At 54.4% G+C, this 54,263-nt stretch overlaps 2 protein-coding genes across 3 annotated transcripts; one reads left to right on the forward strand and one right to left on the reverse strand.

Annotated features, from left to right (window-relative positions):
* Nucleotides 1–6,259: 6,259 nt before the first annotated feature.
* Nucleotides 6,260–20,814, forward strand: RTN4RL2 (reticulon 4 receptor like 2). Its single transcript, XM_036861483.1, has 3 exons — nt 6,260–6,302; nt 12,090–12,571; nt 19,486–20,814. The coding sequence occupies exons 1-3, from the start codon at nt 6,272–6,274 to the stop codon at nt 20,233–20,235; spliced, it is 1,263 nt and encodes a 420-aa protein (XP_036717378.1). The 5' UTR covers nt 6,260–6,271; the 3' UTR covers nt 20,236–20,814.
* A 6,985-nt stretch (nt 20,815–27,799) lies between these two features.
* On the reverse strand, nt 27,800–53,357 carry SLC43A1 (solute carrier family 43 member 1). 2 transcript variants are annotated; one of them, XM_036861782.1, is made up of 15 exons: nt 52,312–53,357; nt 50,846–51,012; nt 42,392–42,569; nt 42,210–42,265; nt 42,004–42,080; nt 39,361–39,453; nt 37,622–37,755; nt 36,071–36,249; nt 34,625–34,771; nt 34,494–34,529; nt 34,139–34,256; nt 31,479–31,620; nt 31,145–31,218; nt 29,217–29,340; nt 27,800–28,122 (listed from the first exon to the last, which is right to left on the reverse strand). In XM_036861782.1, exons 2-15 carry the CDS (start codon nt 50,997–50,999, stop codon nt 27,976–27,978), a joined length of 1,659 nt encoding a protein of 552 aa, XP_036717677.1. In that variant the 5' UTR covers nt 51,000–51,012; nt 52,312–53,357; the 3' UTR covers nt 27,800–27,975. The 2 variants fall into 2 exon arrangements, with proteins under 2 accessions (XP_036717677.1, XP_036717678.1); XM_036861783.1 differs by lacking the exon at nt 31,145–31,218.
* Between the last annotated feature and the right edge of the window lie 906 nt (nt 53,358–54,263).

Genomic DNA, 54,263 nt, shown 5'->3' on the forward strand with positions numbered 1-54,263 from the left:
CCATCCCACCCCCGACCCCAGACTTTTCACACACTGCTGGATACCAGCATGACCAGCGGCACCTTGCACCATGATTGTCTGATTAGCATCTTCTTACTAGTCAGTCGGTCCAATAGGTCAGCCGCACTTGTGCTGAGTGCCTACTCTGGACTGGGCTGTACCAGGTACACGAAATAAAACAAAGTCAAAAAAGATATGGACCCTGCACTCAGTGAACTCATGGTCTCGTGAGAAAGGGAGGCTCTCTGCACCGGGAAGGGCACTCCAGCAGACACAACGGGACCCAACTTTCTAACCAAGAGGCCTCCAGGGCGCCAAAACTCTGACTTACGGTCAGGACTGGCATGGAGCTTCATGAAAGAAGGAAAGGGGGCACACAGACCTGGATTCAGAACCTGGTTCCACAGCTTCCTTGCCCTATCCCCTTTGATGAAGCCATGTGACTTCTCGGTCCAGCTGCCCTTAATATTTGCAGGGCCAGGGCGGGATGCAAACAGAGGCTCTGGGACCCTAGGCTGAGTGGTTCCTCCTCACCGCACCAGCCCACGCCGGGCAACCCGTGCCCACAAGTTACCCCAGCCTCCAGCACAGGAACTTTGCTCTTTTGTGTTCTTCAAAGGGACCCAACATTGGAAGGCAAGGTTCAAATGTCAAATGATCCAACTCCTCGGAGTTCTGTACAGAAATCCAGCCATCTCCTCTTCTCTTCCCAAACACAACTCCACCCCAAACCAGGGGCCTCATGGACATGCATGGGAATATGGCACCCACATGTCCAAGCTCCACCCACAACTCCTCCAAACAGATGCCCCTCAGCCACCCGAGGGGCACACATACTGGCACAAAGGTAGAGGGGAGATTATGCCTACACAGGTGCTAGAAGTAGACTTGGGCCATTTGAGCAAAAGAGATGCCAGGGTTCTGGACGCCCAAAGCGTGCTCTAAAAGGGGGAATGCGGGGAGTTCCCTGGTGGCCTAGTGGTTAGGATTCCAGGCTTTCCCTGCCATGGCCCGGGGTTCAATCCCTGGTCGGGGAACTGAGATCCCGCGAGCGGCGTGGCACAGCCAAATAAATAAATAAATAATCAAAAATAAAAGGGGAATTCAGGCTCTCAGAGGACACATCCCTTTGGTCTCAAGGCCTTTTTCCCCCATGGAAGGATGCTGGCTGGAGGAGGACCAGAGCAAAAAACCCTCTAAATCATGGGACCCAGGGCAAGACCCTTCTTGCCCAGATCTAAAAGTAGTACTACCGCTCTGAGTTTGTATCTCCATCTGTGAAAAGGGGATATTAGTAGACCTCCCCTCCCATAGAGCTGCTGTGAATGTTAAATGAGCCAGCACACATACATTCATGACATGATGTGAGTAGTTAACAAAGGTCAGTTATTATTATAAATAATGTAGCGGGACAGAAACTCAAGAAACCAAGCAGGGAAGGAGAAAGCACATTCTGACACCCCTGCCCTTTAAACAAATCTAGTTTAGGTTTTCTCCCCTGTTATAGAGAGGACCCGGAAAGGAGCCCTGTCCCCATCGGGCCAGGCAGAATAGGATGTGGAACTCACTGGCAAGGGTTCTGGGAGGCAAGTGCAGGCCCAGCTTTTTCCCCCTCCCTCCAGGGTATACGATCACCCCGACAGGTTCAGGGGCAGGCCTGGTGGCCAGTGGGAGTCCTGAGGGGCCCAGAGTGGGGTCTGGGGGAATCCCTAGAAATTCTGATCTTCCTCTGGGGCCCACATCACAACCCCAGAGCTGGGAAGTTGGGGACAGCATGGGATCTGGCTGAGATGCTTCACCTTAGCTTCTGATTCCAGAGTCACAGAGAAAGGAGGATGTCACCAAGTCATGGCTTTTTGAGACTTCAGGAGTTTTGGGTCCAAGATGTACCTTTTGATAATGGGGAGCCTGAAGCCCAGAGAGGAGAGAGGTCAGTCCCACATTACACAGCCATTCGGAGGCAGAGTCCAGGCTAGAACTCAAGACTTCTAATTTTCAGGTTTGGATTGCTTTCGTCACACTGGGCAGACAGCCCTGGTCTGTGGCAGGGGCACGTGGAGATGTGGAGGTCAGACACACACACACAGGGTGGGGAGTTCTAACTAAGAACTGACTCCCAGACCCAGCTCTGCCACTCAGGACTTCTGAGACCTCGGGTCATAACTTTACTTTCTGCCCCTAAACTGCAACATCTATTTCCTCAGGTTGCTGTTAGGCTAAACAAGAAAATTAATATGAATATTATTAGCGTTTATTGAGCACAGGGTCAGGCTCTCTGTCAGGTTCTTTCATGCTTTATCTCATTTCATCCTTAAACAACCTGATGAGCTGGGAGCTACTATTGCCGGCCCCCCCCCCCCCCCCCCCACCTCGTTTTCTGGATGAGAAAACTGAAGCTTAGAAATCTTCAACACCTTGCCCGAGGTCATCTAGCTATGAGAGCAGCAGAGGCAGGGCATGAACCCAGCAAAGCCTCTGCTCTTGACCATTGATTGAGCCAGCCCATCTTGTATGCCAACTGCCAAGTGTCCTACAGTCAAGTTGCCAAATAGGTGAAGAAAAGAAGCAGGGAAGTTCTGTGGACTCACTAAAGTGGTCCCCAAGAAGGAAGAGGGGCCCCAGGTGTCACACTGAGAGTAGGGGTGCTATTAATAAGCGGGAGCTGGTAGATGAAGTCAAGACTCATCTAGTTTGTGTCAATGTTCTGCTTCTTCTACATGACCTCCTTTCCAAAGCGCACAGTTCTCCACACAATGAAGCCTCCTTCTCAGGGAAAATCCGTCCATCAGCCCATTTCCCTGAGATCCTTGGCTTCCCTTGGGACTGCAGGTCCCCCTACAGCCACCAGAGGGTGGGCCAGCTCTGCGGCAAGTCCTGAGGACACAGTAAGCTGCCCACCAGCCCCCTCCCCCAAGTGTCCGGCCAGGAATGGACCTAGATGCCCTATGGCACAGCCCTCGGTTACACTTTGCCTCGGGTACATCAGTTTACTCCCTTCGATCTCAAAAAGTCTAACTGCAGAAGTTCAGTTCGATCAGACGTGGTGTCTGATTCTACTGAGATAAAGATCTTAAGAATCACCACCAAAACAGTAATGACAACAGCTACCACTACAGACACTGGTTAGAACCTCATTCTATGAAGCACATTCTCATACCTTGACTGGCTGGAGATTTACTGGGTAAGCTGAAGCTTATGCGTGAGTGGTATATTCCATTCTACAGATGAGGAAACTTGAGGCAAACGGGAAAGGAAGTAACTCCCTTCGGGTCACCTAGAGGACTCTGGTCTTCGGGGAGAGCTGTTTCCAACTCCCTGCCTGTCTGAAGGAGGGGATGGGGGTTGGGGGGACTGCAAATGTGGATAGGGAGAGGAGGAACAAGGGGTCAGAATGCTCTACTGGGAATATCAAATGCATTGTGGTATTTCCTGTAAACTGAGACCCTGGGCCATCCACCCATGCGCCATTCATCCATCCAACGGTGTTCATTGAGCACATGCTGGGGACACAAAGATGGATGAGAGGAATTTCCTGCCCTCAAAAAGCTGTCAGTCTAGTAGGGGAAAGTCGTGAGTCAGCAGATAACTATAGGAAACCGACGCCTGTACAGTGTGGTATAAGCAGAGGAATTTTTGACCGTCTGGAGCACACCCAAGTTCGGGGTGTCTCTTGGGGCTCCCAGGGCTGAAGGACAGGACTGGAGCCAAGGATCATTGGCGGGGACGCCCCCTTTCCTGAAGCTCACCCCGGGATAGGGGCTCCCCTCCCAGCTTCGGGTCCCCACCTGTGTTGGGGGCCGGGGTCCCAGCCCTCCCCCCCGCAGAAGAGCGCCAGCCCAGGGAACGGATGACAGCACACACCTGAGTCAGCCCGCCGCCCACCCGCCCCTCAGCGTCTGTCTCCGCATCTTGTGATATTTCGCTCGCCGGGAGCCAGCCCCACTGCGCTCCGGAGGCAGCTCGGCAAACAAACCCAGCGACAGATTGTGCCGCGGCTCATTCCGGGGAAGGACGCCAAATCCCACCCTACTACCCCCAACACTCCCTCCCCGCCGCCCCCTCCAGGCCTTCCTCCCAGGCGCGGGCCCTCGGCAGGGTGGGTCCCGGGAAACGCAGGGACCCTGCTTTCTAGAGATGGGAGAGGGACAGGAGCCCCAGAGACGCCCCTTTTCACTCCCACCTCACCCGAACATAAGACGGGCCGGAAGAGGAAATTTAGTTGCTGGGAGGGCCTGGGAGCCCGGGAAGGGCAGAGGATGGAACCAGCAGGGGGCGCCCGAGCGTCGAGGCGCAAGAGGGCTGGGAGCCCGCTACTGAAACCCGGTGGAAAGGGAGATAAGCGACAGACATCCGACCCAGAGATGGAGAGACAGGGAGGCAAGGAGGCACAAGGACAGAAGGGAAGCGACAGAGACACGGACAGAAAGCGAGAGAGACAGAGAAGACAGTGACACAAAGAGACAAATCATAAAGGAAGGAAATGGCAGGGAGAGAGTAAGGAGGGGAGGAAGGGAGGGAGGGAACAGAGAGACGGAGACCATAAAATATGAATAAGAGCGGGAGGAGAAAATGAGAGAAATCGAACGAGAACGAGGGAAGAATGAGATTATGGATGGAACAGAAAATGAATGGGAAAATGAGATCAGCATTTATAAAGCGCCGACTGTATGCCAGGCGCTGCGTTGGGCTCTGGCACAGACGGGAGAGGAGGAGCCAGAGAGCCAGGTGGAGGGGCGAAGGGGTTGTTTTTCTTTGCTCGCGGGAGCGGCCGCCCGGGACTCCCGCGCTTCCTCGGGCCGGCTTCGCGCAGATTTCCCTGGCTCTGGCCGTCGGCGCCGCTCCAGCAGCCCCAACCCGGCCTGCGCCGCTTGGCCACTGTCCCCGAAGCGGCTACCCCGAGGGCCCCGCGACTGTCCCGCGCCGGGGCGGCTCCCAAGGTCCGGATGCCCGACGCCCTGGACCAGGTCAAGGCCAGGGTGATCCGCATCGCCCCCTTTATAAGGAGACGCTTAGGTCGCGGGCCTGCAGGTATCGCCCTGAACGAGGCCACGAGGGGCGCAAGGGGTCCCGAAGAGATCAGAATGCCCCCCTCTTTAAAAGGAAGCAGAAGAAGCTCCCGTGAAGCCAACGCTCTCCTCCCACCTTTGAGTCTTCTATCCCCCTCACGGGCGATGAGACACACGCGCACCCAAACTTGCACCCGCTTGCAGATGCATTAAGGGACATACACACACCAAGGTACACACACCCTGGCCACCCATCCCCAAGTTTGCTTGCGCCAAACTCTCACACGTTTCCCATCCGCGCAGACACGCGCGCTGGCTGACACTCAGCGGCTCATCCATTCGCACACTCACGAGCCCCTGCTTCCCCCGGCCCGTACAAAAGATAACGTGCAAGCACTCAGTCACACCTGCACAAGCGTCCTTGCGCGCGCGTGCACGCTCATATGCACTCGATCTCGCACCCACAAACTCTTGCATATACTATTCTTATAGTCGCACACACTCAGGGCTTGGGGTCTGGGAACGGAAGGGACAGTGGAATCTTGGAGCTCTCCCAGAGGACAGGAACATTGGAGGCCTGGGCAAAGGTGCCTGGGGCCCGGCAAGGAGGAGGAGGTGACCCAGGAGCCCGGCTCCTCCCAGAAAGTTGGGAGGGGGGAACTGGGCAAGTCCACGGGGTTCCCTTACACTACCGCACCCCCCCCCCCCACAGGAAGGGATTTCTCTAGAAGCGTGGCGCCGTGACGGCGATCGAACACAGTCCTCCGGATCCCCCAAGAAAGAGAGGGGGCCTGGCTGGAGGGGGCTGGGAAGCCGCTACCGCCTCCTAGTGGCCAGGAAAGGGTTAAGTCGGCAAGCTAGGAAGCGAGGGAGGAGCCAGCGAGTGCGTGAAGGAGGGGGGTGGCTGGGAAGAGCATCCTCGCTGTCCCCACTCTCCCTCGGCGAGCAGCCGGCGCGCACGGACCGACGGACTGACGGACACCGCGCGCTGCCTGCGCTGCTGGGGGGCGCGGGCACCGGGCATCGACGGCCGGCTCGAGCCCCGTCCCGCCGCGCCCCACCCCGTCCCGTCGGGGCCGATGGCTCCTCCCGAGGTTCGCAGCCCGGGGGGCGCAGGGTAGAGCGCCGCGGCCCGGCCACACAGCCCGGGGACTCCCGGGCCCTCCCGGAGCCCCGCGGAGTCCCCGCCGTCCGTCTGGCCGGCTCAGGGAGCGAGTGGGAGCGCCCTCCCCCCCGCCGCCCCCTCCCCCGAGCGTCGAGACAAGATGCTGCCCGGGCTCAGGAGCCTGCTGCAAGGTAGGGACCCCAGCCTGCGGGAAGGCAGAGAGCATCCTGTGGAGGCAAGCGGGGCGCCCCCTCCGCCAGGGCGCGAGGGTGGGGCAGTGGTGGGGGTGGGGGTAGCCTGGGAGGAAAAACGCTTAGCCCCGGGCCCCGCCCCCGCCCCCAGAGCTGCCAGCAGGAGCCGTGCACCCGACTCGGAGCCTGCTGGGCTGTGCGGGGAACTCGTGACCGAGGGGGGACGCAGGGGGCAGGCGGACCGGCCCCGGGGGTTGGGGAGGGAGGGTCAGGTTCTGCTGTCCCGGTTCCACCTGCTCTGGGGGACGCTGAGGACTCGGGCCGGCTGGGGAAGCGCCGACTCAGCAACTTCTCGTGCCCCGTGCCTCAGCACTTTCCAGTCACCAGGGAGGACGAGGGATGAGGGTAGGGGGCTGTCCGGGAGGATGGGGGAGCAGAGGGAGATCCAAATGGCCCTCCCCGGTAGAACAGATGGAGGGCGCTAGAAAAGGGATAGTTCCACGAACTGAGTGACAGACAGACAAGGGTGTGGGCCAGAGATTGGGGGTGGGGTGGGGTGGGGTGGGGAAGGGGTAAGAAGGAAGGGGATAGGAAGGGGCCAAAGATGGAGAGAGTGGTCAGGGGAGGGAGATAGGAGGAGGAATAAAGGTTAGACGGGAAACGCTGGGAGGGAAGTGAGACCCTGGTGAGGACAGAGGAAGAGGGAAAGAGAGGGGAGACCAGATTAGGGGAGGGATGGGGAGAAGACTAGGGCCAGGGACCCAGAACCTGGCGGTGGGAGAAATAGGAAAGAGAATGAGGTCTGGGACCCTAGGGATGGGGAAGGAACGGGGAGTGAGAAGATCAGAAAGCCAGAAACCAGAGGAGGATGGGGATGGTGGACAGAGATGGGGTGTCAGGAACAGGGGAAGAGGATTGGGACGAGCTCTAGGGCTGGGGATGGGAAACCAGAGACAGGAGAGGGGCTGGGGTTGATCAGGATGGGGATGGGGGCTGGAAAGGGAGGAAAGGACGAAGGAAGAGAAAGGGGAGAGAGAGAGAGAGAGAGAGAGAGAGACCAGGGGGGGCAGCCTAGGGATGAGACAAAGAGACTTCTGGTAACCACTTCCACGTGGGAAGCCCTCCATTTCCAAAGCGCCTGCCTGTCACTTCCCTTCTCTCAGGGAGTGGCCAGTGGGCCAGACCCTGGGCTCTGAGCTCAGGGCCTTGGGGGCGGCTGTGAGGGGGAGAGGAGGAAGACATTCAAGCGGAGTGGCAGCCTCCGAGGGTGGGCACCCCGGCTGGCTCAGTGCTGCCATTTATATCTCCGGGCCCCGTCGTGGGATCCTGCCGCCGCCGCCACGGTGGCTGCTTATTTTGGGGTGTTACATTCTGGCAGAGTGAGAAGCTGTTTGCAGCAGCTCTAAACCTCCATCGCCCGCGTCAGTGCCTCCCCAGGCCCCTGCGTCACTGGCGTCATCACCACCTCCGTTCTGGTCCCCGGCTCCCACCTCCTCAAGCCCCTGCCACCTCAGCATCTGCCCGGCAGGCCCAGCCCTTTTGGGTGTGGAGCTGTTGCTTCTTGTCTGGGACCCTGTGCCCCTCCTTCAGAACCAGAGGCCTTGACTCCCTTTCCAGGGAGCACTTGTCCTGGGGCCACTCTGCCCTGAGGGTTGGCACCCTGTTTCCTGCCTCTACACTGGGTCCATCTGCTTCCTTCTCAAGTTTCTTCTTTCACAGGGATCTCTGGACTTAATGGTGGCTCCCGGGCTGAGAACTTTGTTTGTGAGCCTTGGTGCTCCAGGATGATAGCCCAGAGTCCTTGACAGTGGGCCCTCAGTGAATGGATACTTTTTGGCTCTGGGCACCTCAGTCTTCTGGGATCAATACCATGTTCTGACCTCTCTCCGTTCCCTCCCCTGGTCAGTTCTGGCCACATCTTCTGGACACTGGTCATCTCTTCCTGACTCCCAGGTGGGCCGTCCCCTAGAACAACCACAGCCTGGAGCCCAGGAGGGGAAAGTTGGAGAGAACCTGGGTCCTTTACCTTGCCTTGAGCCTGAATAGCCAAACAGACCCGGTGTCATTGCTGGCCCAGCCCTGTGCACCTGGGTGCAATTTCTGTCCTCCCTTTACCCCGAGCGCAGTAACTCTCACACTCAGGGGTGGTGTCTGTGGACGACGTGGGGTCTCCCAAAGAAAGGTCAGAGAGTCCCTCTTGACATGGACTTGTCCAGTCTGGCTTCCACCTTGTACCAGCTGCATGCCCTGAGGCAACTCACTTCCTGTCTGTGAGCCTCCCTCCCCTCATCTGCAAATTGGGAGCCATAATATCGATCTCACCTATGTTACGTTGTATTCTATGCATAAAGACGTGTACAAATACAGTGGCTGGCACACAGTAGGTGTTTCATAACAGATGGTTTCTGCCCATCCTTGCTCTATGCTCCCCTGCAACTCTAGCCATCACCTGCTGACTTGAGAAAAAAAAAAAAAAAGAGGATGGATGGAATGAGGAGAGAGGGTGGGGAGGCTGTTAGAATAGGCCCAGATAGTAGTGGGGGCATAAAATGAAGGCTTCGAGAAAGATAACCGAAGGTGGATTGACAGAGGTTCGGTCAGGCCTGGGCTGCTCCCTCAGAAGTGAGCTCTTCCCCTCTCCCGTCCTCAGTGGTGTGGCCTGTGAAATAAGGGGTTTGCTCTTGATGGCCGATGAGGTGTCCCCCACCTTCCTGCTCTGACGCTCTGTGCATCTTGCCCCCGTCTTTGCCAGGGATTCACAAAATGGGGCCGGGAGTGGAACTGTGGGGAGAGAGGGAAGACCCAGGCCTGGAGGGAAGGAGTGATGGTGAAGAGCCGGGAGAAGCAGGGGGTGGGGAGGCGATGGTGGTGGGAAGGAAAAGGGCACACGCTGGGCAGGGGCTGAGGGCGGAGGAGGGAGAGAGAGGCACAGCTCACCAGGCCCTGCTGCCTCTGCCCAGGAGCACTCCAGCCAGGCCTGGGGGCAGAGCAATCTAGAGCCCCACCTGCCCCTCCTCCTCGCTTCCAGTGAGAGCCGCAGCCTGAATTATGGATGAGGCTCCTTGGGTTACAGCTGCTTTGCACGGCAGCAGCAACGAGGACCAGAAATGGCAACAGAGTCACTGTTACGCAGCAGCTGTCACGGAGGGGCCCCCTGCTCAGGGCCCCCCCTCAAAGAGCCCGCAGGGAGCACCATCTTAGCCTTGGGGAGGTGGGCCATGATGGGGGGGGATATGGGGGCAAGAAGGAGGGGATGTGGGGAAATAAGAGAGAAGCCCCCTAATGAGGGCAAGCAGGGGGCCAGGGAATTGTGGGCTAGAGGAATGCCAGCCCCTGCTGAGCTCGGCCTCCAGGCTGGAAGAGACCCTGGTGCCAGGGGACTGGCTCCGGACTCTGGAGCACTCTGGGATCACGTGTCCTTCCCTCTCCCTCTCCTGGGTTAACAGTTGGCCCTAGAGGCTGAGGAAAGAGCTCCATAATCCTTGGAGGGCTGGCGGCCTTCTGAATGAACACCCTGTGAGCTTGTGGATAAGGGGTGGGATTAAGGGATCAGAGAGGGATTTGGCTTTCTCTGGTGTCAAGTCCTTGGGGAAGCGAGCTCAGAGGGTGACTCCACCAGGAAGGGAAGTGCTCTGGCCGGTCATCAGAAGGTTCCTTTCTAGTCCTTGCCCTGCCAATCACGTTGCTGTGTGACCTTGGGCAAGTCACTTTCCCTCTCTGAGGCCCAGCCATCACCTCAGTAGAACCAGAGCTTGAACCAGATGAACCTGGAGGATTTTCCACCTCCAAGATCTCCTGTTCTAAGCCTCAAACCTCAGCCCTCCTGAAACCCACCCAGAGCTCCCTACCGGGCCCCCGCACCCCACCCCTGCCTGGTTGGGTTGAGGGGTGAGAGACATGCTCTTTCACCCAACGTGGCTCTGAAAAACTCGGGAGGAGAAAGTAATCGTGAAACGCCGCACGGGGGAGGGGTGAGAAGGGCCGAGAAACGCGGAGGTGGTGTGAACGAAGGGAACAGCAGCCGCTGTGTCACCGAGTATTACATCACACCCAGCCTACACACGCACGGGGCCCGGCACTCACACACACGCGGAGGACCACCGGCACACGCTTGCGCGCAGCGGCGCGGGGAGGGGCCGGGACGCTCGCCGTGGGCCGGGTGGCAGTGGCGCCGGGGTCCCCCACCCTGCGCCTTTGCGCTCCTCCACGGGAGGAGGCACAGCCCAGCTTCCGTGATGTCCGCGCCACACGCGGGGCCTGTCGGTGCCATGTGCCCACCCCGGGTTCCGCAGCACTTCACGTAGAGGGCACCCGGCTCCCACGCGCATTCACACACAGCAACCTCTGACGCCAGGCGTCAGTGAAAGGCACGGACCCCTCAGGCTCTACCCTGAGGACCCAGGATCTCAGGTCCTTGGGTCCAAGGGCAAAGGTCTTCCTCTGCCTTCGCAGGCGGTAGCACACTGTTTGGAGCTACCATGTCATTCTCTGGGCACTCATTGCATGTGTGCCCAGAGAATGACTGCCTGGCTTTTGGAGTGCAAAACCTGCCAGATGAAAATCCCGAGACTCATCCGGAAGTCATGATAAAGGGTAGAGGTCAAGCCAGTTCCAGCCCAGAACTTGCATCAGCTGCCGTGAGGGTCAGAAGGCCAGGGGACAGGGATGGATGAGGGGCCCCAGAGCCCCTGCTATAGCTCAGGGATACGGAGGCCTAGACACGACTCTTTAGCCCCCAGGCCCTTGGGCCCCCCTGGGCCTGCCTCTCCATCTGTGTCATAAGAAGGCTGGATCATAGCAAACCTTCAAAAGTTACTTTGAAAAAAAATTATTGTTATTTTTTGGCCGCACCAAGTGGGATCAAAGTTCCCCAGGGATCGAACCAGTGCCCCCTGCAGTGGAAGCACAGAGTCTTAACCACTGGACCGCCAAGGAAGTCCTGAAAAAGAATTTTTAAGTGACTTTGAATGAGAAGAGTCTGGGGTGTAAAATGCAGATTCCTGGGCTATTCCCCCAGGGATGCTGATTCTGCACAGGCAGGGCCCAGGAAGCAGCATTCTTTCCAGGACCCTCTGATGATTCTGTTGCAGGTGGCTGGAGACCCCCTGTCCCTTGGTCCCTAAGATTCCTTCCAGTGTGGAGAGATGAGGGAGGAGGGCTGTGGTCACCAGTGGGCCAGCAAGACCAGACCCCAGAGGCAGCCAGAGGGCAATTTTACATGGGCCTTAGTTTCACAGAGGGTCTCAATTTAGTTCCACCTGTTCTCAAATGGAGTCAGTTTTGCTCCCCAGGTGGTATGTGGCGACGTCTGAAGACATTTCGGTTATCATAGGTTATCTAACGGCAGGGGGAGGGGTGTTACACATCTAATGGGTAGAGGACAGGGGTGAGGCCAAACGCCCTGTACAGGACATCGTCGTATAGGACCGCCTCCAGCAAAGCACTGTCCAGCCCAAGTCTCAAGACCAAAGTCATGGTCAAACCTACCAGAGTGAAAACAGGAATGAAAGCAGACGATCACTCATCAAACAACTTTCAACCTATCACAGTGCTTCCTACAAAGTCCTCTTGGCATTTCTTTATTCTTTAATACACCAGGAGCCTCCAAAAGCGGAAGTGGCCAGGGCCTCTCGCGACTCTGAGGCTGCACCCAGAACCCCCCACCCAGGCTAGAAACGCAAGGCTCTCTGCAAGGGTCGCGTTAGGGGGTGGGTGGGCCGGGCCCCTGGCTGGCACTCCCACGCTCGCAGCCCGCCCAGAGAGCTCTCCCCCGCGCCCTCCCCGCAGGTCCCGCCCCGGCCTGCCTCCTGCTGATGCTCCTGGCCCTGCCCCCAGCCGCCCCCAGCTGCCCCATGCTCTGTACCTGCTACTCGTCCCCGCCCACCGTGAGCTGCCAGGCCAACAACTTCTCGTCGGTGCCGCTGTCCCTGCCGCCCAGCACGCAGCGCCTCTTCCTGCAGAACAACCTCATCCGCACGCTGCGGCCCGGCACCTTCGGGCCTAACCTGCTCACTCTGTGGCTCTTCTCCAACAACCTCTCCGCCATCTATCCGGGCACCTTCCGCCACCTGCAGGCGCTCGAGGAGCTGGACCTCGGCGACAACCGGCACCTGCGCTCTCTGGAGCCCGACACCTTCCAGGGCCTGGAGCGGCTGCAGTCGCTGCATCTGTACCGCTGTCAGCTCAGCAGCCTGCCGGGCAACATCTTCCGCGGCCTGGCCAGCCTGCAGTACCTCTACCTCCAGGAAAACAGCCTGCTCCACCTACAGGTGAGCCGGCCCCAGCCCGGCGCGCGCGCGCGCACGCACGCACACGCGCGCGCGCACACACACACACATAGTCCTCTTCTGCTTCGCTCTCTCCCCGGGGCCTCTCGGCCCCTCTGTCCCTGCTCACCCTTCCCGCCTCTGTCTCAGCACCTCTCTATTTCTCTGTCCCTTTTCTAGGTTTCTGTCCCTCCCACTTTCTCCAGGGGCTTTTCTTTGTTTTGTCTCCTCCGTCTTTCTCTGTCACTAACACCCCACCCCCCATCTGACTGCGTCTGCCTGTCTGTCTCTCCCTTTCTGTCCCTCTCTGTCTCGCTCACTAACTTGCCTCCCCCATCTGTCTCCCTCTGCCTCTTCTGTCTGCCTCCCTTCACACGCCCACTCCACACACACACCCCCATGTCTGTCTGGGTGTATGTGTGTGTCTCTTTCTGTGATCTCTCCTTTCCCCCTTGTTTGCCTTCAGGGGACTCTGCCTTTCCCCAGGCACCCCAGCCCAAAGGGCTTCGTGGTGGCTTCTCTCACCCACCCCCATGCCCTCTCGCAATATGGGGAGGTGGGCAAGAGGGCAGAGCCACTGCAACTGGTATCCCATAGAAGGTTCCACCTCACCGGATCGTGGGACAAGGGAAAACCCTACCCTTTCTAGATTCCGTCCCCCAAACCTATCCCCCAAATCTGTTGTCTCAGTGCAACCGGTGAAGGAAAAAAAGCGTAATGAGCTGTTAAGGAGCTGGAAAATGGATGCTCTGGAAACGGAAGGAATAACAGTAATTGCTATTTATTGTTATTATTATTGATCTAAATATTGTTTATTGTTGTCGTTATGCTGACTGTTTGACAGTCAAATCCTCCCATTCTATTTCCCCAGGAAGCAATAACACACCCTCTAAGCCACTCTGGGAGAAAATTCTCCCTCAGCTACACAACCTCTGGATATCCAAACTCTCCCCTCTCCCCACACCAACCTGGAAGGCACTTCCTCCTCCCCATCCCAGGTTGAGGCCTAACTGGTGGATTTGATGCTGATAATTATAACAACAGCAATAGCAATAATAATTTAACATTTATTGAGCACCCAGAATGTGCTTGGTGCTGAGAAAAGGGCAGCGAACAAAACAGATGAAACTCCTGCCTTCGCAGAGAGCATTCTAGTGGCGGGGAGAGACAAGAAGTAAAATGTACAGTATGTTGGGAAAATATGTTGTGTGTTATTATTATTGCATAAGTAATGATAATAATAGCCCACTAGCACTTAGCAGGCACACTGTGCATCAGGCGCTGTGCTGAGGACTTTATACGGGTATCAACTCTGCCATTTACAAGTGTGTGGCATTTTTTAACCTCCCTGAGCCTCAGTTTTTCCATCTGTAAAATGGGAGTAGCCATAGCACCCATCTTCTAGGGATTTTATAAGTGTTAAGTGCATGAATAATTTGTAAAGCACTTGGAACAGCGTTTGGCATACAGTGGGCACACTATAAATGCTTGTTAAGATACTATTTTAAAAAGAGAAACAAGCCTCATTTAACACTGGTCTCAGTGAAATGGCCCATCTTGGACCCGATCCTGAAGATATGGGTCAACTTCCAGGATTATACTGAGACCATGGGTGGGTTCCAGAACACTCCCTCCTTTTTCTTCTTCCTAACTTTGCACCTCATGGTTTCCAAAGTGCGCTCAGTCACCTCATCTCATTTCTACAGCCCTGTCGGGAGACTGTTTATACTCCCTTACAGATGAGGAAGCTGAGACCAAGGGTCCCAAAGTCTCTTAAATCATTGTCCATGTGCCTGGGGGCTTAACGTGTTCTCAGTATCACGTCAAACCTCACAACAGGCTGGCAGTAGGGACGGTTGGGGCAGTAGGGACAAAAAATGAAGTTTCTGAGGCCACACAACCAGGAAGAGCTGGTGGCACTTGAGCCTTCATAGTCTGATGACACTTCAGGCCATTTTTATCATTCAGAACTCTCCACTGGGCGCTGACCAGGTGCAGGGGGCATGGTACTCAGAAGGACAGCAGAGCAGGCTTATTTTTGAAAGCACATGCTTTGTTTTGTTTTGGTTTTGGCTGCACTGTGCAGCATGTGGGATCTTAGTTCCCTGACCGGGGATCAAACGCACGCCCCCTGCAGTGGAGCTCGGAGTCTTAACCTCTGCACCACCAGGGAAGTCCCTGAAAGCACATGCTTTGGAGTCTGCCAGACCTAAGTTCAAATCCTGGCTCCTATACGACATTGGACAAATTACTCATTACAAATTACTCTCTCCATTGCCATTTCCTCATCTGTAAAATGGCAATCATGATAGTAATTAACAATAATACTTACCTAAGAAGTTTTGTAAGGATTAAAGTTTCGCACAGGGCCACATCAATATATGGGTGCTGTCATTATCATTATTGTTAATTATTACTAGTAGTGCAACAACCGCTACTACTGAGATCCTGACCTCCTTATCAACATATATTAGTTGTGCAGATTAGGAATCTGGGGTCAGCAGGCCTGAGTTTGAATCCCTGCTCTGCTATTTTCTGACTTATTTAACTTTAGACAAGTTGCTGCCCCCTCTGAACCTCAGTTTTCTTATCTTTAAGATGGGAATAATAAAAATAATACCTTCCATAAAGAATGGCTGTAAGAGTAAATGAGCTCATATATATAAAGCACATAGTTAAGTGCTGAATAAATTTTGTCGTCATGACCTGATCCTCCATCACAAATGGCAGCCAGGGCCTGGGGTCAGGGAAGACCTGGGCAAGGGAGACCTTGAGTGGACACTGGGGTCTTCTGAAATGGGAAGTGTTGGTTCTGCACACCCCTGGCATGAATGGTAGGGGGCATCATGGGAAGGAAACATCTTCACACCTGGCCCTATATAGAAGAGAAAGAAAGAGACAGCCTCTGCCTGTGAACTGCCTGGAGAAACTAGGCTGGGAGATGCCACAGGCAGGCGAGGAAGCATGCAGGCTGGGCTGAGATCTGCAGAGTGCAGGTGTGACCCAAGATGGCACCGGGCCTGCCCCGAGAGGGGAGATCTGGAGGAGGCAAGAGGACCACAGCTTTTCAGGATGAGGAAGGTGGAAATGGGAATGGGGTAGAGTGGAGGTTCTCACAGACTGTCTGCTGTAGGCCAGGCACTGTGCCAGGTGCGTTCATCACAGATACTTACTGAGCATCTACTATATGCCAGGCAGTGTTCTGGGTGCCAGGGATTCAGAAGTGAACAAAAACAGTGTCCCTGCTCTCCTGGAGCATATTTCCTACTGGAGTGGAACCAGATGATAGAGGCACCTGTCTCTCTTTTAACTGTTAGAGCAGCCTGCATGGCGTAAAAGAGCAGTCTTTACGTTCAGGCAGATCTGATTTGCTCTGTGGCTTTGGGCAAGTTACTTAACCACTCTGAGCCTCAGTGGACCCATCTGTGAAATGGAGAAAATGACCTGTAACTCAGGGGCTCGTTGTGAGGATTAAAGGAGATGCTACTCGAAAGGGGTTTAGTGCGTCCAGTCCAGAGTAAGCATCGTTTCCCCCATTCAATGGCTGAGGACCCTGAGGCTCGGAGAAGTTAAGTCACCCATCCAAGGTCACCCAGCTTGTAAAGGGCACAGCCTAGAATTAGCCCAGGTCTGTCTGGCTCCGAAGTGCAACTGTTCAGAGCTCTGTCTCCAGAGTTCACGTCTGCCTTCCACTACATATTGGCTCTTGAACTCTAGGCCAGTCACTTGCCTTCTCTGAGCCTCCCTCTCCTAATCTCTGAAAGGGGGAGAATAATACTATCTGCTTCACAGGACTTCCCTGGCGGTCCAGTGGTTAAGACTCCATGCTCCCAATGCAGGGGACATGGGTTCGATCCCTGGTCAGGGACTAAGATCCCACATGCCACATGGCGCAGCCAAAAAAAAAAATTATCTGCTTCATGGGGCTCTGATGATTCGGTTACTACATGGGATCTGTGTAGCACAGAGCCTGGCACACGGTAAGCGCTCGGTTAGTCAGCTGCTGACGCAAACAATGGCGATGATACCCAGCGTAGATCAGTGAGCACTGTGAGTAGGGGTGCCTGGCACGGAGCAGACACTCCTCGATACAGCTTTCTTGAATGAACGAGGTACATTCCGGGACTCACTTGCTCATTAATATCAGATGAGGATGGATCTTAATGATCAACGATCTCAAGTCCCTTGTTTCACAGATGGAAAAAAAACCTGAGGCTCAGAGAGGTGCCCGGAGCTGCCCAAGGTCACACAGCCCAGCAGCTGATTTGATCGGTGCCAGAGACTGGAGCTGGGAGGTTGGAGGGAGGCAAGGTTAAGAACAGGATGCTGTCCAGGGAAGGGGGCAGGGGTGCTGCGTTGAGGTTCCAAATGGATTCAGAGAGCTGTGAACTGGCCACGGGGAGGTGAGGGAAATGTGGTTTTCAAAATGGAAGAGGATGACTTTAACAGACACTCTCTGCCCAGAGGGAGGGCGTGATAGGGAGCGTGGTGGGGGAGGGGGAGGGCTGTGAAGGTCAAGAGCTTATTAATGCACAGAGAACCATTTTAGAGGAAGGACCGGATCTGAGAGCTGCAGCCTAGGAAGTGACAAGAGGATCTGGCAACAGCTTGGATGGGGGTTGGGGGAATGGACCCCCAGGCTGAGGCTCAGAGCAGGAGGGGCAGGACTTCTGCCAGGGGAGGGAGAAGGAGATTGGAATCGAGGAATCCTGTAGCCCAAAAACTGGGGCTGTAGGTCAAAGGTGCCTGAATTCCCTAGCATCTCTGAACTTCTGGTCTTCCCTTCCTGACTTCTGGAAGTCCCCAAAGTGCCAATGACCTCTGCTCCCTCTATACCCCACCCCACCCCGTATTTATCCTTTGACCAGGTATCTCTGGGTGTGTCCTACTCTTGCGGACACTCCATTAAAAAGAGAAACCCTAATTAGGTGTTTGAGTGGAAGGGATTCAGCCCACTCCCTGGGGGGGGGGGGCAAGAAGAAAAGGACAAGGACACCAGGCCTCGCTGGGCCAGGCTGAGGCCACGGACGTGCAGGGAGCCCTCCGCTGGAGACCTGAGCTGGGCATGGGGCCGTGGCAGCAGGAGGTGGAGAAAACTGGTGTCACAGGCAGCCGAGAAGGTTGAGGGGGACGGATCTCAATGTGGCCAAGAGGAAGGTTCTTGGCAGGCTCAGTTCCTGTAGCAGAGAGGGCGGAAGCCAGATGGGAGGGGGCGAGAAAATGCAGGAGCACAGGAAGGCGGAGGCTGTGAGTGTGGGCTGGGAGTCAACGCCCTACCCCCACCTGAGAGCCTGAGACCAGGCTCCTGGGTGAGGTGGGGGGATCATCTCCCCAGGCAGGGAAGGGTGGGAGAGGCACTGCCAGGAAACAGGAATCCAGGGTGAGCTGGCTTGAGCACAGAGGATACCCCTGTCCCCCAGAACCAGACCCCCTGGGTCTGCTGACCACAATGATGTCCTCCACAAGAGGGGAGGACCTCAGCACTGGGGCTCTGGTCCCCTCTCTGGCAAGCCCTTCATCTCTCTGGGTCTCAGTGCTCTCCTCTGCAAAAAAGTAGGCTAGGCTGGTGCTACCAGAAGCGCTAACTCCCAAATCTGGTTGATCATCACCAATACCTTGGTGAACCGGTTAAAATGCAGCGCCAGCCCCCTGCTCTCTCCCCTCCATGGAGCATACCCACTCCTCCACTCCCCTGAACCACAGTTCAAGGTCCTTCCAGCACTAATATGGTCTGATTCAGAGACTCCCCAGCCTTGGGCAGGTGGGACAGCCCCTCTAAGGGGACAGTGAAGCAGGGCATGGGGCAGCAGGCTTCCTTCCCCTCCCCTGCTGCCTCTGTGGGGTGGAGCTGATATGGTCCCCTTAATGTCCCAGCCCAGCAGCAGAACTTTGGGGTCCCCGGGAGCTCCTCTATTAGAGGAAAATGGATGGGACCTAATTCTAACTAAGACACTATTGTCATAATAATCACCATCTATTGATGGTGGTCTGTGTGCCCACCGGGTACGGCATCCTTACAAGACCTCATCTAACCCTCCCTCAGCCTGCTGAAAGAGGTGTTCTCTGAGTTACACACACTGAGGCTAAATAACTTGCCCAAAGTAACGCAGCTGGGAAGAGGGCAAGCTGGATTTGAGCCGGGGCTCTGCTGACTCCTGAGCCTGTGGGCTTCATCACTGGACCGAATCCCAATGTGCCAGGCCCTGTGCCCGACACTTCACCCATCTGATAGGTATGGGGATTGTCTTCTTTAATCCTCAAAACAAACCCAGGGGGAGGTACACTCACCTCCATTTTAAAGATGAGGAAACAGATTGCTGGCTTGGCCAAGTTCACAATAATGGCTAACTCATAGAATGCCCACCACATGTATTAATACATGTTGTTTCATTTAATCTCCACATGTTACAGATGAAGAAACTGAGTCATAAGGATACTGAGTGACTTGCTCGAGTGTCAGTTAATAAGGCCAGGATTTGAAAGTCAGGGAGTCTGGAAGTCTGCATACTTAGCCGAATCAGAGGTTCTCATCCTCCAAGTGCGGTCCTCCCACCAGCGGCATCAGTACCACCTGGGAATGTGTAAAGACGTGCAGAATCTCACCCCCACCCCCGCTCCAAGACCTGCTGAATCAGAAACCCTGCGGGCAGGGCTCAGGGATCTGCAGGGGATTCTGATGCACCCCCAAAGTTTTAAGAACTCTATTGCGTTTCTCACATTAACCTCTAAATAGGTTAGAGGAGGCAGGATTAGAACCCAGGACTCTATGAGTCAGAAGGTCAAACCCCTTCTGTTCTACCACAATGCTCCCCTTCTTTCCCAGATTTCTTCGGTACCTGTCTCAGAACCACTCACCACTCTTCTTCTCTCCCCTTTCCCACCCCCGCCCCACCCCCGCCCCCCTCTCCCCCCGCCAGGATGACCTGTTCGCGGACCTGGCCAACCTGAGCCACCTCTTCCTCCACGGGAACCGCCTGCGGCTGCTCACGGAGCACGTGTTCCGCGGCCTGGGCAGTCTGGACCGGCTGCTGCTGCACGGGAACCGGCTGCAGGGCGTGCACCGCGCGGCCTTCCGCGGCCTCAGCCGCCTCACCATCCTCTACCTGTTCAACAACAGCCTGGCCTCGCTGCCGGGCGAGGCGCTCGCCGACCTGCCGGCGCTGGAGTTCCTGCGGCTCAACGCCAACCCCTGGGCGTGCGACTGCCGCGCGCGGCCGCTCTGGGCCTGGTTCCAGCGCGCGCGCGTGTCCAGCTCCGACGTGACCTGCGCCACCCCCCCGGAGCGCCAGGGCCGCGACCTGCGCGCCCTCCGCGAGGCCGACTTCCAGGCCTGCCCGCCCGCCGTGCCCACGCGGCCCGGCAGCCGCGCCCGCGGCAACAGCTCGTCCAACCACCTGTACGGGGTGGCCGAGGCCGGGGCGCCCCCCGCCGACCCCTCCACCCTCTACCGAGACCTGCCAGCCGAAGACCCGCGGGGGCGCCAGGGCGGGGACGCACCCACCGAGGACGACTACTGGGAGGGCTACGGGGGCGAGGACCAGCGGGGCGAGCAGACGTGCCCCGGCGCTGCCTGCCAGGCGACCCCGGACTCCCGCGGCCCCGCGCTCTCGGCCGGGCTCCGCACCCCTCTGCTCTGTCTCTTGCTCCTGGTCCCCCACCACCTCTGACTGCGGTGCTGAGACTGAAGAGGCCGGTGTGTCTCGCTCCCCTTCATCCCTCATCCCTCATCCCCCATCCCCAGCTGCGGCTCTGGCCCAGTCCCCACCCTCTGGCCGTGCGGCCTTGCTGCCTTCCTTCCCCTCCCAGCTCCTCTCTTCCTCTGGGACCAGGCCACCTCTCCCTGCCTCCCAGGCTGCTGGCTTATGGCAGCCCCAGGAGGACACATCTGCTGGCTCAGCCCTGTTCTCCCCAACTCTGGCCATTAACCCGTTCCCATCCCAAGGCTGGGGTGGGCACCCCAGGCAGCCGCTGACCCCTTCTCCCAGTGCCCACAGTGGACTCGGGACGGGCTTTGTCTGCAGAGCGTCTTCCACCAGCAGAGCCTTTGGAAGCTCCCGGGAAGGGAGCCCTGCCCAGGAGCCCTTTGGAGGGATGCTTCAGTCGGGGCCAGGCCAACCCTAGGCCCCTGCTTATCCTAGCACCCCTCAACCTCCCGACACTGGAGAAATACTTTTCTCCTATGTCTACCTTGGACACTTTTTAGGGTGCCTGGAGAGAACTTTCCTCTCCACCGTGGCCCCTGTGTGGTGAAGATCAACAGAAGTTGTTTGGGAAAAAAAAAAAATTTATTAAAAAATTCTATTATTTTATCTTCTGTAAGATTTGTTGGCTCAGGTCCTCAAAAGTGGGAGGAGGGCTTAGAAGCATCAGGCTTTCAGGGCCAGGAGGGTTAGAAAAAGGGGAACCATTTCATGCTATCAAAGTGCTTCTTGCTGTTTTCCCATGACAAGAAGCTGAAGCCTCAGGAACAGGGTTGTGACCCTGGAGTCCCAGGCAGGACAGGTGAAATCTGACAGCCAGGAGTGGGCGCTAATGGCACCTCACCTCATTTGTCCAGGAGAAGCAGCTACAGACGACCCTGAGTTGTCTATGTCTGAGGAGCTAAGCCTGGGGAAGTCTCTCTCTGAGGCTCTGTTCCTTCAGGGAGGGAGAGCAGTTCCCTCTTTCCCCTGCAAGGAGGAGTAACATGGACAGCCATGGTCACAGCCAGCCCAAACATGACTTTGGGTAAATCTGAAAAAGGCACCTCTTCCCCAGGGGAACCCAGCCGCATACCACAGCAAACACTAGCAAACAGAGCATAAGGCTGGATTTCAGCTCACACTTGCCCCCTCAGGTGATTGCCCTTGTGCAGTGTACAGCCTGCACAGCTGTACACAGCAACCTTGTAGACAAATGGTCTCTTTCCCTTGGCTCCTGTGAGGTAGAAGTCATCAGGGAGGAATCAGGTCAGAGAAGCAGTTCTCCAAGCAGGTTAGAGGAGAAGTCAAGGGGCTAGGGTGATCAGAGGGACACGAATCCCAAGCTGGGGTGTCTTGCTGGCTTGAGGTGTGATCAGAAGCTTCATCTTTCCAGGGTGTGGAGGAGAGGCTGGGGAAAGGGAAGGGCCCTGGCTAAGAAGGACTTGGTTGAGTCTCATCCAACAGAAGCAATTGGGGAGACATTTGATGGTTTAAATTTAGGGTTAAAAAATCTAACTTGGGATCTGGGGATGGAAAGAGAGGGTACCTGGGTGCCAGGGCTCAAGGATGCTGAGATTCTGTGGCCCTGGCCAGACAAGTCAGAAGGATAGTGGGAAGAGGAGGCAGAAACGGGACAGAGTGAACATCTAAGGCCTGAAGCCGGTGGACTTTGGATAAAGATGTGGGGTTGGGGTGGGGGGATAGTGCCCCCCCAAGTCTGGGGTCTCATGGGGGCCTGTGTCAGGCTGGCTTTGAGGAGGCTAATGAGGGGGACTAGGGGGCCAGCCAGGCAAGAGCTCTGAAGGAGGGATGGCTGGGGCCTGGGCAGGGGAGGAGGGAAGGAAGATGCTGGTAAATCAGAAGCAGGCAGTCCAGGTCACAGAATTTTCGTTGTGAAATATTCATGGGCCTTTGGTCCAGATGCTATTTCAGGGCAGTGAAAGCAAGAGGAGTGTGTGAGCCTCAGGAAGAAGCCTACAGCAATGCCACTTTCCCCACCCCCGCCCAGACAGACCCACGGACGCCCATCACGTGCACACCCACACTCACACGCTCTCTCACACACACTAATACAGAGCGGAGCTAGAGAGCACGTGCAGGCATGCCGACACCCACGGGTCCCACAAACAGGAGGATGCACCCCCAAACACCGACGTGCGCGTGCAGCTGCTCACATGGGTCCCCGCCCATGAGATGTCACACACACAGACCCCAGCCTCTCCAAACATCCCAGCCTGATAACCCTGAGCCACACACCCTGAAATAGGAGGGACTTTCAAGGCCATGCAGTCCAACACCCACCGATGCTCCGAGGGGGCAACGGAGGCCCAGAGAGGGGAAGTGATGTGTCCAAGACTTCCCAGCCCTGAAAGGAACAGAACTCACTCACCTCCTGCATCCTGAGTGTATACCCACATGCTGAGTTCTCTCTGTCTGCCCGGCACCAGTGGGAGTTAACTCCTCCCTTTCTTTAATGTCCCGTCTCTACGCTCTCACCCAGTCCCCCTCGCAGCCCCCACCCAGCCCTTCCTTTCCGTTCCTCCTGCTACCTCCCTGCTTCATCTCCTCATTACCTCATGCCTAGAATATAGAAGAAAACAGCCATAACCTCCTGTCTGGTTTTCCTCCATTCACTCTCTCTCTCCCTCCCGCTCAACTGGCCCCTGTTGGCCAGATTCATCTGACCAAAATTTGCATTATGTCATTCTGTTACTCGGGAACTTACAATGGCTCCCTATTGCCTACAGGTTAAAGATAAAACACCTTAGCGAAGCATCAAAGATCCTTCAGAGTCTGGTCCCAACTGCCTTTCTAGCTTTTTCTCTCCTGGCCTCCTCCCAAATCTTCACTCCAGCTAGACAGATTGTATCATGCTGGCCATCAGTTACCATGTACTTGAAACCCACAAACCTACTTTGAACCCTCCCCAAAATTCCTCAATCTCCCCCAAACTAGGAGCCCTCTCCCCCTGTCCTCAGATGACAGACTCCAGAGCCCTTCTCCAAGGCCAAAACTGCATCTCCGGGACCTTATCCATGGGGTTCTTTTCCTGTCCTTCAAAGCTTCAGTAGAGGCTCAGGCTAGGGCTCCCTCATAGGAGAGAGCTGCCCTCCACTGGCCACCTCGGGTATCACAGCCAGGCTGAGTTACCCTAAACTGAGAGCGAGTATCTGTCTGCCTGGGGAGAGGAACAGAAGAACGCCAGATGACAAGGTTTATAAGCCCTGAAACCTCTAAGGTTCTTACACTCAGAGTGGGGGGAGGGTTCTCAGCCCTGCTTTCTCAGCTGCTGGCTCCTGACTTTAGCTCCCTAATCCATGAGAGAACTCCGCTCCTGTGAAATACAGACTCGGGGGCTCCCAGGACACTGCTGAAGGGAAATTTGCCCACCAGGCTCTGAGAGGCCACCAGGCCAGGGACAGTCCAGGTGGCAGACCCAAGGTCCAGCTGGGGTCAGGTTTCTATATGAATTTTTAATGCTTCCAGCCAGACTTGTCAGATGTTCCGAAACCCGAGCATCTCCTTTCATCTCTGTACATGATGCCCTTCCCCACCCCCACTGCCCTGGGGGGTAGGGCAGGGAAGGGAGGCCTGGGTCAGCTACCCAGCGGCCTCTTGAGAAATGATTTGGGGGAAATAGAAGGGTGAATGACCTAGTTATTTTCCCACTTACTGTGTGACCTTGAGCAAGTCACTTAACCTCTCTGAACATCCCTTGTTTTGTTTTGCATGTATAACCTGGGGGCAATAGCGCCTGCCTAAATTGAGTTGTTGTGGGGAGTAAGTGCAATAACCCGTGGAAAGGTGGCCTATATGTTTGCTGTCACCCTTATCTTTCCTCAAGCCCTGCCTCCCTCCTCCTGTTTTCTTCCAACCCCAGAGGTAGGTGCTTTGCCTCTTTCTTTTGGAGGTGGGGACTTTGGCTCTGCCCTTACTCCCTAAGATCCAAACTGCCTACCCCAAGATTCTTTGGCCTTCTTAGAAACTTCAGATGAGGTGGGGGAAGGGAAGTGAGAGAGGAAGATGGATGGAGCACCTGAGGCCGATGGGAGGGAAGCAGGCAGCAGAGAGAGGAAGGCTAAGACCCTGCTCAGAGAGAGAACAGCCAGCTGAGACTCACTCTTTCTTTCTTCTCCTTCCTCCCCCCCTTCCTCCCTTCCTTCCCTCCTTCCTGGCACCTTCTCCATCCCCTGGTACTCTCACACCGGAAGCAGAGATGGCCATACTGAGCGGAGGTGAGGTCAGGAGCATGGAGGAGGGGTGGAGGGCTGTTGACGAAGACTTGTCCAGTCTTTCCAGCCCACCAATGCCCTGCACAGTGTTTCTGAAACTGAAGGTCTTTTATATCTGATTTAGGTGGGAAACTGCTAAGATGCAGATTCCTGAGCCCCTGAACCAGATCTCTAAGGGAGCCCTGGAATCTGCATTTTAACGTGTAGGGGTGGGTTATGAAGCTCTCTAAAGGCTGAGAAACGGCTCCTCAAAGGTGGGGTGGTCCTTGGGGGGCAGACGGGAGAAAGCGAAGGAAGAAAAGTTAGATTCCCTCCCCTCCCCCACTCTCTTGGTGGAAGTTACAGACAATACTCTTGCAAGGAGAGGGTGATGCCAGGGATGGGGGAAAAGGATGGAGACAGATGGGGGAGGGGGGATGCAGTGAATGTGACACCCACTGTAAGCAGCCACAAGCGGAAACAGCCACTTGCACGTTGCCCCCACCTTCGTGGCGATCTGAGACCCTGAACTTCTGGTCCCGCGATGTGGAGACTCTGCAAGAGTCCCCTGTGTCTGGGGCGTAGGGTCAAGGAGGAGGCCTCATCTTCAGAGACCAGCGGCCCTCCCCGGAGGGTCCACGCAGCGATAAACGGATACACATCTACCCATCACTCCCCCCGCCGGAGCCCTCCTGCCCTCCCCTCGGGTCCAGCGTCCGTCAGACCTTCTTCTCCCTCCATCGGCCCTCCCCAGCCCGCGTCCCAGCTCATCTGCATAAAGTTCCAATTAACACGCTTTCCCTCAGCTATTTACGATCCCTGAACTCGCTCCCGCCTCGGGACCCGCTTCCCGCCGCCCCCTCGCCCCTCGGAGTGTGGCCCCATTAGTCCTTGCGACCCGGGCTGCTCCCTGCGGCCTGGACCCCGCCGGCTTGGCCCGCGCCGGGAGTCCAGGGGGTGAGCGGGGCGACCCGGGGGGACGGCGGGGTCTGCCGCAGGCCAGAGGCCGGGGCTCTCCGGGGAAAAGGCAGGCGCTTGCCCGCCCCTCTTTCTGGGAAGAGATGGGGAGGGGGGGCTTCTCCTGGGAGACTCGGGGCGTCGAAATTCCTCGTTCCTCATCCTGCGGCCCCCGCACCCCTCCTCCTCCCCGCCACGTACCCTGTCCCCTCCCCAGCCATCTGTTCCACTCGGCAGCGCCGCGGCAAACACGGCTCCAGCTCGCTTCCGCCCCTGCCCAGCCCCCTCCCCAAGCTCCCCACCCCGGGAACGGGGAGTGAGGAGACACCCCTCCCCCAGGAGGCCGAGATCTCTGCCTGCGTCTCCCACCCGGTCCCACGCCCCAGCTGGGCAGGGGCAGCGTCGAGACCCCCTCCTTCAGCCTCGAGGGTCAGTGGGGCAGGGGATAACGCTTGAACGGATGTTCGGCGAAGGAGGGCAGAGCAAGCCAGGGTAGGGGCCTGGAGATCGAGACCCGGGAAAGGGCAGACTAGTGGGTAAGGGGTGTATGTGGAGGGGTGTCGGGGTTCCCCTCCTGGCTCGCCGCCGGCTCCCACCCGCCCACACCGTCCCAGCCGCAGCCACGCAGCGCCGCCTGCTGGGCACGCCGAGCACACGGCGCACACGCCTCGCACCCGGCGCACACGCCTCGCTTCCTCCGCCCGCCCCGCTTCTGTTCATCGCTTGTGATCAACTTCCACCAGACTGTACGGAAAGTCAAGGTCCGGGACAGAGATGGTAGTGAGACCAGGGCAAGGCCTCTGGGAACCCGTCCAACCCGTTGGTGGGTGCTGTCCAGTTCTGGTTTTGTATTTTGCGAAAAGGGCACAGTGCTGCAAGCCAGGAGTCTGGCTGGGCTCAGAGCAGGCAGGTATCTGCTGTGTGACTTTGTCAAGTCTCCAGACCCCTCTGGACATCTATAAAATGGGCGGGTCAGTCTGTTTTTTATCAACTCCTAAAGACAGTTTAAGACAAAGGGAGGGCTTATCTGTAATACTGTCTTCCAGGGCTAAAATTTGGGGGTTCTCCAAGGTTTTTTTTTTGGTGGGGGGGTGGATAAGGGTTTTGTGGTTACTCTCAGCCCTGAGAGGGCAGCAGAAAGTTGAGCTCATTATCTTGGAACCTCCTTTCTGCCGCTGATTGCCTTGGCAGACCTGTGGTTAGGACTCAGCAGTCAGAATGCCCAGGTTCCAAGCTCAGCTTCACCACCTACCAGCTGTGTGCCCTCGGGTCTGGTGCCTTAACCTGTCTGAGCTTTCCTCAATCTACGAAACAACCCGAAGACACCGACTTCTACAGTTAGGATGAAATGAGATACCTGTGTAGCTAGGACAGGCAGATCCTCAACAAATGTTAGTGGTCCCTCCCTGCCCCATCCCTCCATTCTGTGACTTTAAGGTTTATGTCCCAGGACAGAAAGAGATGTAGGAGTGGGATAAATAAGGTATAGCTTCCTGGAAGGTCCCTTGCCCTCAAAGACAGTGTCTTCCCTTGATGCAGGTAATTTTAAAGCCTCACTTTATTGCTAAAAGTAAATATGAACATAGCATAAAATGAAGCTCAAAATTTGCATGAAGTTTTAAGATAAAACACTATAAAGAATGTTACTTGCAACAGACCTCCCTCCAGGGATCCCTGGATAGGAAAGTTGGAGCGGCATTCCTTAGCATTCTTTCCAAAGCATCCTGCCCCTTATCCCCTGTAGGGAGAAAGGCCAACGTCCCGGATGTACCCCAAACCCTGAGAAGTGGCGGGCAGGAGCCGAGGGCAGGATCCGGACTCCCTCCAGACACTAAGGGCAGGGCATGGCTGAGAACAGGGAGGTGAGCCAGACAGCCACAGGTGGGCAGGCTGGCACTTCAGGTGTCCTACTTAATGCCCAGCTGAGCCTGGCTGAGGACGAGGGATGGGGTGTGGGAAGACACACCCCTCCCCCAAGACACAGGCAGGTACACACCAGCCAGTCTCTCACTTCCCTTTTTATTTCCTCTAAGATCTGCAAGCAGCAGCAGCAGCAGGGAGGGAACCCAGCCTCCAGCCTCAGGAAGGGGCTTACCGCCCACGCGGCAGCATTCAGGACGCAGCCAGCACCTCAGGCCCCTTTCCTCTGAGGGGCAGGGACTTTCATACCCACATGCACACACACACACCTGCACACTCTGGACACTGCACAGCTGAGATCTCGGGGGTCGCCTGTTCACTGATCCCACAAGCCCCCAGGAGGCAGCAGCAGGCCCAGAGAAAGGGCAGGGCTGGACCCCGGTCTCCTCCAATCCCAGGAGCAAGAAGGTCCAATCCTAGCACGGGGGACATCTTCAGTCAATGGAGCACTGCTTTGGGGATTTTTTTTTTTTTTTTTTTTTCCTTTTTAACAAGTCCCTACAAAAATAGAACTTCTCCTGGTATTTATAAATCCCCGGCGCCTGGCTCTGTGCGGAGGTTACAGGTAGAAAAGCCACGAGGCACTCCCTTTGGCTGCTCAGGCCTTGACTGCCTGTCACCCAGGCCCCTCAGAGACCTAGGCAGTCACCTCAGGGCTGCCAAGCACCTTCAGGGGGCCCTCCCAGTGGGTGATGTACTCCCTCTGGAGCCGGGTGCGATAGTAGAAGAGGTAGCAAGGTAGCAGGAATCCCAGGAGTGAGAACAGCAGGAGGCCCAGATTCACCTTTAGGGCAAAGAGAGAGAGAGAGAGAGAAAAGAGAGTCAAGTGGGTACCTGTTCACCCTCTTCACCCTCAGGGATCCTCCTTAGCCTCCCACAGGGAGGAGAAGGCCGCCATTTTTAGTCCAGGTCCTGGGCCAGAAACGATAGACAGAGCTAGTACTTGCTGTGTGCAATCACTCTCCACCAGCATCTCACTGAATGTTCGGCAGCCTTATAAAGTGTCAGAGCCTGGTTTGAACCCCAGCTAATGCTGGTGCCCAAATGATCTGGTGCCGTCTGGGTAGCCTGGGCTGGGAACCTTGACCTTTGAGGGTGTTGGCAATGGGATCCCATTGGGAGTGGTGAGAAGAAGCTCCCAGGCAGTTAATGGCACTGGGGTGCAGCCTGGGATAGAAGGCCTGGGTCTGAGCCCACCTCCCGTGGGCTCGGACCCAGCGCACATCCCACCCTGCATTACTCACGGTGTGGCTCTGGGCAAGTCATCCTAATTCGACGCACCTCCTTCTCTGGGCCACTGTGGCAACGTTCAGTACAAAATACACGGTGCGCTTAGCACCTGGTGAGCACTTGGGAAATGGCAGCTGTCATTTCGTCATCATTCTGGCAGGAAGGTCTTGGGGAGTGGGTGGGCCCTCGAGGCAGATATCAGCTTTAGGGAGGTGAGGTCAGTTCGATGTAAGGAAAAACCTTTCCAACAAGACCAACAGCTGCCTCCTTGTACAGGACCGGCACCCCATCGCTGCGGGCGTTTGACTAAGAGGGTCTGGAGGAGCCCCTTTCTAGGGGCACCGGAGAGAAGATCCCTGCATCGGGTGGAACTGGACTGGATCAGGACTGGGCCACTGTACAAATCACCTGGGAGCTTCCTGGGCCCAGGCCAAGAGATGCTGATTCAGTAGGCTGGGGAATCTGTGGGCGGGTCTGATGGCCAGCCAGCTTGGGAACCCCCTGATTAGAGACCTCCAAGGTGCCTCCTGGCTGAGATAAGAGCGAGGGATTCCATCACATACAAGAGCCCCCATCCTCAACTCCTTGGGTGCACCCAGGAAGGGGGATTCTGTTGCCCCCATGCCACCCCACCCCCCGACTTCTCACCCAGAAGGGCTCTCCTTTCAAGGGTCCCACCATGGCCATGAAAAGCGGCTGCTGGAGCAGGGCGAACACAGCACTGATGAGGGACTGCAGGCCCGTCAGTGTCCCAAAGTGGTTGGACGGGTACCTGTCAATGAGAAGAGGGAGGGCGAGCCGTGAGGGGCGTGGTCCTTCCAGCCCCACCCCTTGTCCCGTCCCTCCCTAGATATCACTCTTTGTTAGCCAGGCAGGGCAGAGCTTAAGAATTCAGGCTCTCTGCATGTGCCCTGGCCTCGAGGGTGTATGCTGTGACTTCACGTCTACTGAGCTGGTTTCTGACACCTACTGTCTGTGTGATAACAGCAAGTTCCTCAACCTCTCTGAGCCTCACTTCCTTCCCTAAAAACAGGGATAGCACTAACCTCGCTGGGCTGTTTGTTTATTCTTTTAACACATATTTATTGAGCTCCTATTATGTGCCAGGTACTGTTCTAGGTGGGTGGAGATACAGCAATGAACCAAACAGACAAGGAGGTGGCATTCGGGCGACGGGTGGGGGGTTGGGGGGCGGCGTGCAGGTGGTCGTCACACAACAAGCAAGAGAAATGCACCATTGGGACTTCCCTGGCGGTCCAGTGGTTAGGGCTGTGTGCTTCAACTGCAGGGGGCACGGGTTCGATCCCTGATCTGGGAACTAAGATCCCGCATGCCGGGCGTGGCCAAAAAAACAAAACAAAAACAAAAACGCACAGTGTGTTAGAAAGTGGTAAGTGCTATGGAGAGAAGTTCAGCAGAGGGAGGGGGGTGAGTGTATCTAGGGCGTTGCGACTGTAGACAGGACGGCCCACAGAGGCCACTGAGACAAGGACAGCTGGGGAAAGGCCTGGAGAAGGTGAGACGGCTGGGAGCCTTGCGGCTATCTGGAGGAAGCACGTGCCAGGAAGAGGGGACAGCAAGTCCAAGGGCCCTGAGGAGGGAACACACATAGGGTTTCTGTGGCATGAGGCAGCAGTGTGGGAAAAGGGGGAGAGCGAGGTGGGGAGGCGAAGGAAGAGGTCCCTGGCGGGAGTGGTGGCCAGACCCTGTAGGGCCTTTTAAGCCATAATGAAGCCTTTGGCTCCTTCTCTACGTGAGATAAGACGGGCAGTCGCGGAGTGACGTGAAGAGACTTATGTCCTAACAGGTGTCTCCAGCTCCTGTGTTAAAAATACGGAGGGAAGCAAGGGCGGACGCAGGGACGGTCAGGAGGCAGCGGCAGTAATCCGGGCCAGGCGGTGGCACCGCTGGAGATGCTCGGAAGGGCAGGGTTTGGAGCCTGTGGCATGTGGCGTGGGCAGGCTCACTGGTGGTCTGGGTGTGGACTGTGAGGAATGGGCGAGTGGAAGCAAGGACGACTCCAAGGTCTGGCTGGAGCTGCCCTCTGAGGTCTGAATGCGGGCGTGGGGTCAGCATCTCCCGCCACGCCCACGATGGAGTAATAAGCGCTCCGGGACAGTTACTCCATCAAACGCCGGAGAGACGCTCAGCCGTGGAAACCAGAAGGAAAAGGGAAAAGGGAACAGGGCCAGGGGGGTGGGGTAGGGTAGGGGGTTGCTCGACATGAAGCAGGAAAGTCAGGAGGCAAACGAGACTGCTGTCTGGAAGTTTCGACAGGGCTGGCACGGGGAGAGAGGCCACTCCAGGGCCCGTTCCCGAGAGCAGACATAGGACCCAAGGGTCATGCAACCAAGGATTTCAGCTGCCCCTAAGGGAAGACGTTCTGACAGGGGGGGTCATCCCGCAGTGGGGCGGGCTGCCTTGGAGGCAGTGAGCTCCCTGTCATTAGGGGGCGGGGCCGGGGGGGGGCAGCGAGCCAGACAGCCTCCAGAGCCCGGCCGGCCCTGACGCAGCAGCAGTCCAGGCAGGCCGCGGAAGGGTGCGCTCAGGGGGGCCCAGGAGCCCAGCTGACTCACACGGCTGCGTAGAGGCCTCCGCAGGCCGAGTGGTAGAAGCCTCGGACCATGGTGTGCAGGACAAAGGTCAAAAACTGAAACCAAAAAGAGAGCGGGGAGAGCTTAAGAGCAGCGTGGAGACAGGAGGAAGGGCGGTCACGGTGAGGAGGGGAACGGAGGCTGCACACGCCTGCCCCCTCGCCAACCCAACCTCCTACAAACACTACCTGGAGAACCCAGAAAACAGACCCAGAGGACGGGAGCCCTGCTTCCCGGAAGGCACCTGCCCGGGGTGAACCGTGCCTGGGGCGGCACTCTGCGAGGCAGGCAGAGCGGGGAGGATGGAAGTCGGTACCTGGAGGTGTAAGTTGTTGATGAGGCAGGTGATGCCGAAACCCACGAGCAGTAGGTTGGTCAGGGTGAAGGCGTTGATGGCATTGGTGAGCTTTTGGATCTTGCGGTAGCGTGGTCTGACGGACTTGGTGGCCACCCCGTCCCTGAGGAGAACAGGCCGTCACCGGCCGCTGCCCCGACCTCCTCGGCAGCCCTCCCCACCCCTGGGTTCTCAGCCGGGCCCCTCCCCTTTCAGGGTAGCAGAAAAGGGAGAAAGTCATTCCTCCAGCCCTGCGTTTCTCAAAGCGTGGCTCCCCCAGCATCATCTGGCGCTTTTCTTTAAAATGCAGGTTCCAGGGCCTTGCCCCAGACATCAGAATCTCGGGCGGTGGGCCCTGGAATCTGCATTTGGAAAACTAGCTCCTATTTCATAAGCACACTGAAGTCTGAGAATCGAGGATGGGAAGGAAGGTGGAGAATGGGAAGCTCTCACACCACCTCTCATCAGAAGCCCCCACAAAAGTGTCCCTGCCCACCAGCCTAGACAAAAGTAGATGACACTCTAGGGACAGCCGCTTGGCCCCTGACTGCCCAGCAAGCCCCTCCCTCTAGCATAATCAAGGGCTCTGAGGCTGGCCCAAAGGAGAGGTCAGCAGGCTGAGACAGATGAGGACAGGCCGCCCACTGGTCCGAGAGAAGGGCCCTGCTGATGGACCATGGCCGTCAGAACAGAGCGTAGAGGAGGAAGACTGGGTACCAGGGCCAGGGTACCACTGGTGGGGAGGGAAGCCACATCCTTAGATGACTTCTCTCCTAGTCTCCCTCTCCCATCCTCTCAGGACAAACAGGACCGTTTGGATCAACACAAAAAGAACACAAGCAGTCAGAAGACCTTCGTGCAAGACCCAGTGGTGTGGGACTTCCCTGGTGGCGCAGTGGTTAAGAATCCGCCTTCCAATGCAGGGGACACGGGTTCAAGCCCTGGTCCGGGAGGATTCCACATGCTGTGGAGCAACTAAGCCCGTGCACCACAACTACTGAGCCTGCGCTCTAGAGCCCACGAGCCACAACTACTGAGCCCACGTGCTGCAACTACTGAAGCCCGTGCGCCTAGAGCCCGTGCTCCGCAACAAGAGAAGCCACCTCAATGAGAAGCCCGCGCACCATGATGAAGAGTAGCCCCGCTCTCCGCAACTAGAGAAAGCCCGCGTGCAGCAACGAAAACCCAGCGCAGCCAAAAATAAATAAATAAATAAAATGGGGGGGGGGGGGGCGGAAAAAGACCCATTGGTGGTCTCCAGCCCACAGGACGGCCCCGATGATCCCCGCATCCTGCATTCACACCCTGGTACAGTCCCCTTCCACAAGGTTCCAGAGTTACTCTGTGTGCCTATAGAAGACAACCTCACTCGTGAAGACAACCTCACTCGTGTATGTCACTTCTGAGATGACGTCATGAAAGACCTTGTAGCTTCTGTCCTGGTCTCCCTCCCTTAGCTGTCTTGCTCTGGGGCCAGCCAGCTGCCATGTCATGAGCAGACTATAGAGAGGCCCAGGTGGGGAGGAACCGAACCTCCTCCATTGGGCACACGAGTGAGCTTAGAAGTGACTGGCCAACCCCAGTCAGTACTTCAGATGACTGCGGCCCTGGCCAACAGCTTGACCACAACCTTATGAGAGACCCTGCTATGGTCTGAATGTTTGTGTCCTCCACAAATTCTTATGTTGAAATCCTAATGCCCATGTGATGGTATTAAGAGGTAGGGCCAGGAATTCCCTGGCGGTCCAGTGGTTAAGACTCCAAGCTTCCACTGCAGGGGGCCCGGGTTCGATCCCTGGTCAGGGAAGTAAGATCCCACAAGCCGCGTGGCATGGCCAAAAGAAAACAACAACAACAACAACAAAAAATAGAGGTAGAGGTAGGGCCTTTGGGATTGACTTGTGCCCTTATAAAGAGGCCCCACAGAGCTCCCTAGGTCCTACTATGTGAAGACACAACGAGAAGTCTTCCACCCAGAAGAGGACCATCTCCTGACCATGCTGGCAACCCGATCTCAGACTTCCAGCCTCCAGAACTGTGAGAAATAAATTTCCATTGATTATAAGCTACCCTGTCTGTGGTATTTTGTTATACCAGTCTGAACAGACTCAGACAGACTCTGAGACAAAACCACCCAGCTAAGTCATTCCCAGACTCCTGACTCTCAGCAACTATGAGATGATAAATGTTTGTTGTTTAAAGATGCCAAGTTTGGGGGTGATTTGTTATACAGCAATAGATGTCTAATACACCAACTCTATCTCTTTCTAACCGTAAGAAGGCTTTAGAGTGTACTCTTTATAACAAAGGTTCTGGAACCTACTACTAAATGCTGTGTGATCTTGGGTAAGTTAGTTAACCTTTCTGTATCTCAGCTCCTCATCTGTGAAACGAGGATAATAATGTAGGTACCTACCTCAGGGAGCTGGTGCAGGACTAAAGAGGACAATGCAAGTGCCTAGTGCACAGTCAGCATTTGATGTCAGCTATACTTATCATCAAGCCAGCCAAGCCCCCTCTTAGTGTCAGTTTCCTCATCTGTAAAATGGGGATGTACCCCTTCCCTCCCAGGGCTCCTGGGAGAATGAAGTAAGATGCTGGATGTGAAAGCACAAGGCTGTCACCACCCCCGGGCAGGTCACCTAGCAGTGGGGGTGTCCACGCAGTCCTTGATTCGCCAGTCCATGACGTAGCCAATGAGAGGGCAGGTGAGAAGGCACGACAGCTGCATGGCCCCAAAGACGGACGAGTAGAACTCAACTGGGCAGGGCAGGAAGAGAAGTGGGGTCAGGAGCTGACATGACAGATGCCAGCAGCCTAGTGGGCACTGTCACCCACGTCCAGCAGAGGAGAGAAAATGCCAAAATCACCTTCCTTTGACCCCCAAATTCTTAGATCCCCAAAAGGCCCAGGGTGACGAGGGTGGGTCCAGGCTCCCCCCACTGCAGGCAGTGGCGGGATGGGTGTGGGCAAGGACCCGAGCTTTTGTCCCCCTACCTGTCTCTGTCACCCTTTGTTTCAGGTCGTCCGTCTCTGTTGGGGGTGGAGGGGGAAAGCCAGGGTGAGAGGAGCTCAGCCAGGGTGACCCCCTGCACCTCCAGCCCCCAGTGGGCTCGGCTGCACCTCACCATGCTCCTGGCCTCCAGACACGATGTACTCCAGCATCTTGTTCATAGCGGCCATGTAGAAGATGATCCGCAGCTGGGTCATGCCCATGGTGAGAAGGCTCCACAGGAAAATGGGGGAGCAGAGGCTCTTGCGCAAGGGCACAGACTCTGGGGAGACAGCAGGAGGTGCCCCTGAGCCCTAGATCTTCCATTTGCCTCTGCGTGTCCCAGCTGATGCAGTTCTAGCAGAGGCTCTGACGCTGTGACTTCAGCGAGGGATCGGTTTCTTCAAAAGCGAGAGTTCAGCCTTACTGGCCTCCAAGTTCTTGCCCGGCTCTATAACTATCTCACTAGAGCATTTTCTTTTCTTTTCTTTTCTTTTTTGGCCACGCTGCATGGCTTGTGGGACCTTAGTTCCCCAGCCAGGAATCGAACCCGGGCCCTCGGCAGTGAAAGTGTGGAGTCCTAACCACTGGACCACCAGGGAATTCCCCCACTAGAACATTTTTCAGGTGACCTCCAGGTGTGTACCGTAGGCTTGGTGTGGTAATAATAACTCGAGCTACTATTTATTAAGCACTTGCTATGTGCTGCACACTTGACAGGTATTATCCCATGTAATCAAATTGTACAACAACCCTATCTTCAGCACATTCTACAGATGGGGAGACCGCAGCTCAGAACGCTCAGTGACTTGCCCGAGCTCATGGGGCTGGAAGGCGGGATGCAGGTGGGATAGACTCAGCTCATGCCTGTAACAACTCTGCCATGGGAGGATCGGCAGTGGGGATCAGACTCATAACTTCACAGCATTTGCAGTTTGCAAAGAGCTTCCGCGTCCCTGTCTTCATTCAGTCCTCACAACTAACTTCCCTGTGAGGCGGGTGTTCTTAGTGCTAGTTTAAGAGACAGGGAAAGTGACAGCAGGGTTAAGTGATCTACCCAAGTCACATGGCCTGTAATTGGGAAGCAGGACTCCAACCCCCACCTCCTGACGCCCAGGCCCGTCGTCCTTCCACTAATCACAGAGGTGTCACCTTGCAAAGTGGCCCAGGCAGAAGGCAGGTGCAGCTCCTCCTGTGGCCAGCAGGAGGCGCCAACCAACCAGGTGTCAGAGGACCCAGACTGAAGGCTGGCTCACCTGCGGTATCTGATGCAAGAGGCTTGGAGGTTGCAGGGAGCCCTGAGGAAACCAGCCCTCCCACAGGCCTGGACACCCTGCCCCGTTCTGCAAGCTGCCCCTCCCTCATCCCAGAAATCTCACAGAGTACCCCTGAATCTGACCTTCCCAGAGTTCCCTGAGCTTTGATTTGGCCCCATTCTAGACACAGGGAGTGTGCCCACCTCTGTGAGGGGGTGTTGTGAGAACTGAAGAGGGGAGAATGAGCACTTGGGCACAAGTGCTCGCTACGCGCAAGGACCCATCCTCTCCGTCCCCCAAGGCTGGCACCTCGACCAGACACTCACTCTCAGCAGACTTTTCTGAGGTGTCACGAACGTCCTGGGACGAGATGAAGCTGTCTGTCCCCTCCTCCAGGCTGGGGGCCTTCTGGCTCAGCCGCTGGCCCACGGTGGTCACATAGGTGTAGAAGCGGTCACCTGTCACCTTGTGATCCAGGGCCAGCCCTCTGAGCTTGATCTTCTCCCTGCCAGTAGCCAGGCCACAGCACGTGGGAACCAGCCACACAGAGCCCCCCTTCAACAGCCTGCCTCTAGGGGGTGCCGTCCCAGGGGTGCCAAGCCCCCCCTTTAACCAGCACTGACATGCCCACTGACAAGCTCCCAAGGGCAGGGCTTGTGTCTGTGTGTCTCAGAGCCCGGCCCAGGGGCCAGCTCAGCACACACTAAGTGAGGGATGGATGAGCCATTTTCCACTTGGGCTGTAGCCATGGAGGCAGCATTAAGAACCCAAACTCTGGGGTGGGGGGGGCAGTGGGAGGGATAAATTAGGAGGTCGGGATTAACATATACACACTACTATATATGAAATCGATAACCAACAAGGACCTACGGTATAATACGGGGAACTCTACTCAATATTTATAATAACCTATAAGGGAAAAGAATCTGAAAAAGAATATATACATATAATAAGAATATAATGTATATAAAGAATATAATGAATAATAAATAATAAAGAATATAATGTATAATTATAATATAATATAATAATAAAAAATATAATGTATATTATATAAATAATAAAGAATATAATGTATATTATAATATACATATAATAAGAATATAATAAGAAAAAGAATATATACATATATATATATATATGAATCACTTTGCTGTACACCTGAAACTAACACAGCATTATAAATCAACTATACTTCAATAAATTAAAAAAAAAAAAAAAAAAAGAACTCAGACTCTGGAGTTCTGATTCCAGCCTTAGATTCACCCCTCCCCTCTTCAGTGGTATGACCTTAGGAAAGTCACTTTGTTCCCCGTGCCTTTGTTATGAATGGAGTTAGTAACAGAACCCACATCACAGAGCTGATCGAGAATGAGGGCTGAGCACAGTGCCTGGCACACAGGAGGTGCTCCATCAGCATCAGCTATTTGACTGGCACCCTAGGTGCCTGGTTGTGGAGCATCACCCCAGTCCCCTGGGGAACTGAAGGGGGCGGGGGTAGGTAAAGTTGGCATTCAGGTTGCCCCACAAAGGGTGGGATTTCATTCCTCTGTATCCCCCCTTTCTGGGTCCCCGTAGCACATGGCACTATCGCAACGGTCCCTCCTACTCTGAACCCATCCTCCAAACCTGGACAGAAGAAGACAGTCCCCACGGTTTGGCTGCCTGCTTTATGCCTGACCTACTCAGAACACCTGCAGGTGGGTGGGATCAGGCCTACCGTTCAGATGAGAAAGCGGAACTTGGAAAGCTCAGATGATCGGCAAATCTTGGTTTCTGAGTCCACAGCTGCTTCTGTCCCTCACACCACCACACCCCGGCCTCCAGATCTGCAGCGGGGCAGTCCCCCTCCCACCCCACACCCCCCGGTCACTCACTTGTAGTTGACTTCCTCCGGCGAGGGAAAGGCTTCACTCGGCCAGTTGAAGGCACAGTTCAGAAAGATGAGGCAGGCCAGGCTTGACCAGGTGAACATGATGATCATGAAGGACACGCCGGCATCATAGATCAGCTGTCGGGGGAGGGGGTGGGCCATGGAGGAGGCTGCCCAGCCCCAGGCCCGCGTCCTCCAGCTGGAGGTAGAACCCAGGCCCCAGAGGCCTTAGAGAAGGTCTCTTCTACCTCATTCCTTGTACCCAATTTGCAGATGAAGAAACCAAGGCCAGAAGTTAAGAGTTGGATCTAGAAGTCCCACCATCCTCTTCCTTTCTCACCCCAGCCCCCCTCAAGAGGTGTGAAATAGTTCGCACACGGTGCCGAAGGGGCTGACCACAAGCTCAAAATGTCTTTGAAATCTCAATTATTATCTTAAAAAGACACACCAATGTTTGACTCCATACACATGTTTGTTTTCACATGAAAGTCATTTCATTTTATGTACAAGAGAGGACAATGAAAGCGCCTAACCATGTTTATTCTGCCCCTTCTGGGCACCCTCCCTGGGGGAAAGACAAACCCAGTCTGAGAAGCCTTATCTCACCTTGCACAGGTGTGACAACTGACAGGGGAGGGGCGTGTGCAAGCACTCTGCCCACAGCCTCCCAACCCCAGGACAAGCAGGTTCTGTATTGATTGGGATTCTGTGCCGACGTAGCAACTGCTCTAGTGAGGAAGCCAGGCATGCAGAAATGTCCTGCCTGCCACCCTCTGCCTGGGATGGCTGCTGTCTGCCCTCCACTCAGGCTCCAAGCTTCAGTGCTGCCTGGGAAAACTGCTCCTCCTGGGCCTCAGGCTTTGGGGCTCTTTCTTCCCCGGGAGCAGGACAGAACTTCAAAGGGCCACACCCGCAAAGATCTGGCTCCTCAAATCCCACTGCCTTAGTCACGGGAAGGGAGACCCCCAGCCTCCAGGCCTGCTCCTACCTGAACAATTGTTGGTCACCCCCATCAGTGTGCTCTCCACCTCCTCTGGCGACGGATGCTGAGCAAGTGCCTTCTAAACCAATAAATTAACTGCCCAAGGCAGAATCTGAGGAGCATGGTGCGGCCCAGCTGAAAGGGTACTTTGATATCAGAGGGAGGAAAGAGGCCCCAAACTTGCCCAGAGCTAGAACTCAGGCCTTCCGGCTCTAGGTCCACCAGGCTGAGCTGTCTAGGAGCTGGCCAGGCCTGGACTAGCTTGGTGACCTTGGACCCAAGTCATCCAGCCTCTTCAGGGCTGGGGAAGGAGATGTGGCCTGAAAGGTGGGGTGAGGCCAAAGAGTCGAGGGCCTTGAAGGCAGGTGAAGGGGCTGGGCTTGATTCTGTAGGCGAAGCAGAGTGGGTGGATGAGCTAGTCCTCCATCTAAGGTCATTCTGGAAGTCACGTGAATGACAGCTTAGAGAGGGAAAAGCTTGGAGGCAGGGAGATCAGCTGAGAAAGCACTGGCCCAGGAGGGAGGATGAAGGCCTGGACAGAGCAGCAGAGAAGTCAGACCCACTGGTCCACAGCAGCACCTGGGCTCTTCCCACGATGCCGCAGCGCTTTCCCCTGCCGTGGTGGGAGCTGACCTCCGCCTGGCAGGAAGTAGGTCACCAGATATACTATGCACCCAGCCCCACCCAGTTCTTGTGTCAAGGCAAAAAGGCCAAGCGACCTCACTGACCACCACCTGCCCACTCCCCAGGCAGCTCCGTACCTTGATTCCCGGGTACGTGATGGCAGAAGAGGCATAGGAGCCGATCATGAGGGCCATGAAAGTGGAGCGCAGGTTCCCAAACATGTTGGGCAGCTGAGAGAGGAGAGAAGTGCCAGTGAGCAGGGAGACCCTGACACCTGCCCAGGGCTCCCCTTTCTCCGCCCGAGCAAGCTTGGAAGCTTCTAGCCCAGTAGTCCTCAACGTGAGCTCCAGGAACACCAGCCCCAGAGTCGCGACAGAAAAGTTCTAAGGCAAAATCAATGTCGGAAACCTGGCTATACTCCCCTCCCACACAAAGAAGTGCCCACAAAGAGAAATTTTGTTTAACCCCATGGTTTCCCAAGCTACTTATTTATGGAACCCCTTAATCATGACTCGCCTCTTAATAACCCATGGGTTAGGTGTATAAGAAACACTGATCTCTTACTTTAAAATGTATATCTCAGAAATAACTAAATTTCCTTGTCAATTGCATTATTATGAACTTTCATCAAATCTTTAACCGTGGTCATTTTAAAGTCTTTTGTCATTTACAGACAGTTCTGGGTGTACTCTGATGCTTTTGCAAATATGTTCCTATAAAAGGGTTTCATCTTCAAGGAATTCATGGAAAAGACTCTGACAAGTACAGGTTTCTGGTAACTGACTGTACTGCTGAACTGAATCAATAAGCATTTTCAGAACTCTAATGAAAAACTGATGAACTCATAAAAGTGCTAACAAAAGATCAAGATAAAAAAAAATTAATTACATGGGACTGAGTGAACTGATGAGGATGATTATAATTTTTGTGACTTTCTGTTTGAATTAAAGAAAAAAAAAAAAAGAAACACTGATCTAGAGCAACTCTGACAGATGAGAACACAGAGGCCTGGAGCGGGAAAGGAACGTACTCGAGCTCACAGAGCACGTTACTGACTTTCTCCCCTGTCCTGGCCGTCTGAGTCCTATCCCAGAACCCAAGGCTGTGACCATGGCTGGCTCTGTAACAGGATGGTGCCCCTTAACCTTCTCGGTGGCCCCAGAGGCCCCCAGTCCATGGTTTCTACTGAGCCAGGACAAGTAACAGGACGACTAGGGAGGTGAGGGTGGGAGTAGGGGGGAAACAGGGCCAGGCCAGGTGTCCAGAAGATGAGGCTCTGACCAGCAGGGCAGGCCCAGAATTCCTACCAGTAGCGAACTGACTGTGTGTTCTACTCTCTGGCCTGAGCCAGGCCCTCAGGGGAGGGGAAAGCAAAGTCACACAGCCCTTTGTGTGCTCCCACCTCTCCCTCCTCCCCCCAGTCAACAGATCCCACCGCTGGAAGCGTCTTAGATGCCATACAAAGCTAAAACCCTCTCCACAGAGGGAAGAACTGGGGTCCAGAAGGGGATCTCAAATAGCTCTGGAGAGGAAGGCGAATAAACACGGAGAACTGACCCATCAACCTCCAAGCGGCTAGGAAAAACAGCTGGGGCCGGCCTGACCCCCTGGCACCCTGTCCGTGCGAGGCAGGCTGCAAGGACGCCACGGAGAAGCTCTAGGGCCGGGGGGAGCGGCGGGGGCCTTGGCGCCCCTCACTACCCGCCGCCAGGGTCCGAGAGCGCTGTCTCCGCCCAGCACGGCCTAGGCCGGCCTGGCTGAGCCGCCTGGGCGCTGGCCGTGCTGGCTCGGATCTGTCCTGGCCGGCGAGCACCTAGGCCCGGGGGCGGCACCGGAGCCGGGGGCGGGACCGGAGCCCGGTCCTGTCATTGGTTGGAGATTACGGTGGCGGAGCAGGGGGCGGGCTGCGGGCGGAGAGCCCCCTAGGCCCCAGGGCAGGATTCAAGGTTAGGCCCCGGAGGGCAGGGGAGAGAAAGGCTTTAGGGCCTTGAGCAAAGGTGCGCAGCGTGGAGAAGGGGCTGCGGAGGGAGGCGGGGATGAAGGGGTCCGCTTCCTCAGAAAGTTGTGAAATGTCCTGGGCTGGAATTAAAGGCGGTTGCTGGGCGAGGTGACATTCAGCCAAAAAACACCCAGTTTGGCGGTCAGGCGGCCCTCCTCTGAGATAAACAGCCCGAGGCTGGCCCGGCCAGGAACCCCTCCTCCCACCACACAAGCTGAAGCCTTTAACCCTTCTGCACACTCACTCTTATATACACTTAGAGTAACACACGTCAAACACACATGCAAGAGATCAAGCCAGGTGAAAAAGCCCTTTCTGTAGGTCAAGCACAGTCAAGTGTCGGCAGTATCATATGGTTCAATCCAACACACTCACAAATACATCTACCTACCCATGGACAGCACCACATATACACAACGTGGCAAACACACACACGCCCACTGTCTCAAGCTGCCCACCGCCCTTACTTTCGCATTACCCAGTTTTATTCTTTCCAGCACTTATGACTAGGGATATCATTTATTAGTTTACTTGTTTTTAGGGTTGCCTGTTCCCCCAACTCCTGAATGTAAGTTCCAGAAAGGTGAAGCAGTTGTCAGTTCTTTCTGTGCTGTGGCCCCAGGACAGAGTTCAACAGATGTATGGGCTTGGGACACACACACACACACACACACACACACACACACGTGCATTTGATCTGCGTCCACAGGCCCTTCTCCCACCCTCACCCTCACTCAACTCCTGGGTGCCCTACTGCCAAGTCGGGACCTGTCATACTCACTGTGAGTGAAGAGAATGTTAGGCAGATGCCACCAAAACCATTCAGGGACAGCGCCAGGAATATCAACGGAGACAGAACTGGGAAGGGGAGAGGGATGAATGAGGCACTGGGGAGCTGTGGGAGTCTAAAGGCAGGAGCTGGGGTAACATCCACCTTCATCCCACCCATTCTTTTCCTGTGAGGGCACGAGAGGCCAGACATCTCACCTTTGGTGTCCCAAGAGGCCAGGGCCATGAGGGTGCACGATGCGGCGAAGCAGGCGCTGTGGGGATGCAGGGGAAGGGGGAGGGGCTGAACACTCTGTGCCTCCCCTCCCCCTGCAGCACCAGTCCTGCCCTGCAGCCCCCCCGAAAGCCCCTTCCAGTTCCCCACAGCCCAGCCACCTCACCTGCCAATCAGCCGCACGGGCCGGGGCCCGAAGCGGTCCATGAGGATCCCCAGCGGCAGGGTGGTGGCACTGAGCACGAAGGAGCCGATGGTGAAGCCCAGGTTGAGCATCTCTTCCTGCTGGTTACAGCTCAGCCACGGGGGCTGCGCATCCTGGCTGGTGTTGGTGGTGTTCTCAGCTGAGGAGGGGGAGGGAAAGGCAGCACGTGGCCGCGGGAGCAGCTGGGCACAGGAGAGAGGCCTGGGATCAGGGGTCCCGCACTCACGTCACACGCCTCTGCTTGGCTGCTAAGCAGGTGACTTTGGAATTATACCTACTCTGGTGGGGAAGGGGCTCAATAAACGGCAGCAATCAGTATCGGACCCAGGGAGGGTCATATACCCAATCTGAGGCCTCAACTAGCTCAAATGGAATAACGGACATCGAAGTATTTACCGAATTGAAATATTCACTCAGTGTCCAAGCTTAGGGGGTTGACGATCCCCAATAGGATCCACCCAATAGGATCCAATAGGAAGCACCCTCGAATCTGGGACAACATCAGTGGGTGATGCTCAAAGGATGTAACAAGAATTCCCTTAAAACTTAGAGGACGCTACCCCGTAAATGACGTTCTGATAAAATAATAGCTAATATTTGTTGAGCATTTAACTGTGTTCTAGGCATGTTCTCAGCGGTCACTGTATTAACTCACGACAGCCCCAGGAGTCAGCTAATAAAGTATCCCCACTCTCCAGATAATGAAACTGAGGCGCAGAATCAGGACCAAGGCACTGCCCTCCAGTGCTCCTCTGGAAGTCCACCTCCGAGAAGACGCGTCCTCCAGGTAAAAGGCCAACTTGGAGTTGTGTCAAGTTAATGAAAAAGGCTGGTGGCGTGGGAAGGAGGCGGGTTTCACTTCACCCAATGCTCAGTGAGTCACGAGGTGGCGGCTCCCCTGCCTCCTACTTGTTACTTAGGCATCACTGCCAAGGGCAAAGTCAGGGTGCACCTGGAAGGTGGACAGACCAGGGTCTGAATTCCCACCACCATCCCTACTAGCTGTGCAACCTTGGACAAATAACTTCCTCTCTTTGAGGCTCAGGCCCCTTGCCTGTAAAAAGGAGCAGAGAACGCCTAACCCAGGCTCCTTAGGAGATTCAGTTGGAGAAGGGGAACGAAGAGCTTTGCACAGGGTCCTGGCCCAGAGAGGGTGTCCTGAAACAGCTGATGAAGGGGTAGATGATGGCCCCCTGGGACAGCCACGACGTGGTGAGCCTCTTCTCTAGGTGCCGGGGGTCTCACGGTGAATAAGACAGGAAGCTCTCAGCTCTCATGGGGCTTGTGTTAGATAATAAACAAGGAAACAAATGGACATTGATATAAAGAGTCACAGGTGCTATGAAGAGAACGAAACAGGAAGATGTGATAGTGCTGAATGCTGGGACGGGGAAGTATCTGCCCTCTGTGGTGACAGTGACCCCTGACTTCAGGTATCCAAAGGGCATTCAGGCGGCAGAAGGCTGACGTAAGGAAAGAAGAGAATGAATTCTTTTCAAAGCATGAGTGCTGGCTAACCAGAGGAGAGAGCCCCTTGGGCAATGGGGTACTCAGGTACCTGAAAGAAGGGGTTAGGGGTTTAGAGCACACAGCCTCTGGGGTTCAGGCTAGCCCCCCCCAAATTTAGTGATTTTCATCATCACTGTTCATTTCTCCACCAGGTTTGTCTGCACCTGTTCATTCAATCTACATACACTTAAGCGACATCTACTGCACGACAGGCACTGTGTTGGGACAGTGGGTAAAGCAGGAAGAAATGCAATGCTAATTTAGACCAGAGGCTACAAACAGGTGACCAGCAATGAACCCCACCCATATTTTGCTTGGCTTGCAAATTTTAATTGGGTGCCAGTTTAAAATCAGGAGTTCTCACCTAAAAATCCAGAAGTCTGGCTTCTCTTTAGTAAGTCAGAAGATCTGGCCATTGCTGGAGCTGAGTAGAGACCACTCCTTTTCACCAGGGCTTGCCCTCTCTAAGTCACCCACGTCCTCACCTCTTCATGAGCTCTCAGACATTCGCCATCTTATATCTGCCCTGATTGGCCCAATTATTATTAGGTTTTCTATTGAAGTATATTTGACACGCAATATATTAGTTTCATGTGTACAACACAGTAATTTGATGTTTGTATACATTACAAAATGATCACGACAGTAAGTCTAGTTACCCTCTGTCACCAGATGTACTATTACTGACTGTATTCTCATGTTGGACATTACCAGCCAATTGTTATTAACTGCCTGGCCCCTGTTGGCATCTGAGTTTGCAGGCCCTGAATTAGACACGGTCCCTGCTCCTAAGTCTTTCACAATCAAGTGACACTTTCCCTCACTAGCTCTCAACTAATTAATACCTACTTTGTGCCACGCTTTTCCATATAGTATATCATTTAATCTTCACAAAGTGAGTGTAATGATCCCCGTTTTATAGATCATGAGGCTCGGAGAAGCAAAGTAAGTCACAGTTACACAACTGCTTACAGGCAGGCCTAGATCCAAACTCAAGACCCTCTCCAAAGCCAACACTTCCCCGTTACCCCACTGGGCCTCTCTGTCCTGAACAGGGCAGCTTAGTAAGATTTCAAAGCCTGCGCTAGTGCTGGCAAGGAAATGTGTTCTTCTACTGGTGGCGAACTCCAGCCTAGTGTATGGCGAATAACTCAAGGTCAATTAATGCATTCACTTCTCTGGTTTAAATTGATCAGCCTCTTGTGAGTTTGACTAGTAAGAGCTAGTTCCTAAGGCCTGATGACTCTGAGTGGTTGGATAAAGCCAGACTTCTTTTTTTTTTGCAATGTACTTTTTATTTTTATTTTTTATTAATTTTTATTGGAGTATAGTTGATTTACAATGTTGTGTCAGTTTCTGCTGTACAGCAAAGTGAATCAGTTATACATATACATATATCCACTCTTTTTGAGATTCTTTTCCCATATAGGTCATTACAGAGTATTGAGTAGAGTTCCCTGTGCTATACAGTAGGTTCTTATTAGTTACCTATTTTATTTTTTAATATTAATCATGTTTTAATATTATGTTGAAATAATAATGTTTTGATATGTTGGATTAAATATGTTATGAGAAATTATTACAAATGTTTTTAATTACTTTAATTTTATTTATTTTTTCATATTTGTTCCCTTGTTTATTTTTTTAGAGTCTATTTCCTTTTCTCCCCCTAAATTGAAAGAAACAGTTAATATCAATAGCTCTTGCTACTTCTGTTTTTTTTTTGCATTAAAAAAATTTTTTTATTGGAGTATAGTTGATTTACAATGTTGCATTAGTCCTTATTAGTTATCTATTTTATATATAGTAGTGTGTATATGTCAATCCAAATTTCCCGATTTATCCCTCCCCCTCCCTTTCCCCCTTGGTAACCATAAGTTTGTTTTCTACATCTGTGACTCTATTTTTGTTTTGTAAATAAGTTCATTTGTACCTTTTTGTAGATTAAGCCAGACTTCTGAACCAAGAGGGAAGCCAAGCCAGCATGCAAAGACCTCTGTCCATGTCCGTTACAACAGGAGAGGTCTTTGACATCTAACCTCTCCCATTTTATAGACAACTGAAGCATGGGGTCCAACAGGGAAAACATAGGCAGTAAGTTACTGATAGAGGAGGGCTTAGAAGCCAGAGAAAATAGTGTTTCCCAAAGCGTGGTATGCACAGCATGTGTGCACTCAAGATGGGTTTAGAGGTACAGTTGACCCTTGAACCTCAGGGGGTTAGGGGCCTCAACCCTTCCCCCGTGCTTTGGAAAATCCACCTGTAATTTAGTCAGCCCTCCCTTTGTGGGGTCCCTCCGTATCTGCGTTTCTGCAGCTGCAGATTCAACCAGCCACGGAGCGTGTAGTCCTGTACTGTTTACTGTTGGAAAAAATCCTAAGCAGTTCAAACCCGTGTTCAAGGGTCAACTGTACAGGTAATGGTTTTTGATGTTTCATAGTTATTAGTTATTTGAATGTGTATCAAACACACATATACATATATGTAGGTATTAGAAATATATACGTATGATGTATGTGTGTGTGTGTGTCTGAGTAACATCAAACTCAAGGTTCCAAGAATATTACACATTTTTTTTTAAACAGGATCTTTAGTTTTATTTAATTTAATTAATTAGTTAATTATTTTTTGGCCACGCCGCACAGCTTTCAGGATCTTAGTTCCCCGACCAGGGAATGAACCCTCACCCCCTGCAGTGGAAGCGCAGAGTCCTAACCACTGGACCGCCAGGGAAGTCCCAAGAATATTACACTTTAAAATGAGGCTTTTTATTTTTTAAAAAGTGGATTGATTTAAAAGGAAGTATTAAGTAAATAATAGTACCTATGGCACACAGAAATGGCAAAATCATAAAGGTGAACTGCAAATGACTAGGTCTAGGAAACACGGGAGAGAGGATCATGGTTAAGCATTCTTCATGTCCAAATTCTGGCTCCACTAGCTGTGCTGCTGAAACTCAGAGGTTCTGTTTTCCCATCTGTGAAATGGGGATAGTGACTGCAGCCATGTAAAAGGTGGGCTCTAAGGACTGCTGCACACACACAATACTCACAAAATGATCCCAGGTCTCTGAGCCCTTCCTCACCATCCCCCACCCTTGCCCCATCATTCATTTTCCTGCAGCCACACAGCCACATTCACCAAAACACCCGCAGAACTGGGCTCTGGCTACTTGTCTTCTCTGTGACGGCACTCTCCCAGGGGAACTCTTAATCCTAAGGCCTCGAAGAAAGGTTCTGGGGCTGAATACTCAACTCTGCTCCTTATTTATTAGCTGTGTGACCTTGGGGAAATTACTTAACGTCTCTGAGCTTCAGCTTTCCCTTCTATAAAAAGATTTGTTGTGAGGACTAAAGATCTAACTAGCAAATAGTCAATGCTTGATGAACTTTAACTACTGTTTTATTATTTTGGCACTTATGCTGGATATGCAGTTGTGTGTGATAAGCTGAATTGCCCCTGCCTACTTCTGAGTAAGAGTCCTCTTTAGCTGTGATGCCCCAATAGGTGGGTCAACCATCTACCCCAGGGTGTACCTCAAAAGAGGGAAAGCAGAAACCTGAGAAGGCAGAGGGTGTGGCCAGGGAACCCCAAAGCCGACACTAATGAGCACCTCAGTAATGAACTTGGGACTTCCCTGGTGGTCCAGCGGTTAAGATGCCACGCTTCCATTGTAGGGGGCACAGGTTCAACCCCTGGTAATACAAAAATTAACTCCAAATGGATCAAAGGTTTAAATATAAAAGCTTAAACCTTAAAACTCTTAGAAGAAAACATAGACATAAAACTTTGTGACCTTAGATCAGGCAATGGTTTCTTAAACATGACACCAAAACACAAACGGCAAAAGAAAAGATAGCTTGGACTTCATCAATATTAAAAACTTTTATGCTCCAGACCTAGAAAACAAACTTACGGTTACCAAAGGGGAAAGGAGGGGAGGGATAAATTAGGAGTTTAAGATTAGCAGATACAAACTACTATAGATAAAATAGATAAACAACAAGGACCTACTGTATAGCACAGGGAACTATAGTCAATATCCTGCAATAAACCATAATGGAAAAAGAATATGTACATATATGTGTGTGTACATATATATATATGAATCACTTTGCTGCACACCAGAAACTAACACAACATTGTAAATACTTCAATTTTTAAAAAATAATCCAAAAAAAAAAGAAAACTTTTGTGCTCCAAAGGACACCATGAAGAATGTGAAAAGACAACCCACGGTGGGAGAAAAATTTTGCAAATCCTATATCTGATAAGGGACTTGTATCTACAATACAAAGAACTCTTACAACTCAATAATAAAAATAACCCAATTTAAAAATGGGCAAAGGATCTGAATAGATATTTCTCCAAGGAAGAAATACCAATGGCCAATAAATACATGAAAAAGGTGCTCACCATCATTAGCCACTAGGGAAATGCAAATCAAAGCCACAAAAATATAACACTTTATGTCCACGAGAAGGGCCGTAATAAGAAAGATAAACAATAACAAGTGTTGTCTAGACTGTGAAGAAACTGGAACCCTCCTACACTGCTGGTGGGAATGTAAAATGGCCCAGCCACTTTGGAAAACAGTCTAGCAGTTCCTCAAAATGTTAAACATAGATTTACCCTATGGCCCAGCAATTCCATATGGAAGGAAAGCATATGTCCACACAGAACTTGAACATGAGTGTTCATAGGAGCATTACTCATAATAGCCAAAAAGTGGAAACAACCCACATGTCTATCAACTGTTGAGTGGATAAATAAAATGTGGTAGCAAAGGACTTGGAAAGGAACCAAGTCTTGATACATTTGCCAACATGAATGAACCTTGAAAACATCATGCTAAGTGACAAAAAGCCCGTTACAAAAGATCACCTATTATAAGATGCCATTTATATGAAATGTTCAGAACAGGCAAATCTAGTTTTGTCATAGGCAAACCTGTAACAGAAAGTAGATGATTGGTTGCCTAGTGCTTGAGGGTAAAAGAACAGGTGGGGGGAGAGGTACTGCTAGTGGGTCCAGGGTGACTTTTTTTGGGTAGAGAAACTGTCCAAAAATTTGTTGTGCTAATGGTGGCACAACTCTGAATAAACTAAAAACCATTAACTGGTGTACTTTAAATGGGTGCATTGTAACGTATGTGACTTATATCTTAATCTAGCTCTTGTCCATATTTTTTAAAAGGTGGGAGGATGGGCAGCAAAAGGGAGGGAGTTTTGGGGATGATGGAAATATTCTAAATATTGATTGTGGTGACAGTTCCTGAGGTGTGTAAATTTGTCAAACCTCATCAAAACGTGTGATGTAAATTAATCTTCAATAAAGTTGATTAAAAACACAGGTGGAGAAGGCAGGAAGAAGCCGTCGGATGGGCAACGGCAGGCATCAAGGCCAGTAGGCGGCGAAGGGAAGGTCTCTCCAGCCTCCAGGGTAAGCAGCTCAGAGGGCACCTGGGCTCCTGGCGGCGAAGGGAAGGCCTCTCCAGCCTCCAGGGTAAGCAGCTCAGAGGGCACCTGGGCTCCTGGCCTCTATGGGCAAAGGGATCCCCCCACCCCTCTGTCTGGTTCTCTCAGCCACCCTGGAACACCCAGCGTTTCATCCCAAGCCAGCTCCTCCTGACCCAACCTGCCTCCCCTGGCCAGCGGCCAACTCTAATCTCCACCTCCTCAGGCCCCCCAGCACCCTGTGATCGGGGCCAGGAGATGCACGCGCATCCTCGGTGCCACCTGCTGCTTCCTTACAGATAAGGCTGGCGGGGGGAGGGGGGGGTTAGAGCAGAGTGGGTGCTGCCCAGAGATCAAGAGCACCCCAGCTCCACCCCGCTAAGGCAACGGTTTTCTCCCACAGCCAAGGCAGACGCCTGCAGGGAGTGGAGTTGAGGAGTTGGGAGAAGCTGGGAGAAGCCAGGAATGACCCTAACATTGATCAAGCACTGTTCACTCTCAGCACAGATATTACTCTTCTTCCCATTTTGCAGGCCGGGCGACTGAAGCTCAATGTTTTAGGGAACTCGCCAATGTCAGCCAGCTGCTAAAAGTGGTGGAAGCTGGGAGTCTAACCCAAGCTGGCCTTCTTCCAAAGCCTGTTCCACAGCAAGGAGGTTGGAGGAAGAGGATAAGGAGGGGAGGGAAGGGCCAAACTCCACATCCCTCGAGCTCCTTAGGCTGAGCTTGTCCGCACAGCTCTCTCCTTCCCAGAAAAGAAAGATACCTATCAGATCACGAGAGCCTCAAGTCCCAGACACCAGGAAGGGCGACTCCTTGCCTCCAGGCACCTGAAGACAGCAGGGATGTGGTTACCGCTCCCAAGGATTGTTAGAATTCTCACTCCTGCATCCAGGGCCCCTGATTCAAAGCCAAGGTGACCAAAGTGGAAAACAGGGACCATCCACATGTTGGGGCCTAGGGGAAATGAGGCGATTAACTTTGTACAGATGGTTACTTGAAGAGCTGGGGGCTCAAATGGCCTGGAAAAGGAGAAGCACACTGCCTGCCCCTCCCTTTACAATCAAATCCAGCTTGCAGGCTCTCCTTTGCCTCATTCAGCCTTACAATAGCCCTAGTAAGAAATCCCTCACCCAGCTAGTAGCTGCTGCACTTCTGGGAGTCTCCACCTTGCTCTAGACCTGAGGCTGCAAAGGGATCAGTCCCAGGATCTGGATGCCCGCAGGACACCTGGCGTTCAGTGAAAACTGGATTCGGTGAATGAGGTAGAGTGGCTCATTCTCTAGAGGAAGTTTGAAGAGGTCAAGAAGTGGGGCTGCCCAGTCCCTTGCGGAGTGCTCTGTCTTGAGAAGCCCGGCTTTCTGTCTCCTTGGCCACCTGTCCTTTGCCGGCGTCCACCTTCCCCCTCTGCTGCCCGTCCCGAGCCCCACTGGCCCCCTCTCGGGCATACCTGAGCACATGCTGGAATAGAAGCCCTCGTTCTTGAGCATGATCAGCAGGGAGCTCCAGCCCAGGAGCACCGCGGAAAAGAAGAGGTTCTCCAGCACGGCCGTGCACGCCATCCACCAGCGCCTCCGGTACGCCTCCTCCAGCGTGGGGGCCATACTGGTCGCAAGCCTGCCCAGGAGCAGAGCACTGAGCGAAGGGCCCAGAGGACCCAGAGGAGCATCCTGTATCATGGTGGCTCCCGAGACCCCTCGAGCCAGCCCGCAAGGGGGCCTTCATGGAGGCCCCATAGAGCCCTGGGCTTCCCAGCGGGTGCCGCCGAGCTGGCTCTGGGCGCACTGGCAGCGCCAGGGGCGCACGAGGCGCTGGGCTCCCGCCGTGTCACTATCAGAGACAAGGAAGGTCCTGTCTGTGCGCAACAGCTTCTTGGCGCGCTGCCGGGCTCTTCCACCCAGGCCAAGGCACGCAGAGCCCGGCTCCCGGGGACCAGTCCCGCACTTCCCCAAGTCCCCAAAGGTCAGCAAGGGGCAGGGCGCGCTCTGAAGCAACCGCTGGCCAGTATCCGGCCTCCCGCTCCAGGAAGGACCCCCAGAAGCAAGCAGGGGGAGGAAGGGGAAGTCTGATGTTAGCTCAAGGACACCCTCCCCTCTTCCTGTTGCCCCTATAAGACCACTCCTCTTCTCTGGGGCCGGGCTTCAGAAAGCCCTCCCCCTTTCCGCACTAGGCGACCCAAGTCCCTACAGTCTCTCGGTCCAAGCCGACAGCTGCCACGTGGAAGGAGACCCAGGCAGGCCCTCCAGCGCCCCCGGCGCCACCCACTCACACGGGCACCCAGCTGCGCGCCAGGGAACCAGCCCGCCCTCTCTCGCCCAGGGAGGGGGCTCGGGCACCCGCAGGAAGTCCGGCGGCCGCTGACTTTATAAGAGCAGTGGCGGCGGAGGGGCTGGCGGGAGGGTGGGTTTACCGGAGAGAGAAGGAGCCCGAGCACCCCCCCCCCCCCCCCCCCCCCCCCCCACCCCCTCCGCCTAGGCCACGGCCGCCGCCGCGGGAGGAGACGGGACGCGGGCGGCGCGGGGGCGGAGAGCGGCCGGTGAGACCGAGAAGAGCAGAGAGGAGAGGGACAGGAAGGGCAAGAGAGAAAGGGCGCGAGGGAGCGGAGGAAAGCACGAATGCCATCGCCGGAGGGCCTCAGTACTCTCATCTGTGAAATGGGGCTTTGCATTTAGGAGTTCCCGCTGGTCCGTTCGAACTCCGACAAGAGTGTTTCTCTAAACCGAGGCAGTGCAGCAAGAGAGGGCGCAGAGGGGCCAGACCAAAGCGGAAGGAGGGACGCGCTTGGAGAGGCGGGACCCACGGGCTCAGGTAACGGGTTTTTCTTGGGGAGCCTGGAAGTGTCGGTGGGAGCCAGCCGGGTGACTCTCAGAGAACGTGCAGCCCGGGACCCGGACCCCAGCCGCACCCGCTGCTCACCTCTGATCCGGGGCAAACGCGCCTCCTGTAGCCGCCGGCCGGTCGGGGAGCGGCGCGTGCACAATTTCGGCGTCCGGTGTCCGGCGGGCCCAGCTCGGAACCGCACCGGCGCTCGGGACTTCTCTGCGCGCCGGGTCTGGGCGGCCTCGGAGATTCTGCCGGACAGCCTGGTGTTCTCACCGCCTCGGTCCCATCGGAAGAAGTCGGGGAACGGGAACCCGGCGGGCGCCACCAATCCGCGAAATGAGGCTAGGACGAAGTGGATCGACGGAGTGAACAGTTGTACTTAAAACCGGCCGGGGCTGCACCCCGAGGTAGGGGCGGGGGCTCCCTTCCCTAACCCTCCCCCTAGGTCGAGTTTCACGAGCACGTGACTCGTCCTCTGGTCCCCAGATACTCTCCCCGGCACGCGCCCCTGCACCTAAAATGTCCACCCTTACTCCCTCCTCCTCCCCTCCCCCTCGGCCCCCCAGACGAATCGGGGCAGCGCCCTCTGTATCCTTGGTCAAAACAAAGAACAACTCGGCTGGAGCAGACTGACCGCGATGCAGGGCAGCCTTGGGTGGGGTTTTGAACTGTGCACTTGGGAGTAGAGTTTTCCGAGAGTCAGAATGACACGGGTTTCTTTGTGGAGTTAGATCGAGGTCTGAGAGTGGACTTGAAAACTGGCCTGGGTTATCTTCAGCAAGTTGCTTAACCTCTCTGAGCCTTGGTTTCCTCCTGTAAGTTCTCATAACAATAGTACCTACCTTACAGCAGTACCTACAATAGTACTGCGGAGAGGTGGGGGCTGGAATTGTGGGTTATGAGGCAGGTAAGTGCTCATCACAGCGCTTGGCACAAATAAGCATAATAAATGTTCACTGTTGTTGTTACTACTGTCACTATTATTATTTTAGAAGATGTGGTGATGGGATGCTTCCAGCCACTTACTGATTCCTGGTAAATCTCTCAACCTCGCAGAACCTCAGTTTCCTCATCTGTAAAATAGAGGGTGAACTGTGGTGTGGATTAATGGGATGAGGTCAAGGGCAAATAAATACAGATGTGAGTTTATTACAGTGTGTTGAGAGTGATATTCGTGATACTCACAAAGCTCTGTGGGCATGTGAGCAACTGCCCAGGAAGTTCCAGACCCCAGACAGGAGGGGCTCTCTGAACGGCTGAGCCACCTAGCCACGAGAGGGACTTACATTTGCCGAGCGGCTACTATATGCTGGGCACTTTCCAAACAAAAATTATCATTAAATCCTCCAAACATCACAGGCTCATTTAAACCTCAGAGCTTTTCACAGAGGGAGAAGACCGGAGGCTGGCAGCTGGAAAATGGTGGGTAGAAGCAGGATGCAAAGTCAGGTCTGTCTGCCTTTGAAAGTGTGGCCCTTTCCATTCCTCCAGGTCGGGAAGAAACAGCAAGAGCAAAGGCTTAGCAGCAGAAAAGGCACAAGGAGTTCTCTCTGGCGGGAGCACAGTGTCAGGCTCTGATGCTTTCACTTCTCAAAATTAATTACTGGCTCCTAGAACTTCCACATCAAGGTCAAACTCCTTAGTTTCGCACAAGGGGCCCTAGAATAAGGACCCCATGGCCCAACGCGGTCATGGATGGATCCCTTTGAGAATGCAATAAAATTTTATGAGTCCATTCCCTATGAAAATGCCTGTGTGAACGTGAACACACACATATATTTACATTCAATTTCCAAGGGTTTTGTGGACCCCCTCCACTGACTCTAGGGGTCCATGGGCCCCCGTGGCTGTAATGCTTGCCGTTCCTTATCTCCAACCGACATTTTGATATTTTCCCCTTGTGAACTGTCAGCTCCATGGGGGCAAGGGTCTGGTCTGCTGTGGTCACTGCTGTATCTCCAGCACCAAAAACAGCACCTGGCACCTAAGACGCACTCAGTAAATACCTGTGGAATGAAGTGTGAAGCCAGCTGGTTTCACACCTC

Source organism: Balaenoptera musculus, chromosome 8 (genome assembly GCF_009873245.2).
Source record: "Balaenoptera musculus isolate JJ_BM4_2016_0621 chromosome 8, mBalMus1.pri.v3, whole genome shotgun sequence".
NCBI lineage: Eukaryota > Metazoa > Chordata > Mammalia > Artiodactyla > Balaenopteridae > Balaenoptera > Balaenoptera musculus.

Excerpts from the sequence above, each read along its gene's own strand:
- RTN4RL2 (XM_036861483.1), top strand. The coding sequence starts at position 6,272 with ATGCTGCCCGGGCTCAGGAGCCTGCTGCAAG. Across the intron at positions 6,303-12,089 it reads GCTCAGGAGCCTGCTGCAAG|GTCCCGCCCCGGCCTGCCTC; the intron begins GTAGGGACCCCA and ends CCCTCCCCGCAG. Across the intron at positions 12,572-19,485 it reads ACAGCCTGCTCCACCTACAG|GATGACCTGTTCGCGGACCT; the intron begins GTGAGCCGGCCC and ends TCCCCCCGCCAG.
- SLC43A1 (XM_036861782.1), bottom strand. The coding sequence starts at position 50,999 with ATGGCCCCCACGCTGGAGGAGGCGTACCGGAGGCGCTGGTGGATGGCG. Across the intron at positions 37,756-39,360 it reads TCACGTACCCGGGAATCAAG|CTGATCTATGATGCCGGCGT; the intron begins GTACGGAGCTGC and ends CTCCCCCGACAG. Across the intron at positions 34,530-34,624 it reads GTCTGGAGGCCAGGAGCATG|AGACGGACGACCTGAAACAA; the intron begins GTGAGGTGCAGC and ends CACCCCCAACAG.